Source organism: Dromiciops gliroides, chromosome 2 (genome assembly GCF_019393635.1).
Source record: "Dromiciops gliroides isolate mDroGli1 chromosome 2, mDroGli1.pri, whole genome shotgun sequence".
NCBI classification, from domain to species: Eukaryota; Metazoa; Chordata; class Mammalia; order Microbiotheria; family Microbiotheriidae; genus Dromiciops; species Dromiciops gliroides.
The window spans coordinates 148,663,531-148,721,133 of NC_057862.1; the positions used below are offsets into that span (position 1 = coordinate 148,663,531).

At 42.3% G+C, this 57,603-nt stretch overlaps 1 protein-coding gene across 1 annotated transcript; it reads right to left on the minus strand.

The window, feature by feature from the left end:
- Positions 1-17,646: 17,646 nt before the first annotated feature.
- Positions 17,647-55,764, minus strand: UBAP1L (ubiquitin associated protein 1 like). Its single transcript, XM_043987743.1, has 8 exons — positions 55,684-55,764; positions 46,698-46,948; positions 34,963-35,291; positions 34,596-34,905; positions 31,923-32,132; positions 21,407-21,508; positions 19,715-19,845; positions 17,647-17,780 (listed from the first exon to the last, which is right to left on the minus strand). Exons 2-8 carry the CDS (start codon positions 46,815-46,817, stop codon positions 17,723-17,725), a joined length of 1,260 nt encoding a protein of 419 aa, XP_043843678.1. The 5' UTR covers positions 46,818-46,948; positions 55,684-55,764; the 3' UTR covers positions 17,647-17,722.
- Positions 55,765-57,603: the final 1,839 nt, after the last annotated feature.

A 57,603-nucleotide genomic window follows, 5' to 3' on the forward strand; every position in this document is an offset into this window, starting at 1 on the left:
TGTGGTTCAATCTGCATTCAGATTCCACAGTACTTTTTTCTGGATGTGGAGAGCATTTTTCATCATGAGTCCTTTGGAACTGTCTTGGAGACACCACCATTCTTCCCATCACCCAGGTTCACAAACTAGGAGTCAACATAAATCCTTCACTCTTACTCAGCTATGTTCAACCAGCTGTTAAATCCTATCCGTTCTACTTCAATATCCATTCCCTTCTTTCTACTCATACCACAAGCACCCTAGTCTGGACCCCATCACCTCTCATCTGAATCACTGCAAAAGCAGCTATGTTGGTCTTCTTGCATCTAGTCTTTCTCCTTTCCAATCTATCCTGCCCAAAGCTACCAAATTGAAATTCTTCATACAGAGGTCTGACCATGTCAACCCACTATTCAAAAACCTTCCATGGCTCCCCACCATCTTTAGGTTAGAATAAAAGCTCCTACGTTGGGCATTTAAAACCCTTCACAATGTGGTCTCAGCCTATCTTTCCAGGCTGATAAATACATTATTGCTCCTTATGCCCTCTCCTTTCCAGCCAAACCAGTCTCCTTGCTGTTCTCAGGCTGTTCCCCATGCCTAGAATATTCTATCAGCACCTCTATTCTTGGAACCTTATAACTCTCTTCAAGGTTCAATTCAAGATCTACCTCCTTCAAGAGGCTTAATTTCTGAGTTCTCCAATGACTATTCCCCAATTACCATGTGTTTGTGTGGGGGGTTATATATCCTGTATTTACTTATCTGTTAACTCCTATTATAACTCCTGAGTAGATTGTAAGCTCCTTGAGGGCAGGGACTAGTGACTCTCTCACTCTTGATTTCGCATCTCTAGAGCCTAGCACAATCCCTGGCACAGAAGAGGAGCTTAATAAATTCATGTCGATTTATCAATTGACTTAAGACACTTTGAGAGGCAATATAGTAGTATTGAGTTAAGAGCTGGGCTCAGAATCAGGAATACGTGATTTTCAATCCTATCTCAGACAATTGCCAGCTGTATGAACTTGTCTCAGCCTCTCTGAGCCTCAGTTTCCTCATCTGTAAAACAAGAAGAATAATGGCAGCAGCACCTGCCTCTCGGGATTGTTGTCAAATGAGACAGTGTATGTGTAATGGAAGAACTGGCCAAGAGGGGCCCCAGCCCTTTGAGTCTTTTCAGTGTGCTCTGCTTGGGGCTGGTGAGATTCTTTCCAGATATGCTTAATGGAGGGTCCTGCCCTCCACATCAGAACAGGTGCTGCTTCCTGTGTGATGAAGAAAAGCCTTTTAATTGGCTTCTGAGTCAGAAATGTGTATGATTTTTTTCTTTCCTTTTAAAATATTTATTTATTTTTAACATTAATCAAAAAAATTTTTTTGAAAAACCTCTCCCTGGGGCAGCTAGGTGGCGCAGTGGATAAAGCACTGGCCTTGGATTCAGGAGGACCTGAGTCCAAATCCAGTCTCAGACACTTGACACTCACTAGCTGTGTGACGCTGGGCAAGTCACTTAACCCTCATTGCCCTGCAAAAGAAAAAACCTCTCCCTCCTTCCCACCTTTCCCCCACCCATTGTGAGGGCAAGAAATGTGATAACTGAGTGTGAATTCCAAAAGGCCCCAATGGAGAAACTCAACCTCAGACAGATGCTCTCTCACCAGGTTGCCATGGAGCTATAAACACATGACACTGGGGCAGCTAGGTGGCGCAGTGGATAAAGCACTGGCCTTGGATTCAGGAGGACCTGAGTTCAAATCCAGCCTCAGACACTTGACACTTAACTAGCTGTGTGACCCTGGGCAAGTCACTTAACCCTCATTGCCCTGCAAAAACAAAACAAAACAAAATAAACACATGACACTATTGGTTTTCTGTCTCAGTTATATTTCATTCTTTCCTGATCTTAGGTGAATAAATGGATCAGGAGGTCGAATGGATCATGCTTTGACCTGTAAGCATCAAAAGTTTGAAAGAGCCACTAGAGATCCAGGAACTGGAGCCTCTAACAGTTTGTCAGCAGCCAAATCTGGTGAGGAGTCAGCCCTGAGGAGCAACCTGCTCAACCCAGCCCAACCTTGAAAGACTTGGCAAGTGAGGAAGCGCCTTGTCTGACAGTTACACTATGCCAAGAGGTGTCCTTAGTGGGGAGAATGTGGCTACCACTTTAAGTTTGATCCCAGTCTCTCCAGGGACAAAGTGTAGAGGACAGAGCACCGTGTAACACTTAGGGCGTGGGGTGGGGGTGATAATGTTTTTGTACTTTGGTCCTTCCTCCGTGAATAACTTCTGTAAAAATTGATGTTAAGATATGCTACGGAGGAGGCATCCATTGGTCAAAATGATATTGGGGCAATATTGAAGAGATAATTGGCCAATTAATATTGGGGAAATACAGTGGATAGGGGCTTGAAGTAATAATATTAGAAGAACCCCATTGCCCTTGAGGAGTGCCCCTAGAATTCTTAGGGGAGATGGAGCAATGCTGCCCTGCCCTGCTCTGGGGACCTGACCTGACAATGGGAGGAGGGGTAAGAAAGGTAAATCTAGAACTTATTTGGGCTACATATATAAAACAATTTGCCAGCCTTAAAGTGCTATACAATGTCAGCTGTTACTATTTGGAAACTTAAAACAAATTGGTTAGGAATCACTTATAGAAAGAACTAAGCCACCCTATGAAATGGCTCCCATTCACTTCATCTGCCCAGGAAATCAATCTGTCTCCATGTGCTACGGGTCTGGGTTTGACCATTTGGGGACAATGGATGTCAATGTTTCCAACAAGCTAAGTGGGTCACCATGCAGTTCTCCCTCTCCTACTTCCCACCAGCCTTTCCAAGCTTCTTCTCAGTTCCCTGATTATTCCTGAAGGGTCCCTAAGGGATGACACTTGGAAGTGCCAAAGTCCTTTACTCCAAGACAGTCTGTCAGCTGGCCTCCCTGACCCCAGGCCTTTCCACTTTCCTTCCTACCCAACAGCAAGGATCAAAGCTTGTGATTATGTCTGCACACCCTTCAACAACTGCTAGTTGTCTCCTGCCTCCAATCCAAACACCTTAGCCAGATTTTTCTGCAGTGAATTTCTCCTCTTTTCCCCTCCCCCTATTTTCCCCATGGTCCTTGGGTCTTTCCATTCCCCACTGGGATGATCCCAACAAATCTTATATCAGGTTGTTCATTCATATTAGCTACTACTCCAATCTGAATTGCCCTCCTTCCTCTCTGCTGAAACATGAACTAGTACCACAAAGGTATCTGGCATATAGTAAGTTCTTAATGAATGTTTGTTGACTGACTTACTGAAGGTGGTGGAGGGTATGGTAGAAAGAGGACTGGATTTGGTCTCAGAAGGTCTGGAACTTTCTTTGTCCCACTCTTTTCCTGGCTCTGGTGCTTACTATATTATCTTGGGTAATAATAACAATAACATGTGTGTATACATATACACACATACATACATATGCACACACACATATACATACATACTTTCACTATGCCAACCATGAGTGTCCTCCAAGGGTCTATCCTTTGCTCTCTTCTCTTCTCCCTCTATACTATTTTTCTTGGTGATCTTGTTCTCTGTCATGGATTCAATTCACAAATCTACTTACCCAGCCCTAACCTCTCTTCTGACCTCCAGTCTCATATATCCAAGTGCCTATTGGACATCTCAACCTGGATGTCTTATAGATGTCTTAAATTCAACAAGTCCAAGAGACAACCCATTGCCTTTGATCCCCAAATCCTTCTCTCTTTCTACCTTCTCTATTATTGTTGAGGACACTACTATCTTTCCAGTCACCAAGGCTTGCAAACTCTCAACTTCTCTCTCTCTTTGTCTTCCATATCTAATTTGTGGACAGGTCTAGTCATTTCTCCCTTTGCAATATCTCTCTAATAGATCTCTTTTTCTCCTTTGATAATGCTACCACCCTGGTGTGGGTCAGCACCTCACACCTGGACTACTGCAACAGTCTTCTAGTTGGTCCCACTGCCTCAAGTCTTTCCCCACTCTAGTCCACCTTCTAATCAGCCACCAAAGTGATCTTCCTAAAGTGTAGGTTTCACCATTTCACTCCCCTACTCAATAAACTCCAGTGGCTCTCTAGCTCCAAGATCCTTTGTTTGGCATTTAAAGCCCTTCACAGCCTGACCATTTACTACCCTGCCAGTTTTCTTAACCTTCACTCCCCTCCATGCACTCTTTTTTTGTTCAGTCATTTTTTCAGTCGTGTCTGACGCTTTGTGACCCCATTTGGGGTTTTCTTGGCAAAGATACTGGAGTTGTTTGCTATTTCCTTCTCCAGCTCATTTTACAGATGAGGAAACTAAGGCAACGAGGGTTAAATGACTTGCTCAGGGTCATACAGCTAGTGTCCGAAGCTGAATTTGAACTCGGGAAGATGGGTCTTCCTGAATCCCATACTATGTACCTTACTGCCATCTTGTTTCCCCTCCAGGCACTCCACCATCCCCCAAAAGTGGTCTCCTTCCTCTTCCTAACACAGTATACTCCATCTCCTGACTTTCTGTCTTTCCATCAGCTTGTTCCCATGTGTGGAATCCTCTAACTCCACTTCTCTTTCTCCTGGATGGCCTGGCTTCCTTTACAACTCAGCTTAAATCTCACCTTCTGCAAGAAGCCTTTCCCCTCCACAACTACAGCTTTCCCTCTGGGTGTACTTCCAATGATCCCATGTGCTTCTTATTTGTATGTAGCTTCTTACATGTTGTCTGTGAGCTCCTTGAGGGTGGGGACCACATTTGCCTTTCTTCACATCCCAAGTGCTTAGTCCAATGCTTGGCACATAGTAAGCACTTAATAAATTCTTGCACTGAGCACAGTGCCTGGCACATAGTAGGTACTTAATAAATGTTGATTGATTGATTGATATCATCTAGTGATTAATCATTGCTGACTTGACTTGCTTCAAAGCTTGCATAGTGCTTTTCTCACAATGATCCTGTGACAGTAGGTGAAAGTATCATTATCTCATTTTGTACATGAAGAAATTGAGTCTCAATGGGGTGAAGGGTCTTGCCTGGGGTCAGCTGATAACTGGTGTGAGAGCTCAAATTCAGGTCAAGGTCATCTGAAATCAGGTATCTTTCTGCTAGGCTCCCCAGCTCCTTGACAGAAACACGAATGGACTTCTGTTTCTTCAAAACTATCCCTAAAAATTCACCTTCTGCAGTAACCTTGGCTGGATCTGCATCCCCCATTCCTGTGCTTATTTATACAACTCAGTCATGCTGTAACTAAAGTGCCACTTGACTAGAGGAAAGCAAACTGGAGCCAGAGGCCTGGCCTCTTACTCTCGCTCAGCAATTGATTTATTATGTAACTAACCTTAGCTAAGTCACTTTTGCCTTCTCTGTGCCTCAGTTTCCTTATTTATCATGGGTTCCAACATTCTCACACCCAACATGGATCTCTCCATTGCCCTCTAGGTATTGGCTATTTTCCATTCTTTGTATGCTCATCTGTTCTGTGTCTCACAGTGACACAATAATACTAGTAAAATATTGGTAAGAAAAAGATGAACCCTTGTTTCTGGGAGAAGTTTGGGGTCATTAAAGAAGTTTCACAATTTCCTGAAGACTATTTATCTTACTTTCCTCCTAATTAATTCCAGGATCAACTTGTTCCTATGATCTGTCTATGTGTGTGTATAAATTTATGTATACATATATATATATATATATGTTATGATGATAGACAGATAGATAGACAGATATTCTTATGACCAAACTCTACAGATCATGGATGATAATATGGACAGTGGATATTCTTCATCCACTTGGTTTTTCCTGTGTGGATGGTCATGTCTGACTCTCTGAGGATAGTTATGAATCTCTTCTAGTAGGTTCTGCAATGTCTTGCTGTTCTTTTTGCTGGTCCTTTTTCAGCTTTCATACTGTGAATTCCTTGAGGTCAAGAATTATGTCTTTTCCTTCCTCCTTTTTTCTATTTTCTCTGACATGGGCGAGTTATTCAGCATGCTGGGCCTACCAAGAATCTAGCAGTCAGGACGCTTAACTTGGAATCTTGACTATGCCGCCATTGTATTCACTATATGGTTTAGGTCAAGTCATACCGCCTCCCTCCTGCCCAGCCTCGGTTTCCTCTCTGTTAAAAACAGGAGTCAGGGGGCAGCTAGGTGGTGCAGTGGATAGAGGACCAGCCCTGGAGTCAGGAGTACCTGAATTCAAATCCAGCCTCAGACACTTGACACTTACTAGCTGTGTGACCTTGGGCAAGTCACTTAACCCCAATTGCCTCACCAAAAAACAAAAAATCAAAAAATCCAGGAGTCAGAGTAGAGGGTTTCTTAGAGAGGGTCTTTAAGGCTCCTGGCAGTTCTAATGTTCTAAGGTTCTGAGGTTCTTTGTTTGGAAACAGAACTCCTCCCAAATCATAGCCTGGAAGACCAGAGTATCAGTCACACTACCCAGGTCAGCCTTGTGGTCCCTCCAATCCTGTATTTGAAGGGTATGATGAGGGACAGTTTGGGGGAGGCTGAAGCTGTCCCTTCCTTCCCTACTGTATCACCTCAAAAGCTGGGGGATACATCCAAACACTCTGAACTTCTGTTATCCAGAAGCATAACTAAAGCTTTCTTGGGTCAATTCATAGTTATCCTGATAATATGGACTTTGGTTCTAATTGCATTCAGTTTTCATCTTTGCAGTCTGAAGAGCCCCAGGCTTTTGGTCTCAATTCCTGACACCTTTCAGTTATTTTTCAGTTGTGTCCAACTATGTTCATTTTACGGATAAAGAAAATGAGACCAAAAGAAAAGAAGGTCACAAGTTAAAAAGCAGCAGGAGCATAATAAAAACGGTCACACAATTCCTAAGCACCAGGAGCATGATTTGAATCCAGAACCGTTGACTCTAAATTCAGCACTCTGTATACTAGGCTATCCCCTCTGTCTCCAGAGGGTAATCCCTCCTACTTTAAATGACTTACCTCCATTCCCAGAAGGGCAGCACCCAGATAGAACTTTACACAATTCAGCCATATGTCAGCTGGTCAATAGCATCATTTTACAGGACTTGATCCACCAGTCATCTAGGGTTACTCTTCAGAGCTCTACATTATCTTATCTCCCACTCTTACCTTTCACTCTCCAATGCCTCCCACTCCATCTATGACTCAACTTGGACTGGAAACCTTTATTTTTATTTTAATCAAAGGTTAAAAATTTCAAGCTTTAAAAAATGAGATGACATCACTTTGGCCACAGCCAAGAAGATACAAAACGTTGGTCTCCCAAGTGGGGTCTCCTTATAAGGATGTGTTCAGAAATAAGAGCCCAGGGGAACAAATCAAAACCACACACTGAGGGGAGAGTGAGCTGACTAGGGATTTATGTGACAAAAGCTGTTGAGGAAGACTGGCTTGATGAGTATGTGGAAGGAGGAATGAAGGGTTTTGCAGGATGGAAATGGAGACAGTTTTGAGGAAAGACACAGCACCTGAGGGGAGTGGGGAGAGTATTTTGAGATGGAGCAGGAAAACTATGAGCTCTGGAAGGATATTATTGTTGAATTGTTTCAGTCATGTCTCACTGTTTATGACCCCATTTGGGGTTTTCTTGGCAAAGATACTGGACTGGTTTGCTATTTTCTTCTCCAGCTCATTTTACAGATGAGGAAATTGAGGCAAATAGGGTTAAGTGACTTGCTCAGGGTCACACAGCTAGTGAGTGTCTGAGACTGGATTTGAATTCAGGAAGATGAGTCTTCCTGACTCCAGGTCTGGCACTCTATCCACTGTGCCACCTAGTTGAATGAATCCATCCCAAATAACATTGATTCTCTTTGTCTCTTTTACAAGTAACCTCCCATATTTGAACTATCCATAAAAAGAAAACCAAAATCAATAGATGTAAAACATTAAGGGAATCTTAGTTAGAAATCATCAAATCCAATCCCCTTGTTTGACAGACGAGGTTAGGTGACTTTCCCTCCGTCGCATCATCAGTAAGAAATAAAGTGAGGGGGCGGCTAGGTGGCGCAGTGGTTAAAGCACCGGCCCTGGATTCAGGAGTACCTGAGTTCAAATCCGGCCTTAGACACTTGACACTTACTAGCTGTGTGACTCTGGGCAAGTTACTTAACCCCCGTTGCCCCGAAAAAAAAAAAAGAAAGAAAGTGAGGATTTGAACCCAGGTCTTCTGAGGTCCAGGTCCAGCACTTCTCTGCTCCATCACATTGGCCTCACCCATAAAATGAGAGAGTTGAGCTAGGTGGCAGATGGGAGACCCTCTCAAGCTATAATTGTGAACCTAGCTCTCAGTTACATATTTTCTTAGATGGTGGATAATTAATTGCTTCATGGGTAGTGGTTTCCTCTCCCCAACTAGAGGTTCAACACCTTTAAGAAAGGAAGTATGCCTTGTATTCAATCCTTCCCAACAAACATTTGTACCTAGCAGAAGAATAACTAGAAAATGTTGTCAAATGGGGCATGAGGTTAAGTATGAAGGAATGGGAGAAGGGGCTTAGTCCTTGTAAAGACTGGGGGGTTCAGGAGGGAAGAAAGTGGCATCCCATAGGTAGTTGTGACATAACCATTATAAACAAATTAGTGCAGGTTGAGGACCATGAAGGAGGTTCAGGGATGGATGTTGCTTTGGAGAGAATATGTCCCTCATTGGATGTCAGCACCCTGGGGGGAAAAAAGCCCCATTCACCCAGTGCTAGTTCTGGTTCTGGGCAACTGCATGGTACAGTGGACAGAGTGCCAGGTCTGGAATCAGGAGGGCTCATCTTCTTGAGTTCAAATCTGACCTCAGATACTTCCTAGCAGCATGACCCTGGGCAAGTACCTTACCCCATTTGTCTCAGTTTCCTCATCTGTAAAATGATCCCAGGGAAGGAAATGGTGAACCAGTGAGGTATCTTTGCCAAGAAAACCCCAAATAGGGTCATGAAGAGTCAGACAGAACTGAAACAACTGAACAGTAACAAATTCTGGTTCTTCTGTCATTAACTTCCTAAAACATTAAACTGCCTAGCAGAGCCGCCCCTTGCATGCAGACAAAGTAGGTGGTTGTTTGCCTACATTATATATTTGAGGAATGCTGGAACAGCTCTGTAGCCCAAAATATCATCCACCACTAGATTGCCACTGATGCCTGAAATTCTACTTTTAATATATCATTCCTTTGGAATGAGGGTTTCTATCTCCCTGAGGGTCCTCTTCAAAAATGTTTTTAATTAATATCTTTTGCTTTTATGTTATTATCACTTCTTTAATCACTATTGTATCCTCCTTCTTCCCCCATCCAGTAAGTCTTCCTTTGTAACAAAGAGGAAAAGAAAGCATGTCAACAAAATTAACCAATGAATGGGGCAGCTAGGTGGTACAGTGGATAAAGCACCGGCCCTGGATTCAGATGGACCTGAGTTCATATTTGGCCTCAAGACACTTGACACTTACTAGCTGTGTGACCCTGGGCAAATCACGTAACCCCCATTGCCCTGGAAAAAAAATTAACTAATGTATCAACATATACCATGTTCCACACTCATGCAAGGGATGAAGGAACCTGTATTTTATTATCTCCAAAGGTGATTAAAACACACACACACACACACACACACACACACACACACACACACACACACACACGCCACACATACACTTGAAGGAATAATACCTCTGTAATGGAAAAGATTTGAAGTCAGAGGTCCGGCTGTGTGTGTGTGTGTGTGTGTGTGTATGTGTGTGTGGCAATTGGGGTTCAGTGACTTGTCCAGGGGCACACAGCTAATAAGTGTCAAGTGCCTGAGGCTGGATTTGAACTCAGGTCTTCCTGAATTCAGGGCCTGTGCTTTATCCACTGCACCACCTAACTGCCTCTAGAGGTCTAGCTTTTGAATCCTGTTACTGATACTTATTAGTTCTTTGGTCCCTGGAGAAAAGCCACTTTGTCTTCATAAGCCTCAATATCCTTATCTATATAATGGGGGTGATGGTGGTGGTGGAGGGATTAGATTAAATGATGCCCCAAATCTCTGCCAGTTTGAAATCTTAATTCTATACATCATTGGTATTGAGATGAAAGCAACACTGGGGTGGGAAGGAGAAGCTACGATGGGAAGTGAGAGCTGAAGGACACACTTTGCCAGCTTCCCAGCATTGCCAACGCCTGGCCCCGCGCCCCATAAACCAGGCCTTGGGCTTGGAACACTCTGTCCCAGCTTAGGTGCCCCAGGATGTGGGAGGCCAGAACAAAGAGGAGGGTTTGGCTCAGAAGCCAGCGTTGGGCACACAGCAAAAGCCTTCTGAAGTAAACCCAGAGATCTAACAGACAAGCCCCAGAAGTATATTTATTTAAGGGAAGCCAAAGCGTTCCGGGGAGTGTCATTGGACTATGCGTCAGAGAATAAGGAGCTGTTCAGATTGCTCGCAAAGGTTGCCTTGGCTAGAGACCCCCTTCATTGATGAGTTGGCTTTGGATGGCAGCTACTCCCATGGTTGTACTGGGTTGGCCACACACACAAGTAGGATAGAGGACCACTTAAAGGGTATGATATGAAAGTTACCAGAAAGACTTCTTCCCACTCCTCCCACCCCTTCCAATTATTTTCCCTAGCTGATACTTGAATTTTTTTTTTTTACCATTATTGACTAATTCCTTTGGGGTAAGCATTGTCTTTTCCCTATGGCCCTCTTCTAAACTAGAAATCCCCTTGGGAGGAGTCATAGTATTTATCACAGGCATCAGCGGCAGTCTACTGGGGGACAGATATTGTTGGGCAGCAGAGCCTCTCCAGCATTCCTCAGGTATGTGATGTAGAACCTTAGGAATGGTTTCAGAAGTATCTATGGCCAAAACTATTCATCACCCTGTAGTCAAACTTCTGGTCATCAGCCTTTCTGAGCTTAGCTGGATGGATTGTCAGAGGAGGGTTATCAGATTATAGGATCAGAGACCCAGAGATGAAAAGGGTCTTCCTAGCAATGTGATCCAGCTCCCTCACTGTACAGATAAAGGATCAGGGGACCATGGAGGTTAGGGACTTACCCAAGATCCCTCAGCCTACCAGGAGCCCCAAGCTCTCTGTACACCTATCTCATATCTCCATAGCACCTCAAGGAGACCATACCTGTCTCCTCAATTAGGCCACAACGTCTTATAGGGTAGAGACCATTGTCTGGTATTTCTCTGTGTCCCTCTCAGCAAACCTTTTACATGGTGTTTTCACATATGTTCAAGGTACAGAAAAATCCCTAGGGTCTAGAACATGGGATTTGGACTGAGGAAGGCTGGGGTTCAGGTACTGCCTCAGTGGTAAGACGCTGAGTCTGAGCCTCAGTTTTATCATCTGTAAAATGGGAATAATACCTAATCCCTATCTCTCACAACTGTTGTGAGGCTCACCTGAGATAATAATGGAACGCACTTTGCAAAGCTTAAAGCACTATGTAAATTCCAGCTACTCTCAGAATGATTGTGCTATACTAATGTCCTACTGGCTGCCTCGATGTGGAAGGGATACCAAGGTTTTGAAAGCCACGATGATTGAGCTTTAACTCCGGCAGGTGGTGCTAAGCTGGGAAGGCTTTTAACAGTGACCTAGCTAATGGGTGAGAAGGCACAGTGCAGTGGGAAGACCTCAAGTGGAGAGTTCTAGACTCTCAGGAGCCAGGTTCAAATTCTGTCTCTGAAGACCAGCTTTCCCTTCTTTGCTGATGCAGGGCACTATGAGCATGGAACATAGTTATTGGTAATGTCAGGTTTGTTTTTTTTTTTTTAACGTATTGTCAGTTTTGTTTAAATGGGGTTTTTTCCTTTTTTTTTTTTTTTTTAGTGAGGCAATTGGGTTTAAGTGACTTGCCCAGGGTCACACAGCTAGTAAGTGTTAAGTGTCTGAGGCCACATTTGAACTCAGGTACTAAAGGATGAAGCATGCTATCTACCTCCAGATAGAGAGCTGATAGACTCAGAATGCAGATTGAAACATATTTTCTTCTCCTCCTTCTCTTCCTTCCTTCCTTCCTTCCTACTGTGACATTTAAAATTAAATGTGTGGTCACCTTATTTCTGTCCCAAGTATAGGAAAAATTAGCTGGAGTTTCTAATATATTTGTTACTTATAAATTAGAAGCTTTAGCACCAGTTTGGGGGCATTAAGCATTTATTAAAGCATACCAAGTATTAGTAAAAAAGAGAACACCTGAATAAGAAAGTTAAGAAAAGGCCTATCTAGCCTAGAGTTCCTGCCTGTCTTCCTTCTTCCTCAAGTTCTCCACGATGAGCCTATTCCTGAGAGCAACTGCGAGTGGAAGCCTTTTCTGTGTCTGGAGGAGAGGCCATCCTTACAGCCTGCTTCAAGCTAATTGGCTAGTATTACCCAAATACATTGGTTCCTTGGACTTGAGGGTGGTCCTTTGTTGAGGTCAGAGTTCACAGCCTCTGAGAACACAACCTCTTGAGGGTCAGACAGGTGTGGTTTTAATTGAATTAACTTTAAGTGAGTTAATCAGGATAAAGCACCGGCCCTGGAGTCAGGAGTACCTGAGTTCAAATCCGGCCTCAGACACTTAACACTTCCTAGCTGTGTGACCCTGGGCAAGTCACTTAACCCCAATTGCCTCACTAAAAAAAACAAAAAAGAAAGAAAAGAAAAGTGAGTTAATCAGCAAAGTCAGTCAATCCCAGTCAATCCCAGTCAATCCAATCAATCCCCTCCTGGGGCCTTTGGGTGTTCCAAAATCCATTATTTTCTCACCCTTCCTTCCTTCCTTCCTTCCTTCCTTCCTTCCTTCCTTCCTTCCTTCCTTCCTTCCTTCCTTCCTTCCTTCCTTCCTTCCTTCCTTCCTTCCTTCCTTCCTTCCTTCCTTCCTTCCTCCTTTCATTCATTCATTCATTCATTCTTCTTTCTTCTTTTTTGGTGGGGGTGGAGGACATGGCCAAAGAGAGAATCTGTTTTGCCTGACTACACATATTTGTAATGGGCTTTGTTTTTCTTGCCTTCTTAGTGAGTGGAAAAGTGGGAGGGAGAGAATTCAGAACTAAAAGTAAACTACAATTTAATTTTAAAAATAAAAGATAGCTTTCTGGGAGAGGGAAAGGGAGGACCACACTGGGGAATGTAGGTGATACAAAGACAAAAGTTGTCAATAAAAATGAAAAACAATAGTGACAAATCCCACCTCTAACACCTACTATTTATATGATTTGGGGTGAGTCACCTAGGCTCCCTAGGCCCCAGTTTCCTCATCTGTAAAATAAAGGAGATGGATGTCCCTTTGCAACTCCAGATCTCTGATCCCATCATCTTATGCCCATTCTCTGATGATCGACTTAGTGAAGCTCAGAAAGGCTCATTGTCATAAGGATGGCTACTGGATAATGAAATATTTTCTCCTGTTTTTTTTTTTCCAATTTTTTCAAAAGTTATTTTGGGTCAGCTAGGTGAAGGATAGAACACTGGCCTTGGAGTCAGGCAGACCTGCATTCAAAATCAGCCTTAGATGCTTACTAGCTGTGTGACCCTGGGCAAGTCACTTTACCCTTTTGGCCTCAGTTTCCTCATCTGTAAAATGAGCCAGAAAAGGAAATGGCAAACCACTCCAGTATCTTTGCCTGGAAAACCCCAAATGGAGTCACAAAGAGTCAACCACAACTAATAATGATTAAACAACAACAATGAATTCTTTTAGCCACAGAAACTTATGAAGCTATCCACAAAGACATGAGAGATAGAGTAGAGAAAGGACTTATACAGACCTTTAAAAGCATTGAAGTACTGTTATGATTGTAACAAGTTGCTCTATACATATTTGCTAAATGAGCAATGTGTAACCATGATCTTCTTTATGAATTCATAATAACAACTCACATTTCTATAGGACTTTGAAGGCTTTTATGAAGTGCTTTCCATAGGCTCATACACCTAGATCTAGAAGGGACCTCAGAAACCATCTGTTCCAACCCCTTCATTTTACAGGTAAGAAGGCCTAGGGAAGAAAAATGATTTGCCCAAGGCCACATGGCTGAGAAGCATAAGTGGTGGGCTTTGAAGGCAGTGTACCTTTCAATGGATTTCCAATGTACCACACTCCTCCCCACAATGATCCAATGAAGTTGGTCATGCAATTATTATTTATCTTCATGTTATTATTATTATTATTATTAAGAATAGCTAACATTGGGGCAGCTAGGTGGCTCAGTGGATAGAGCACTGGCCCTGGAGTCAGGAGTACCTGAGTTCAAATCCAGCCTCAGACACTTAACACTTACTAGCTGTGTGACCCTGGGCAAGTCACTTAACCCCCATTGCCTCACTTTAAAAAAAAAGAATAGCTAACATTTATATATCACTTCAAAGTTTGCAAAGTGCTTTATGTAGAGTGTCTCATTTGACCCTCACAACAGCCTTGTAAGGAGGAGCTATTATTAAACCCCATTTTACAAGTAAGGATGCTGAAACTCAGAAAGATGAAAGGACTGTTCAGGGTCATACAGCTAGTTTAAACAGAGATTCCTGAGTATACTTGTTTCCTTTCAGAGGAGGGCTGGAGATAAAGCTGGGCAGCTAGGTCGTGGAATGCCCCACTTGGAGTCATGAAGACTGCTTTTCCTCAGTTCACTTAACCCTGTTTGTCTCATCTGTAAAATGAACTGGAGAAGGAAATCATGAACCACCCCAGAATCTTTATCAAAAATACCTCAAATAGGGTGATAGAGAGTAGGGCATTATAGAAATGACTGCACAACAAAAAGAAAGAGCTACCAAAATGAAAGGAAAAGAAGTAAGAGAAAAAGAAGAAAATAGGGTCATTGATACTTTTTTTTTTTGCAGGGCAATGAGGGCCAAGTGACTTGCCCAGGGTCACGCAGCCAGCAAGTGTCAAGTGTCTGAGGTCACACTTGAACTCAGGTCCTCCTGAATCCAAGGCCAGTGCTTTATCCACTGTGCCACCTAGCTGCCCCCATTGATACATTTTTAAATGCAAAGAAAATAGAAGGAAGGTCAGTAGAGAACTCAAAAAATCAGGGTAGCTTTAAAAATAACATATTCAACTTGTTGTAGACTCCAGGGGAAAATGAGCTGCGTGATACAGATTTGTGGCTTTTGGGGTAAACCTCTTTTCTGTTCTGCCACATAGATGGAAATTCTCATGTTAAGTTCAGAATAAAAATTAAGCAGACCAACAAAATCCACATGAAAACAAGTAGAGATAAAGAGGGCATAGTACTTCCAGATCTCAAATTATAAGCAGCAGTGATCAAAAACATTTTGTATTGATTAAAGAATATAGAGATAGACCAATGGAACGGACTAGATAAGGGAGTTTCAGAAACAATAGAATTCAAAAAGCCAACGCTTGATAAAGGGCAAAATAGAAATTAACTAGGAAAAAAACCCCACTTATTGATAAAAGCTGCTGGAAAATGGGGGCAGCTAGGTGGTGCAGTGGATAAAGCACCAGCCCTGGATTCAGGAAGACCTGAGTTCAAATGCGTTCTCAGACACTTGACACTGTGTGACCCTGGGAAAGTCACTAAACCCTCATTCGCAAAAAATAAAAATAGATAGATAGATAAAACTACTGGAAAGCAATCTGGCAAAAATTAGGCTTAGACCAACACCTTACACCATATTCCACAAAACATTCTAAATCAATTGTTGTTTTGTCAATGAGTTGTGTCAGACTCTTCGTGACTCCATTTGGAATTTTCTTAGCAAAGATACTGGAGTGGCTTGTCATTTCCATCCTTGAACTCAGATCCTCCTGACTCCAGGGATGGCATTCTATCTACTGTGCCACCTAGCTGCATCTCTAAATGGATAAGAAATCTTAATACTAAAGATCATACTAGAAAAAAGATTAGAAAAGAAATAGATCATATACTTCTCGTTCTTTTTTTTCTTCAAATTCTATGTAATGGTTTATTTCTTTGAAAATTGACCTATAAGAAGACATATGAAATGATACAAAGTGAAATTAAGCTGAACCAGGACAATAATAAATACAGTGAATACAATAATGTAAACAGAAAGAACAACAATAAACAAAATTATACTGTATGCTATGAAATTATAGTGACAAAGTTTGACACTCAAAAATATATATGAGAATTTAGCTGTAGTTGTGGTACTTTTAATATAATGTCTGACTTGAGGAGGAGGGTTAATTTTGAGGATCTCCCCCCACCAAGGTATATTCTTAACCCAATAAGAGTTAGAGGCAATTACAAAAGATAAAATAGATAACTTTGATTGCATAAACCAAAAAGTTTCTGCACAAAATGAATACATATAGGATAAGAAGGGAAGTAATCAAGTGGGGAAAAAAATCTTTGTATCAAATTTCTCTGATAATGGTTTGATGACCAAGATATATAAACATTCACATATATGATGTCACATATAATGTAATGTATATATATATATACATATATATATATAAATAAAACTAATGTCCATTTTCCAATAGATAGTCAAAGGATATGAACAGTTCTCAAAAGAATTGCAGTTTTCATAACCATATGAAAGAGTGCTTCAAATCACTAATAATAGTAGAAATGCAAATCAAAACAACCCTGAGGTTTTACCTTACACCCTGTAAATTGGCAGAAATGCAAAAAATGGCAGTAGTCAATGTTATAGAGTTTATGGAAGAACAGGCACACTAATACATTGTTGTAAAATGGTAAACCATTTTGGAAAGCGATTTGGAATTATACAAATGAAGTGATTAAAATGTCCATAACCTTTGAACCAGAAACTCCTTTACTGGGCCTGAAGGAAGCCATTAATAAGAAAAAAGTCCCCACAGATTCTAAAATATTCATAGCAGTACTTTTTGCAATGGCTAAGAATTAGAGGGAATTAGAGGCTAAGAATTAGAGGTACCTTTTGACTGGAGAATGGTACATAAATGTAATGGAATCCGACTGAGCTATAAGAAATGATGTGTGTAATGAATACAAAGAAGCAGGAAAAGATCTATCTATATGTACTGATGCAGAGTGAAGTATGTAGAACCAACAAAACAACACACACAGTAACTACAACAATGTAAAAGGAAAGAACAATGACATACATAAATCAAAAGTAAATGTAGCAAAATTATAAAGATCAAGCAGGATTCAAATGAAGAGAGATGAAAAGATATCCCCCAACCTACCCCTTTGTAGAGGTGGGAGGTCTGCAGTTATACCTTACACATGTTTTTGGACTTTATCAACATATTTCAATATATTTTAACACTTTTTCAACAACATAATCAGTCATGTTGATTTTATTTTCTTTCTTAAAAAATGCCATTTATTATATGGATTGACTTTTTGGGAAGAAGAGGGGAGGAATACTTGGAATAACTATGATAATGTATAAAACGGAAGATATCAGTAAAAACTTATTAAAATGAAATAATTTCAAACCACAATTCTTTCCTTTTAAAGTTATTAAAGTTCCCTTTTTATATCAATTTGGTTCAGGGGAAGTGTTTATTAGCTTGTCCTGAACCAAAAGGTCACAAGAGAAGGTTTTTGTTGGGTAAAATATTTGTCCAATTGAAAACGAGTCCTCTTTTGAACTTTTTTCCAAGCTTCTTTTTATTTTTTGGTTGGAGGTGGAGCCTGAGGTCTGTACCTGTAATTTCATCATTTTAGGGACCTAGTTTCCTCAGATACAGATCAGCAACTAGTCTGTAACTTAGAGTATTGGGAAGCTGCCTGGGATGCAGAGAAGTTAAATTTGTTTGAAGTCACACAGTGGGTATCAAAGGCAAAACTGGTGGGCTCCAAGGCTGGCGCTCTATCCACCTGTCAATGAATCAGTAAGTATTAATTAAGCATCTGCTATTTACTAGGAATACTTATTTTTATTCTGCATAAAGCTCAGTGGTATAAGTAGAGATGATTTCTTGGACATATTTGGGTCTCTTCTCCCAATGTGAAATTCTCAGTTTCTTTGTTTCTGGCTTAAGGTTTCCCAAAAGGTGGGAGGAAGGTAAAATGCCCTGTCACCACCACAACCACTCACCCATGTGAAGGTGGTTGGTTCTCTTTGATTTTGAATGATCCCAGGAGCCATTTTCTGTGGACTTTATGCTTCTTGGCTGGGCCTTCATGTTGATACAGTCAAGTTATACTCTGATGGAGTGGGGTGGGGTGAAGGCCGAGACCATCCTTCCAGTCATCCAAACTCCAAGCCTAGGTGTCATCCTCATCTCCTCACTCTCCCACCCGCCATATGCAGTCTGTTGTCAAGTGCCGTCATTTCTATATTTATAACATCTCTCCTACATTTCCTCTTCTCCCCTCTGACACTGCTACCACCCTAGTGCTGGCTCTCATCCTCTCATACTTAGACTATTTGCAATAGCCTGCTGGTGGATCTCCCTGCCTTGTCTCTCCTCACTCCAGTCCTTCTTCCACTCAACTACCAAACTGATCTTTCTAAAGTGAAGGTCTGACTATGTCACCCGTTTCCCATTCAATAAACTCTAGTGGCTCCTAATCACCTCCAGGATCAAATATAAAATCCTTTCTCTTTTAAAGCCCTTTATAACTTGGCCCCCTTCCTACCTTTCCATTCTCCTTACATATACTCTATGATCTGGTGACACTAGCTTCCTTATTTTTCCTTGCACAAGACACTCTCTTGACTCCTGACATTGTCTTTTTTTTTGGCAATCAGGGTTACCCAGGGTCACACAGCTAGTAAGTGTCTGTGGCTGAATTTAAACTCAGATCCTCCTGATTCCAGGGCCAGCACTCTACCCACTTCTTCACCTGGCTGCCCACTCCTGGCATTTTCATTGACTGTCCTTGTCTGTAAATCTCTCCTTCCTTCTTTCTGTTCCCTAGCTTTACTGGGTTTTTTCAAGTCCTAGCTAAAACTCTGCCTTCTGCAAGACTTGCCCAATCCTCCTTAATGCAAATGTGCCACATGTACTCCATGCATGGAACATGGTAGTTGCTTAATAAATTCTTGTTGACTTGACGTGACCTTCTGCAGAGGCCACAGGCCTGTTTTTGTACAGCCCACCAGCTGAGAACAGCTTTTACATTTTAAAATCCAACAAAACTTTATTTTAAGATGCAAAAAACATTCTTAGCTTTCTGTACCTACAAAAACAGGTGGAGAAAGACCAGTGCCCATGGCTCATAGTTTGCTGGTTTAGGTGAACATTTTACAGAAGAGTAAATTGAGACCTGGAGGGATTTAGGTGACCCATGGTGACATGGGAAATAAATAGCAAGGTCTTCTAATGCCATCCCTGTTTCTACTGTATCATGCTGTCTTGAGAGGTTAGAGGCCTCCCAAGGCCTGTCCAAGTATCTATGATAGTGGACTTGTTTCTAATTCTGGGACCTCATCAGGTATGGTAGCACTGGATTGGGGCAAAGGCCAAGCCCACCCTCACACATTGGGTCAGAGCTCCCAGGCACAGGAGATGCATTTCTTTCTTTCTTTCTTTTTTTTTTTTTTTAGTGAGGCAGTTGGGGTTAAGTGACTTGCCCAGGGTCACACAGCTAGTAAGTGTTAAGTGTCTGAGGCCAGATTTGAACTCAGGTACTCCTGACTCCAGGGCCGGTGCTCTATCCACTGTGCCACCTAGCTGCCCCAGGAGATACATTTCTGAAATGAAGAAGCCTTCCTTCTCTTGCTCCTGACTGGGGGACTACTGATTATCTACCACTCAGTTCCCTTTGCCTCCCACCCCAGAGTCTTTCAGGGTGTGACTCCTCACCGGGCCCTAGTCATGAGCTCCTCCAGGGCACGCTCCCGGTGGTTCTCATGAAGCAGAAGAACCTCCTTGATCCTGTCTTGTTGGAAGCCCATGTCGCTGAACTGCTCCCAGAGATGCAGAAACTCTGATGCCTGTGATGTCGGAGAGAAAGGGGAAAAGGTTGGGGGGGAGGTGTCCCAGATCCAGGATATGAAGCAAGACAGGAGGCCGGAGCAGCTGCTGCTTCTCCCCACAGTCCATCTGGAATAGACAGGCTTTGATGGAGACAGGAACAGTACAGACTTGGCCACCAGTCAGGAAAGAGGTGTCCTGTCATTGGACACAGATGTTGCCCTAGATCCCTGGAGACTTGCAAAGATTTGACTTTCTTAGACTAAAAGAAGGTAAATAAGAGACAAAACTCATCTCTCACACAGCAAGATTCCAGACTCCAACTTCTCATTCCTGTCTAGGAGTAGATAAGCAACCGCCCTTCCTCAGGGGAAAAAAAAGTCCTGCCTGTCCCTCAGTCTGTTCCCTACCTCTGCCCTGACCCCTCTTCTCCTTCCACCTGGCCTTCGGTCATCCATCTCTGCTCTCTCCATTGGCTCCCGCCTTTCCTCCACTTGACCTTTAGTCTTTCTTTCTCATTGATCTCTCCTTCCACCACCCTCTCTCTTTTTGCTTCCCCCTGAGGATGGAGAAAAAGTAGACTCAGCTTGCACACTCCAATGGGTCAGGCAGAGCCATAACTAGGAATCTTTTCACCTGGGCCAAAACCAGTTGAGGAGGGTTAGGAGGGCAGTGTGACCGTGAGTACGGTGGTGCTGGGAGGGGGACAGTTGGACCCTTGCTGAGTGTTGAGAAAGCAGGCAGGGGGACAGCTAGGTGGCACAGTGGATGAAGCACTGGCCCTGGATTCAGGAGGACCTGAGTTCCAATCCAGCCTCAGACACTTGACACTTACTAGCTGTGTGACCCTGGGCAAGTCACTTAACCCTCATTGCTCCGGGGGGAAAAAAAAAAGAGAGAAGGCAGGCAGGCAGCCCCTTTGATTTTTTATTTATATCTATCTATCTATCTATTTATTTGTTTAAGGGGTTTTTTTTTGGGTGGGGCAATGAGGGTTAAGTGAGTTGCCCAGGGTCACACAGCTAGTAAGTGTCAAGTGTCTGAGGCTGGATTGGAACTCAGGTCCTTCTGAATCCAGGGCCAGTGCTTTATCTACTGTGCCACCTAGATGTCCAGGCAGCCCCTCTGAGAGGGACTTCAGAGGAAATACATTCCTCTTCCCACTGTGCTACATTGCCTCTCCCTTATGACCTTCCATCTGTAAAACGCATTTTCTCTCATTCCATCTTCCCTCCCTCTCAACCCCTTCTATGTCTAACATCTTTCTTTCCCCCTCTGGTCCCTGCCTTCTGGTCCCTCTTGCTTCTTTCCCTTGAGTTCACCCCCACTTCTCTGAGCTGTTCCAGGATTGCCATATCCTCAGACATTCCCTCAACTCTGGGCACGAAACCTCACAGCCTCAGACTTTGGCAGGGCCCTTCTCCCTAGGGAATGCCCCTTCTATCCCGGGTAGAACTAGGAGGTGGCGGGAGGTGGGGTGGGGAAGCAGAATGAGGAATGCTTGGGTTGGCTTCAAAGGCAGATTGAGGTTCAGGGGTCAGGGTATAGGGCTCTTTGCTGAGCACCTCAGCTTGGCCTGACCTTCCTCTCCGAGTACTGAAACATCTCCATGGCCTCCTCCACCAGGCTCTCTGAGTAGCCCTGCTTGACCAGCCGATCACATGTACTGAGGTAACTGAGAAACTGCAGCAGGAGGCAAGAGACAGAAAAGGGAATGATTAGAGGACCCACAATAGGGTATTGGGGGTGGGTGGAGGTAATATGGAAGAGGAGGGGGTTGGATAATGGGGATGGTGGGGAAAGGGAGAGATTGGAGGAAAGGCATAGGGGAGGATTCTTCTAGAACGCAAAATATCTGGTTCAAGGAAAAATGTTGTTGGAAACGAGCCCGGGACAAGAATCTTGGATTCCTGAGCCTGAACAGTCCTGGCACCCACTTAACTCAGCAGCCCTGACCTCCTCACGGGTTAGCATCTCTAACTTGCTACCCTTCCCCAGAAGGGCACAGTTTGTGATCAAGTGAACAGGGGTTGATTCTCCTGGACATCCCTGAGTACTGTGTAGGGGTGCCCTGGAGTAACTTCTTGCTGTTGCAGAACAGATAGATTGTTAAAATTTCAGAATCCGCATTTATGGGGGCAGCTAGGTGGCGCAGTGGATAGAGCACTGGCCCTGGATTCAGGAGGACCTGAGTTCCAATCCAGCCTCAGACACTTGACACTTACTAGCTGTGTGACCCTGGGCAAGTCACTTAACCCTCATTGCCTCGCAAAAAAACAAACCAAAACAAAAACAGAATCCACATTTACACCTTGGAGACTGGAAAATGCTGCAAACCCGGAATTGGCTTGTTATTTTATCAACTGTCTAGACTTAAGAAAGTGAGGAAGAATATGTTAATAATTCAGATTAAATTTAAAAGTGTGTCCGGCATATCCCTGGGTGTTGTCTATAATGCAGGCTTCCTTTGGGAAATCTCTTGGGACCTCTACAGAATGATGTCCACCTCCTCTTTTTCCCTCCTGGCCCTGAATAAGAGATCCTGACACTGCTGAGCTCCAGATTACGGAGGTCCCTAGTCCTTCAGTCAGTCTCGTCACCTGTAGAGAGGCAGCATGGCAGGGCAGGTGAGAAACTGGAGTCAGAGAGAACTGGGAATTCAAATGCTGTTTTATTTACACATTTACTAACTGAGGGACCCTGGACAAGTCCTTAACCTCTCATAGCCTCAGTTTCCCCAATTATCAGCTGGACTAAATGGTCTTTAGTGTCATTTTCAACTCTATGTTTAGGATCCCAAGACCCTTACTCCAGCACCGCAGGAGCAAGGGTGGCCAGATCCTCAGAGCTGGGAAGCCTCACTCATGGGCTGAAATAACCTTTCTGTTGGTCCTCTAGAACTGATTCAGTCTTTGAAAAAGCCAAGGGTAAAGCTATGGAAGCCTTTAGTGGTAAATAAGCTTAGACTCGGTGAATTTTTGGTATTATGAGGCAGAGAGAGACGGAGATGGAGAGAGACAGAGAGAAAGACAGAGATAGAGAGACATAGAGAGAAACAGAGAAAGACACAGAGAAACAGAGAGAGAGAGAGAGGGAGGGAGGAGACAGACACAGAGACACAGAGACACAGAGAAAGAGAGAGATGGAGAGAGAGACATAGAGTCCTAGAGGTAGTTAGGGGGCACAATGTTGGACCTGGAGTCAGGAAGACCCGAGTTGGAGTTCAAATCTAGTGTGTGACCCTGGCCAAGTAATTTGATTTCTGACTCAGTTTTCTCATTTGTAAAATAGAGATAATAATGGTGCCTTTGTAACAAATAACACCCACTTCCCAAGGTAGTTGTGAAGAAAAAAAAGAGCTATTTGTAAAGTGCTTTGCAAAATGTGATATAAAGTGCTTTATATATAGTGTTATATAGACAAGCTTAAAGCACTTTAAGTTCTGTATAAACAGTAGTTATTATATTACTCAAACATACCCTGTGCTTTCTCCTTTCCATTGCCAACTGGGATGTGTTATGCCTAATGTTCCCCTCCTTCCATTTTTCTTTTCTATATTAGAATTCTATCCATCTTTCAAAGATCAGCTGAGTTCCTCCCCCCTCCATGAAGCCTTCTCTGAGAAGCTGACCCCCACAGAAGTAAGGATCTCTCAATCTTTTAATTGCCTATAGCATTGGTGGTCAATCTGGGCTTCCTACGTGGCACACACTGTCTTCTTCTGGCCATAATATTTTCATGTGGAGTGTGTGTGTGTGTGTGTGTATGTACCTCTTATAGGAGCACAGAGAATTTTGGAATTGGGTAGTTTCTTCATAGGTAACTGGTCCAACTAATACCCTAAAAAGAAATCCCTACCATATTAAATCCTTCAGGTAGTCACTAAGTCCCCTCTGCTATGTGGAGGTATGAGTTACACTGGAAAAAGCTCTGGACCTGGATTCAAATCCTGCTTCTAACTTTAGAAAAGGCAATAAACCTCTCGGGGCCTCAATCCCCTTAGCTATAAAATGAAGGGATTGGTTGATGTGGCCTCTGACTGAGGTCCCTTCTAGCTTTAGATTTCTGAACCTCTTAGGGCATCCCATTCCACTTTGGGGTTGTTACAATGGTTGGGAAGATTTTCGCCCTTTAATTTTTAGCCCAAATTTGATTATTCAAAGCCTCTGCCCATTGTTCCAGGAGTCAAACAGAACCAAACTAATCCTTCTACTTGACAGTCTTATATGTTTGAAGATAGCTATCACTGTCCCCACTAAATCTTCTCTTTTGCCTTGCTAAATATTTCCAGCTTCTTCAACCTGTTTTCATAGGACACAGGAAAAACGTCCTTTCTCATCCTGGTTTTCCTCCTCTGGATTGTCTCCAGTTTATTCATGTTCTTCTTTATCTGTGGCATCCAGGCCTCAACACAATGCACCAGATGTCCAATCAAGGCAGAGAGGATGTGGAGAGACTCGTTCTTGGAAGCTATGACTGTCTTAAGCATCTCAAGATCGCATTAGCTCTTCTGGCTGCTGTATCACTGTTGATTCATGTTGAGCTTCCAGACCATTAAAACCTAAAACCCTTTTTTAAACAAACTGCTGTCTAACGTTGTCTCCTCCTTCCAGCATGTCTTATATCTATAGAGTTGGGGATTTTTTGGATCCAAGTGGAAGACTGTACACAACGCTTTTCTGTTTCATCCTAATAGATTCATCACGAAGGGCTAGCCTGTCAAGATCTTTTTCGATCCTGATTCTGTCATTCAGTCTGTTAGCTCTCCTTCCCAGATTTGGGTCACTTGTCCACCTAAGCCAAAATTTCCTTGAGGCAGCTCTTCCTTGGTGGCTAGGTGGCACAGTGGATAGAATGCTAGGACTGGTGTCAGGAAGACTTGTCTTCCTGAGTTCAAATCCAGCTTCAGATGCTGACTAACTGGGTGACTCTAGGCAAGTTATATAACCCCGTTTGCTTCAGTTTCCTCATCTGTAATATGAGCCAAAGGAAATGGCAAACCACTCCAGGATCTTTTCCAAGAAAACCCTAAATGGGGTCATAGAGTCAGACATAACAGCGAACAACAACAACTTCCTGACTTCAAGCCTGGCACTCTAATCCACTGTGCCACCTAGATGTCCCCCCATAAGTCTTAGTGCAGTTTTAAGCTATTAAAGTTTAAAACTCTGAATCTTATGTATAGACATAAGCACAAACATGTGTGGAGGTATGCATGTGTGCTTATGTGTATGTGTGGAGGGGCACTAGGGAAGGAGGTGTTCAACCTGTGAGTACCACCTCCCAGAATGAATTCTCTCTCCTCTCATTACTTACTGTAGTGGGTTCAAAAATAATCACTGATATTTATTTAATAACTTAAAGTTTACAAACTACTTTATATATTTTTTCTCATTTGAGCCTCACAACAATCCTTTAAAATAGGGATTATTGCAATTATTAACCCCATTTTACAGATGAGGTTGAGAAAATGTAAATGATTTACCCAGGGACACCTAAGCTGGTGTCAGAAGTGGGATACAAACTTCCTGACTTCAAATTCAGCACTCTCTCTATTATGTCACAATACCTCTTAAAGGAGGCAGCTAGGTGGTGGAGTGGATAAAGCACTAGCCCTGGATTCAGGAGGACCGAAGTTCAAATCTAACCTCAGACACTTGACACTTACTAGCTGTGTGACCCTGGGCAAGTCACTTAACCTTCATTGCCCTGCCCCCCCCAAAAACCCTCCCAAACCTCTTAAAGGACATCTGCTTGTAACTATATTTAAAGTGCATTTACATAGATAGGAGAAAGAAAATATTTACTGTCAAAAAATATTTCCTCATCAGTTGACATACCTGATCTTTCTAATATTTAATCTCTGTGTCAGTTTCCTCATTTGCAAAATAGGGATGATAATGGCACCCACCTCACTGGGTTGTGGAGATTAAATAAGAATATTTGTAAAGCACATCACCAACCTTGAAGAGCTATAGAATTGTCATTATTACCCTCATCTTGCAGATGAGGAAACAGGCTTGGAGAGGGTAAACATTGGAAGAACCAGTTGTATCTGTTGACAAGGAAATATATTTGCTAGCTATTGTTATTATTGATATTTTAATACTGTTGTTATTGTTACATAGTCTCCAGGGAACCAGGCTCATCCTCCGACCCTTGGGTAAGACCTGCCCTGCCTGGGACCAGCTTGGATGGAGTCCCCAAAAGAAACAGTTCTGAGTATCATCTTTCTCCAAAAAGTTTAAAAAAGGAAACGCTCGTAGGCGGTGTCAGGGAAATGCAGCCATGTGTGATGACCCTGGCTAGATCAAAGGGATGACACAGGTATTAAAGTTGCACCTGAGATGCTAGGAACACCACCCCCTCCATCCCTTCCATCCACCTCAGGGTGGACGCAAGCAGGCAACCCTGCTCCCTCTGGTCTTGCATAGTCTTATCCATAAGGAACATTGCTAACTGCCTGCCTTCCTCTTCCCTGTTCTTGCAGGGCTTTAGGCTTTGACAACAGAGTCTGAATTTCTCTGCCCCTTATCCAGGGCTGCAGGTTCATAGACCTTAACCCCTTGTTCCACTCCCACCCTCATCTCCCTTCGTAGAACCTGACATTTCCTTTAGACAGGCTTTGGGAGCCTAAGCAGCATTCTATGAACATGGCCCAAATCTGGAGACAGGATGTTCTCCTAGCCCCTGTCCCTAAGTTATGGCCTGGATCGCTCTGTTCTTATTCCCAGCATGATTTAAAATAAATAAATTAATTAATAATACTGGGTCTTTGAGTTCTCTCGCCTTGTCCCTTTGGTCAGGAAAGGATAAGCAGATCTGCGTCAATGTCTCCCTCTCACCCAACAACAGCTGTCATAATGAGTTACCTTGTGGCCTCTCTGATATGTTCCAGCACTTATCTATTATCAAAGATTTGGAGTTCCCTCCATAGAACCTGCCTCCAGATGTTCAGTCCATTGGATCTGTCTTGTAAGGTTCTTAGGTAGAGTCAATATGGGAATTTGTTTGTATGCATATATGCATGCATACATGTATGTATATATATATATATATATAAACACACACACATATATATGTATAAATGTTAATAATAATAGCTAGCTTTTTTAGAATGGCTACTATATGTCAGGCATTATGTTAAGCGCTTTACAAATATTATCTCATTTGATTCTCATAACAACCCTAGTGATATTATTATCTCCATTTTATAGTTGAGGGAACTGAGACAAGCAGAGGTTAAGTGACTTCACTAAGGTCACACAACTAGTAAGTAGCTGAAGCTGGATTTGAACTCAAGTCTTCCTGACTCCAGGTCCAGCATTCTGTCCACTGTACCACCCAGGAGCCTCCTACAAGGGCTTTTTTTTCCCCCCAGTGGGGGTTGAAAAGGTGATAAGGATAGAAAAAATAAAAAACCCAGAAGCATTGAGACACATTTTTTTTACAAATATAAGGGGGGGGCAGCTAGGTGGCACAGTGGATAGAGCACTGACCCTGGAGTCAGGAGGACCTGAGTTCAAATCTGGCCTCAGACACTTGACACTTACTAGCTGTGTGACCTTGGCCAAGTCACTTAACCCCAATTGCTATATATATATATATATATATAGGGTCTGGTGCCTTGTGTAATAATAATCTAGCTTGTTTAGTCAGTATCTTTCCCTATGTAGGAATACCACCTGAGCAAGCTGATGGGGTCTGCCTATATGCCAGACCCCACATTTATATTAACAAAGAGAAGACAGAAGTCCAAAAAGAAGCACAAATAATCAGGATAGTGTTGAAAGCTACTGGTTGAACTTAAAAAAAAAAGCAAACATACTTAATAGAGATCAGCATTTTCAAGGGCAATCCTCTTTTTCTATTCTATTGTGTATGTGGAAGTACCTCTTTTTATTCAGTATTTAAGGTTTTTTTTTTAATTAAATAGGAGGAAATGGCTCTTGTTGTTCATTCTTTCTTCTAGAGGACCAATGACATCAGGAAGGTAATAATGAGGAGCCCAGCTGGACATGTTTGTTTTACCCTTGATTGTGAATTTGCCCTTCTCTGCACAGTAATTGGTGGGGTGGGGTGAGGGTGATTTATTGGTCCCCAGAGTGGGAAATTTAGAAGATGCTGATGGTGTCTTCCTGTGGGATGGGGAGGGGCAGGGCGGTGTTTCTCCCCTCTTGGGCCTCCCACAAATTGCAACAGTGGTAGCAATATTTCCTTTGCCTTTAGCAGCTTAAAAATCTTAACGTGTCCTGGGCCATTCCACTGTCACAACATATCTTACATCTGTCAGTTTCTCTCCATTCCCATGGCCACCATATTAGGTCATGTCCTCATCACCCCTGGCCTGGCTTACTGTAATATTCTCTTTATTCACCTCCCATACTTTTCCTTCTCCAATACCACAGATGCCAAAATAATATTCTTAAGGTACTGTACTGACCATGTCACTGCTCAAAAGCCTTCAGTGCTTCTCTCTTGCCTCTAGGGATAAACTATGGATTTCTCAGCCTGGCTTTTAAGACCCTTCAACATCTAGCCCCAACTTACCCTTTTACTATATGCCCCACCCTCTCTTCTCCAACCAAACTGGATTCTCAGCAGTTTCCTACATTAAACGTCTGCCTTTGTCCTTCCTGAAAGAAGGGGATGACTCTTGTGCTAAGCACAAGGCTTGGCGATGGGGTCACAGAGTCAGACATGACTGAAAAACAACTATAGTCACATAATGAGTAAGTGTCAGAAGCATTCCCGGAATACACAACCTCCTCACATCTACCACTTGGAGTACTTATCTTCCTTCTCTCATGCTTCAGCTCTCAGAAGCTTTCTCTAATTCTTCCCCTCCCTACTCTAGTCTACCCCAGGTGTTGGTGCTCTCTCCTTCCTCTTGATTACATCGTGCTATTCTAAGAAAATAGAAACTCATTAAATATTTTAATATATTGAATACTAAGTTCATTTAATGTTAGACTATAATATAAATTCACTCTTTCCTTTTCACCCTTGTGTTCTGGAGCCAACTCAAACAGGCTCAGGAGAGTCATTGTTAAACTCTCAGTGTGAGCATTTACACCTTGGGAGTTACTACAAATTGGGGTGGATTTATTGTTTTAATTGTCTAGACTTAAGAAAGTGATGGAGAAAATGTTAATAACACTGATTGAGCTTTAAAATTTGTTCTGGGTACCCTTTTCTGGAAAGGTGGTTGTTAAACATGTACCAGCACACCTTTGATTGCATTCCCCCTTGCTCCTAACTTATTGTCTTATAGGAGTGGGTACATGATCAGTATTGGTTGGGTTAAATTACTGAGTGGAGGTGAGGACTGGGAGGGAGAGCGTAGTCTCTATTGATCCCCTCTTGTCACAATTATTATTTTCTTTCACTTTGAGGCGAAACTCAAGTGCCTCCAGTTCTTTGGGAAATCTTTCCTCAGCAACACACTCCACAATGATCTCTATCCTCATTGACTTCCTGTAGCCCTTATCAGCCATACTAATCATTGGACAGTTTGTTGTGTACTACCCTGAGGCATCTGTTATATTGTAATAACCAGCTAGGATTTATATATCACTTTAAGGTTTGTAAAGCACTTGATATATATTCTCTTTTAATCCTCACAACAATCCTTTTCATGTGTATGTTCCATGTCTTCCTGGCAGGACTGTAAGTTCTTTAAGGGCTAGGGACCATGTATTATTATTCCTCCTTTTAACCAACATGCATCTAATAACAGTTAATCATAATTTGTTATTGAGTCCTTTTTTCAGTCTTGTCTTATTCTTTGTGATCCCATTTGGGATTTTCTTGGCCAAGATAGTGGAGTGGTTTGCCTTTTCCTTCTGCAGCTCATTTTACAGATGAGAAAACTGAGGCAAAAAGGATTAAGTAACTTGGCCAGGGTCACACAGCTAGGAAGTGTCCAAGACTGAATTTGAATTCAGGGAGATGAGTCTCCCTGACTCCAGGCCCATCACTCTATCCACTGCACCACCCAACTACCCCATTAATAAAAATAGCAAATATTCATACTGTGCTATGTGCCAGGCACTGTGCTAAGTGCTTTACAAATATTATTTTATTTAAGCCTCATAAAAACCCTGGGAGGTAAGAGCTATTATGAGCCCCCATTTTACAGATGAGAAAACTGAAGAAAACAGAAGTTAACTGACTTGTCCAGGTCTCACAGCTAGGAAAATGTCTAAGGTCATATTTGAACTCAAGTCTTCTTGATTCTAGGTCCATCACTATCCACTGTGCCGTTTAACTGCCTAAAATAGTGCACGGCACTTAGAAGGCCCTTAATAAATGTGAATGAATAAATGATACCTTATAATAATTTTAAAAATCATTTCTACACAATAACTTAAGGTTTTCATAGAGCTTTATATACTACTACATCAGGATTCTAGGTCCATCTTATTTGGTTGTGCTTCTGAAGAGTTTGCCATTACTGCAAAGGTCTATGGGTAGGTGAAGCATTGCTATCCTGAAAGGTGATGAGGAAACTGGCTTTTTCATGGGTAACAATGAACAATGGCAACCCAACAGAGCAATGAGAAGCAGCCACTCCACTTCCTGTGCTCAACTTTTCATCATTGTGTAAGCTTTTTCTCAGAACATTCCAAAACTCCTCATTCAACTGCTGAGTGTCATTGATTCTTTTACATGTAGGTTCAAACTTTGCATATCCTTCTTCAGTTGTTTCAGTTGTGTTCTACTTTTTGTGACCCCATTTGGGGCTTTTATTGGCAAAGATACTGGACTGGTTTGCCATTTCCTTCTCCAGGTCATTTTACAGATGAGGAAACTGAGGTAAACAAGTGCCTTCTCTGGGGTCACACAGCTAGTGAGTGTCTGAGGCTGAATTGAAACTTAGGTCTTCCTGATTCCAAGCTCAGTGCTCTATCTACCATGCCACCTGGCTGCCCTGGCATACCTTTATCAATCTCTCTTTAGAACAGAGAAAACATATTTATTTCTTTTTCTTTTATTAATCTCTTACCTTTGTGCCTCTATCTCCCAGATAACCTTGTACCATTCTCATATGATTTTTTTTGTCTTCTCAATAGGTTCCAAATAACATGATTGACTCAGGAGGGGGCTTCTTCAGAGCACCAACATTTTGTGTCTGTGTTTTAAATTCTCCCTCCCTTACACTCATGTTATGATTAATGTCCTCGCTAAATTACCAATCAATTCTTCAACAATGTGTTATTTCATTTGGCCTTTACAACTACGCTATAAGGTAATTCCCAAGCTATAAAGAGTTCTATTGAAATTTCCTAGGGAAATGAGATTCAGAGTGGTTAAATGACTTGCCCAAAGACAGAATTAATAAGGATCTCTAGCAGGATTTGAACCCAGATCTTGGTGACTCTAAGTTTAGAATTCTAACCAGTGTGCAATTCTGCCTTTTTTTTTAAACCAGGGGCTGGGGGGAAGGGGTAGCTTTGAACAGTCCAAAGCAACCAGGATCTGTACTTTCTGAAATTATGAAAAACCCAAACAAACACAATAATCATTATTTTCAACTGAATAAGCTACCCTGTGTAGGGAGAATCTATGGGATGACTCCGGTTTTCCTGATTTCCCAAATTATTATTGCACTCTTCCTCATCAAATTTTTTTGTATTTCCTTCTCTGTTTATGCTATGTTCTCACCCCCACCTCCAAACCCAGTAGAATATCAGCTCCTTGAAGACAGGGACTATTTTTTATTTGGCTTTTTGCATCCCCAGCACCAGCTTATTGCCTTACAAATAGCATGTGTTTGGGGCAGCTAGGTGGCGCAGCAGATAGAGCACTGGCCCTGGATTCAGGAGGACCTGAGTTCAAATCCAGCCTCAGACCCTTGACACTTACTAGCTGTGTGACCCTGGGCAAGTCACTTAACCCCAATTGCCTCACCAAAAACAAAACAAAACAAAACAAAAAACACACAAAAAAATAGCAAGTGCTTAACAAATGCTCATTGAATTGAATTGAATTATTGAAGTATATGGCTTTCCAAACCAACTAGAAGCACTGCCTCCCTCCCTAGTCTGCCTGGTTCAGACTGTCTCACTTACCTGATTTGGATTCCATCACTCACCTGGCTCAGGCTCTGCCTCCCTGTCCTCTGCAGAGCCAGGATGGCCCTGCGCAGGGGATACCCCAGGGCCAGCACAGGTTCAATGAGGTCCCGCTCCTCCTGACTCAGGGCAGACAGCAGATCAGCAGTGGAATCTGGGTGGCGGTTATCAGAACTGAGAGGTCGTGAAGTGCCAGGACAGGGCGGGAGGCAGGAGTATGGGCTGAGAGACTGAAATACAAAGAAAGAGGGGAGGTTTGGAGAAGGTGCACGGACACCACTCATGAGCAAACCCACAGTGGAGGAGGAAAAGGGAGGGGCCTCTTGGATCTTAGAATTCTGTTTTCTTCAGACCTAAGTAGGCATGTAAAGCACAGTTTCAGGTGCCATCTCCTATCTGGGGTCTTTCCTGATCCCCCTAATTATTTGTTTTCTGGTCCCCTCCTACAGAAAACTGCTTTGTATTTACTCTGAATATATCCTGTGCAGACTTATCTGTGCATGTGCTGTTCCCCCAGTAGAATGTAAGCTTTTTGAGGGTAAAGACAGTTTACTTTTCTCTTCTTGCCCCCCCCCAGAACCAAGGACAGCGCCTGGCAAGCTATAGGAAGACAATACATGCTTGCTGAATGAGAATGTGCTCTTCTCTCCCTCACTCTCTTCTTCCCTTAGATCCTGAAATTGACAAGCTGATGTTAAACCAAGCAGAAAGATTAATCTGGTCTATTCCAAGGATGGGACACAAAGGCAGAGAATTTCTCCCCCTCGTCTACACTGGCCTTTCCTTCTTTGTTATGTTCTCTGAAAAAAACTTATTGCCAGCTTATTTCTGCAACAAACAGACTGAGAATAATGTGATTTGTTATGTTGCTTGGGAAACCACAAACAGTCCTGTAGCCAAAACTGATAAAAATCAGAAGACAGAAGGCTTGGGAAAGTCTCGGTCTGTTCTGCTTTAAACATCTCCCTCTCCCCTAGATGAAAGAAAATCCCATTTTAGCTGTTCCATAGGTCACCTGGAGAATGAAATGTGTAACTATAACTCAAACCATCCTTCCAAGACTCACCCTAGAGAACCAGACCCAGCTATTGGGGCCTGGATGGGAATTCTTCCTGTACCTAACCCATTCTTCCTTCTTGCCATGGTTTCATCTTAGTGCCTGCTCACTGACTGGGCTGCCACATGGTGCAGCAGAGGGAATCCAAGACTAGGGGCCTGGAGATACAAGTCTTAGTCCAGGCTCTCCCACTAATTTACTGGGTGACTTCAGTTAAGTCACTTACTTCTCCTCCTCTGAATGTTTCTTCACTTATAAAATGGAGATGGACTATGATGACCTTTAGAGATCCTTCCCCCAGTAGCAGCTAGGTGTCTAGAACAAGGGGCCTAGAGTCAGGAAGACCTGAGTTCAAATCTGAACTCAGACACTTAACTAGCTGTGTGACCACAGGGGTAAGTTACTTAGCCCTGTTTGCTTCAGTTTCCTCCTCTGTAAAATGAGAAGGAAATGGCAAATCTCTCCAGTATCTCTGCCAAGAAAACTCCAAATGGGATCACAGAGAGATGGACATGAGTGAAACAAATCAACAACCCCCTATAGTATTGTATGGTTTTAAAACACAATATTTGTGAAATGTGTGTCTGGCACCTGTTAGATACTTAATATATGCTTGCTGACAGTTTGGTTATTAGTAGGAAAGGCTGCTTCTGTCTCTGTCACTGTTCCTTATTCCCAACCTATTTATCCTTTATAACCCACCTCCTCTATGAAGACTTCCCAGATCATAGACTTAGAGATAGCTGGGAGGACCCTTCCGTACATCTAGTTCAATACTCCCTTTTTATAAATAAGGAAACAGGTTCAGAGAGTTTAAATGCTTTGACCAAGGTCACATGGGAAATAGATGGGCAGGGATGGAATTTGAACCCAGGCCCTCCTCCTACAACCCAATGCTCTTCTCTCTTGTCTGTACCACCCATTTGGCAATCACTGTGTGCTACTTTGTGACCTCTTCTGCATTATCTTCTTGCTATTCCTTTTTTATTTTTTATTTGTTTTTTGGTGGTGGGGGGGGTTGTTGGTTTGTTGTTGTTGTTGTTGTTGCAGGGCAGTGAGGGTTAAGTGACTTGCCCAGGGTCACACAGCTAGTAAGTGTCAAGTGTCTGAGGCTGGATTTGAACTCAGGTCCTCCTGAATCCAGGGCTGCTGCTTTATCCACTGCACCACCTAGCTGCCTCTATTCCTTTTTTCATGTGTTTGTCTTCTTTCTCTGACACCTGAGTTTTTATATGCAGAGACAATTTTAAGTTCTATACCCATTAGGGTGTCTTGTATATATGCATAAATGCTACATCCCTCCCTACCCTCCAGCGCTTCTGGCACTCAGAACATTTTCTGGCTCATAGCAGTCACTTAATAAATATTTTTTGAACTGAATTTGTTCAATGAATGTTTCCTGCTTGGCTGATAGATTAGACCTGGCACTGGCCAATGCAGAGAAAGCCCCTGCTTCTGGGAAGCCCCAGGATTTGTCAGTCAACTCCATTTATCTCCTCTCTCTCTCTGACTAGATTAAAGCTTGTGAGGGTTTTTTTTTGGGGGGGGGGAGGGGGAAGGTTCATGAGATAGTCAAAGGCACTGCTGAGAAAGGTTTTATGGATATTTTATCTGAGCCCACAACTCCTAGCCTTACAGGGACCGTGGGTTTGTGATGACGGATAGGAGGAATAGAGCCAGCTGTGGATGGTCTTGGTGGCATTGGTGGGGGGCTCTGGGGAAGCATGTCAGGGACAGGTGCTGTGGAGGTCATGGTCCTGTTATTCCTGAAGCGGTGGTAGAGAGCCAATGATTTGGCAGCCAGTCTGCGCTCGGGAGAAGCAGCCCGGCTCAGTGGAGGCACCAGCAATGATAACCTTCTTCCAACACCCTGCAACTCATTCTTCACATTGTGGAAAATGTCCAGAGACCTCCTCCGATGGCCTAGACTCGGTGACCCTGGGGAGCTAGCACAGTCTTTCTCAAGGTGTGGCCTGGGGCCGCAGGGAGAGCTGGGAGATGACATCTCCTTGGGGCTACTATCATCCTCACTAGTTGAAGAAGTGTCTTCATCATCTTCCTCCTCATTTTCTTCCTCCTCCTCCTTCTCTCCCTCCTCCTCCTCAGTGAATCCATCCTTCCCACAGTTCCTACTCCCAGGTTGAGTGGAGTTCCTCTCTCTGTCCTCTTGTTTCTCAGCTTTGGCCATACTGGATGCATCCAATGAGTCGACCAAAAGGAGCCAACATGGAGGTGCAGTGGCCATGCCAGGGGCCTCATTACTCCAAGTCATTTCCTGTCTTGTTGCAGCCTCCAACCAGTAAAGCACCTTTCTCTCCAGGGAAAAATCATGCTATGGAAGGAAAAAGCAAGAATGAGATCCAGTATTCAAGGTCTCCCAAAACAAAGTTATTTCAAATATTTTTAATCCTCCCCGTTACTTCCCCCAAGAAAGTTCTTTTAGGGTAGCTGGGTGGTACATGGGGTAGAGTGCTGACCCTGGAGTCAGGGAAACATCTTCCTGAGTTAAAATCTGGCCTCAGATACTTACTAGCTGTGTGACCCTGGGCAAGTCACTTAATTGTGGTTTTTATCTCATTTTCCTCATCTGGAAATTTCAAATGTCCAGAAATGGCAAACCAGTATCTTTGCCAAGAAAATCCCAAATGGGGTCAAGAAGAGTCAGGCACAACTGAAATGACTGAACAACAAAAGGCAGGTCTTTTGTAAGGTGGTATGGTTTAGGTCAAAAGTACAGAGATGTTCTGGGGTTTTTTGGAGGGAGGGGGTGTTTCAGCATCACCTGCATTCATATCCCCTCTAAAAATTGCAAGTTCTGTGCCCATTAGGGTATTTTGTATGTATGTGTGTACATACTATATTTCTCCTCTTTCTTTCCTCTTCCTCTCCTCCTCCCCCAATATCCCAGGCACAATAGGGGACTAATAGACAAAAAAGAAAGAAAGAAAAGAAAGAGAAAGAAAGAAAGGAAGGAAGGAAGGAAGAAAGAGAGAGAAAGAAATGAAGAAAGAAAGTAAATGAACTACATAAGCAAAAATAATAAGCAAAGTAATTTAGTTAGGCTGTTTGCAGCTTTTTCCTTTTGAGAGAAAGAGAAATAGAAAATAATACATTCACTTACTTTTAAGATTAAGAACAGGGAACACAGAATTCTATTTTTACAAAATGTTAAAAGACAACAGCCTCACACTCTAATTATAGCCAAGTTAGGAAAGAGAAGACAAGGGTGAAGTTTGAGGTGGGCAGGGTAAAAGGAGTACAACAGAGACCAAAAAACCCCAACAACACAAAGGGAGACACACACTATTGATGCGTGGGGGCCACTCTGAGAGGGACACACAGAAAAAAGAGAAATAGATTCATACACAAAGAGACTCAGACAGGAAGATACACATGGAAACATAGATTCAAAGATTTAGAGTTGGAAGGGATACTAGAGGTAATTTCACCCAAAGCTCAAATTTTACAGATGAGGAATGGAAATCTAGAGAAGTCAATTGATTTTCCTAAGGTTACCCAGGTAAGAATTGGCAGATTGATAATTTGAAGCTAGGTCCTCTACTGCCAAAACATCTCATTATTTGTTCTATAGGTTTGTATGAAATCAGTCCCTCATGAAACAAGGAACATACCAAAGCTTGCCCTCAAACTTAAGTTTCTGCCCCTGTTTACAACCTTCCAGTGTTAACTTTCGTTGTTGTTCAGTCATTTCAGTCATGTCTAACTCTTCGTGAGCCCAAGGACCTCTGTCCATGGCAAAAATCCTGGAGTGGTTTGCCATTTCCTTTTCCAGTAGCAAACAGAAGTGACTTTAAGAAAAAAGAAGTGACTTGCCTAAGATCACATAGCCAGGACATTTCTGAGGTTGGATTTGAACTCAGGTCTTCCTGACTCTAAGCTCAGTTCTCTATCCACTGCATCCCCTAGCCACCCCTCTTCAATGTTACTATTCAAGGGTTAAAAAGGGGGGGGGGGGCAGCAGGGCAGATAGGTGGCACAATGGATAGAGCACCGGCCCTGGAGTCAGGAGTACCTGAGTTCAAATCCAGCCTCAGATACTTAACACTTACTAGCTGTGTGACTCTGGGCAAGTCACTTAAGCCCAATTGCCTCACCAAAAAAAAGGGGGGGCAGGGATTTTTCTCCTGAAGGCTATGACGCTTGGTCCACAGCCTTTCCTCATTCTCTCCTCTCCAGAGATGACATCCCTTCCTCTACTGTATACCTAACTCACAGTCAGTTCAGGTGCCTGACTACACTTTACTACAATGTGAGGAAAGTTTGAAATTTGGATGATACACAGCTTAGATAAAACCTTACCCACAGCTTCATTTTACTGAGTTTTCTTGGTACAGGTTTGGTTCCAAAGGTTTGTCATGCCGGGGTGGGAGTGTGGATAAGCTCCCACTCTCTATAAAATGCTCCAATAGTGTGCGTCTCAAATAGCCTCTGACAACCGAAGCCCAACTCCTGGCCTTCTCGTGGCAGAACTATTTCCACTAACAGGAGAAGGGGTGAAGGCGAGTCACTGGCGCCTTAAAACCAGTTGCTTTGGGCAGGTGGGGCTCCTTAGCCTTGGCAGGCAACCCGCCTAGGGGAAGGAAACCCTGATTTTAAACCTCCGCTGCCTTTTGGCTATACCCATATATGGGAAAGGCTTCAGGACTTAACCCTGAGTCCCTTAGACAGTTGGATGGTGGACATCACATCCCTCTGGCAACTCCTGCGGTGGCACTGGTGCCAAACTGTATTGGCTCTGCCTCTCCTTTGGATCCACCAATGTCACAGAGAGGGAAAACCTGCTGCACGGGCAACAGCTTGTTTTCCAATTGATCCACCCAGGCCAGCGCCCTGGAGAGGACACTCCAGCTACTCCTCATGGGGTAGATACAACACGGGATGCGGTAGTTACCAGTTATAAGTCACTCAGGACTCCCGTATCGGACTGCACAGCCACACTGTGGCCTGTGGCTCTTCAAGGCTCTGATCCATGGTTGTCTGCGACTGGTGGAGGCCTACTACTACTACTACTACTACTACTACTACTACTACTACTACTACTACTACTACTACTACTACTACTACTACTTGGTACAGGTTTGGAGCATTAGCCAGGGGCTTCCAAGGTTCCCTCTTGGCACATTCCTTTTCCGTCTAGAGAAGGGCTTGGCTATTGCAGTGTTACTGCCTTGTTAGTCTAGTCCTAAATAAACGATGGACTCACTCTCTGGGTCTTCAAGGTCCCAAGAGAAGAAGACTTTTTTCCTGTCTGGGCCCCAGACCCTCTTTCTTTCTTTTGAGCTGAATTGTTCTTATGGATGCCCCCTAGACCACCCATTTGGCTGGGGTCCTGCAGATCTCTCTAATACAAGGGTTCTTAACTTGAGGTCTGTGAATTGTTTAAAAAAATGGGAGGTAGGGTAACTAATTAATTTCAATATGATTGAAATGTCAATTATAATTTCAAGTCAAATAATTTCGATATAATAAATATAATAATTTCAATAAATGAAATTATTTTGATATAAGTATAATAATTTCAACAAGTGAAATAATTTCAATATAATTGTTTCCTTTGCAATCCTGTGTGTTTTGCTTTACACATTTATTATTATTATTATTATTATTATTATTATTATTATTATTATTATTCTGAGAAAGAGTCCACAGCAATGGCTGGATGGCTAATGGGGTTCATGCTCAAGGAAGTCACTGACCTGTCTTTCTCATAATTATGGGAGTAAAGCAGAGAAGATCAAGGACTCCTCTGCTCCCATGCTCCTCTCTGCTTCCAGAATGTTAACTGAAACTTTCATACGCATGTTCTGGGTATGAGTAAAGTTGGCAGTTTCCTTTAGGTGGGAGCACAATCAAATGTGAAAGGGAATTTCAAAAGACCAGAACAAGTTTGGGGCATTGTGGTGAAATGAAAAGACCACTGGATTCAGAATCAGAAGACTCAGATTAGAAAATAAAATTGAGTTCAAAACAAAACAAAACACTATACTCAGATTAGAATTCTGGCTCTATATGACCTAAGCAAGTCACAGTCAGTCAATAAACATTTATTTCTTTTTTTGTGGTTTTTTTCTTTTGTTACTTCTTTCACAACATGACTAATATGGAAATATGTTTTACCTGATTGAACATATATAACCTATTTAAAATTCTTACCTTTTTAGGGAGGGGAAAAAGTGGAACTCAAAATTTTTGTAAATGAATGTTTAAAAATGATCTTTACATGTAATTGGAAAAAATACTATTAAAAAAAACACCATTTGAGTGCCTACTATGTACCAGTGCTTTGCTGGACCTTAGAAATTTATCCTCATTTTACAGATGGAGAAACTGAGGCAGATAGAGGTTAATTGATTTGCCCAAGGTCATACAGGTAGCATGAAGCATAGGGGAAATGGATTTGGATTTTGGTCTACTGAATTAAAATTCATTGTTCTTCACACTCCTCCCCCTACAGCTTCAGTTTCCTCATGGTGTTAATAAAATCTTCATCGATCATAGATTAAAGCTAACCTCGATTCCTTTCTGGATCAGAGCCCTAGGACTGGAGAGGCCCCTAGAGATCATTTGGCTCAAGGCAGTCATGTTACAGATAAGGAAGTGAGGCCCAGCAAAATTAAAGGATGCCCAAGCAAGCAAGCAAGAGGTTTGGGGGAAGGGTGGAATTTGAACCCAGATCTTCTGATTCCTGTACCACACTGCTGAGCAAGAATTAATGCATATAATGTACTATGTAAATGCCAAATGCTATTATTACTATTAGTGTGAATCTTCTGAAATTTGCCTTTGGAGGCTCCACTTCTCCTTCCTTTCATTCCTCCACTGCCTTTAGTTCTTAAATCCATAAGACACTTACTGTGTTCCTGCTTCCCATTCCTTCCTTTCAGAAAGGGAAAAGATATTAAATTCATTGACTCATCCCATCCCTTTGCAGAGGGGTGTGTGTGTGTGTGTGTGTGTGTGTGTGTGTGTGTTGGTGGTGTTTTTTTCCAGATTTTTTTTGCCTACTGATCAGTTATGTTGATTTTTTTCCTTCCTTTCTCTGTCTCTGTCTCTGTCTCATCTTTAAAAAATATTATTTGTTAGATGAGATGGTTCTTTAGGAGAGGGAGGAGAAGGAATACTGGGGGAAAGTACGGCGATATAAAAAGGACATCAGTAAAAACTTATTTGAAAAAAATCAGTCCGATTAAAGGATCAGAGACTTTATATAATACTCATCCCAGAATGACAAACCAGAAGAAGCTTAACACAAAGGAATGAATCAATAATAGTGGAATTCCAGGTATCAGTTTCAGGAGATTTGGGGCCATGGAATGTTTGTTAAGTCATCTTCCATCTAGAGTAAGGCCAGTCTTTCAAAGTACCTTTCTTCGAAAGAACACCTTCCCCTTTTCCTACAGAATGAAATCTGAGGTCCATCTGAGGACACTGACCTCTGTCTGGACAAAAGGTGTTTTCTTTTCTACCCATAACATGGCAGTTGCTTTCTTCCAGAGGGCAAGATATTGGAAGACTCTCAGAGACACTGCTACATCACTGGGGACACTGTTTCTGTTGCCAAAAAGCTAAACTTTGGGATGGATTTAGCAACAAATTCATGGAGGACAGACCACCAATTTTCCATCCTCTTCTGTTGACAAGATTGATTGGTATCTCAGAAAGGCAATGTAATACTGCCCCCCTCAGGTGAGGTTGGGTCAGGGAGTGACTTTGAGCACTCTTAGCAGGGTGTCTATCTATGCCTTCCCCCTTCTCCTCCCCACCCCCTCCATCCCCCATACATTTCTACATAACTGTAATCCGGTTCAAATGAATGCAGATGAAATCTGAACAATTGTAACGACCAATCTTGGTTCAAGACACTAGATAATGAAGAGTAAGATGAGCAGAACCAGGAGAGCATTGTACATGGTATCATCAACATTATGTGTTGATCAACTGTGATAGACTTGATTCTTCTCAGCAATACAACGGTACAAGATAGTTCCAAAGGGCTCATCATGGAAAATGCTCTCCAAATCCAGAAAAAAGGAACTGTGGAATATGGATAAAGATTGAACCATACTATTTCTTTTGGTTTGGGGGCTGTTTTTCTTTTTTGAGGTTATTCCTTTTTGCTCTGATTCTTCTTTCACAGCAAGACTAATGCAGAAATATGTTTAATGTGATTGTACATATATAATCTAGATCAGATTACTTGCTGTCTTGGGGAGGGGGGAGAGAGGGGAGGGAGGGAGAAAATTCAAAACTAGAAATCTTATAAAAACAAATGTTGAAAACTATCTCTACATGTAACCGGAAAATAAAATACTTTTATAATTAAAAAAAAAAGACACTGGATAATGAAGCATATCTTCCTCTTCCCCGTGGAGAGGTAGGGGATGATAGCACCAGAATGCCCCATATAGTCTCAGATAGATAGATGGTCACTGGGTTTGTTGTTTTTGCTGACTGGGGGTTCAAAACTGTAGTAGGGGTGGGGCAAGCTTTCTCAGAAAATTACCGTGATATAAAAGGTGTCGATAAAACTCACAAAAATGAATGAATGAATAATTGCCAAAGGAAAACTTGAAGGCAACCAGGTAGTACAATGGATAGATCCTGGATTGGAAATCAGGATGATCTAAATTCAAATCCAGCCTCACACACTTACTAGCTGTGTGACCCTGGGAAAGTCACTTAACTTCTGTCTGCTTCAGTTTCTTCATCTGTAAAATGGGGATAATAATAGCAATGGAGAGAGTGCCAAGTTTGGAGTCAGGAAGACTCATCTTCCTGAGTTCAAATATGGGCTGAGACACTAACTGTGTGACCCTGGGGCAAGTCACTTAACCCTGTTTGCCTCAGTTTCCTCACCTATAAAATGAGCTAGAAAAGGAAATGGAAAATCACCCCAGTATCTTTGCCAGAGATTTTGTTTTGTTTTGTTTTGTAAGCTTTTTCTTTCTTTCTTTCTTTCTTTCTTCCTTTCTTTCTTTCTTTCTTTCTTTCTTTCTTTCTTTCTTTCTTTCTTTCTTTCTTTCTTTCTTTCTTTCTTTCTTTCTTTCTTTCTTTCTTTCTTTCTTTTTTGCAGGGCAATGAGGGTTAAGTAACTTGCCCAGGGTCACACAGCTAGTAAGTGTCAAGTGTCTGAGGCCCCATTTGAATTCAGGTCCTCCTGAATCTAGAGCCGGTGCTTTATCCACTGCACCACCTAACTGCCCCCCAGAGATTTTTTTAAAGTCACAGATGACTCCTTCAACCCTGTCACATTTTAAATGAGGTCACAGGGGCAGCTAGGTGGCGCAGTGGATAAAGCACTGGCCCTAGATTCAGGAGGACCTGAGTTCAAAATCCACCCTCAGGCACTTAACACTTACTAGCTGTGTGACCCTGGGCAAGTCACTTAACCCCAATTGCCTCACTAAAAAACAACAACAAATAAAGAAATAAAATGAGGTCACAAAGAAGACATGAATGAAATGGGTGAACAACCTTCCAAAGGGAGGATAAATCAAGATATTTTCAAAGTGCTTTGCAAATCTTAAAGCACTAATGGAAATACCAGCGATGATGATGACGACGACAACGACCGGAAGTCAGCCCAAGGGGGTTTTATTTGGGGAGGGAAGAGAACAGGGTAAACAACTTGAGGGCACTTTTGGCTCTGAATCCCTAGCGTCCAGCCCAATTTCTGGCATGGTTTCAGGTGCTTAATAACTACTTGTTGATCGAATGATTGATTGATTCCCGAAGGCTTATTCTATGCCCAGGATAAAATTCTCAAGGGAGTTCAGAAGAGTAGCTCTCAATGGGAGATGAGACCAAGCCCAGTGATGTGCAAGGCATAGGACAAAGGCTCCCCCTTGTGGTTCAGCAAATGCCATACAGCCTGTTCCAGTCACAGAAGATTTCTATAGAATGTTAGAGCTGGAATGTGTGTAAAAGATTACTAGTTGAGGGGGCAGCTAGGTGGCGCAGTGGATAGAGCACCAGCCCTGGATTCAGGAGGACCTGAGTTCAAATCTGACCTCAGACACTTGACACTAGCTGTGTGACCCTGGGCAAGTCACTTAACCCTCATTGTCCCACAAAAAACCAACAACAAAAAGATTACTAGCCGAACCTCTCCATTTTCCAGAAGAGGAAAATAGACCCAGAGATTTAAAGGGATTTGCTTTTAAAGTCACAGAGAGACTAGAATTCAGGTTTCAAAGCCAGGACCTTTGACTCTGATGCTCTGCCCTGCTTCTCAAATCTAGTAACTGCAACAGAGTTGGGAGAATTCTGGGGAAAACAGAGTCCAGAAAGTAAACAGCTTCTTCCTGCCAAAGGGAATTTACCTTGAGAGATTCCCAGAGGTACAAAGATCAGGAGGGTCTTAACGTAATCCAACCTTGGATTAATGTCTTCCCCATTTTAGGTCACACAGTTGAATCTGAATGGGGACTTTCTGCATTGTCTCCAACAATGGCTTGTCAATGATTTACCATATTGGTGAGGAAGAGGTAATGGGCAGAGCTACATCAAAATTGTAGCACATAGAGGGCTATGTACCCCACCCTTAAAGCTAGCCAGGTTATTTAGTCTCACCACTTTATTTTTACAGATAAGAGAACTGAGGCCCAGTTTCACAGAAGTACGGTGAAGACCTTGTCCAAGGTCACACAGGTAATAAGTAGCAGAGCTGGGATTCGATGCCTCCACAAACAAAACTGTTCTCATCCAGAAGTTCCTTGAATCATGAAAAACAAAGGGCCTCAGTTTCTTGAACTGTAAAATATGGAGGTGCACTAAATGCACCTCTAAGATCCCTTCTACCTCTCAAAATGCTAGTTTCAGAAATGGGGACCGACAATGTTATTCTTTTTTTGTTTTTGTTTTTTGGTTTTTTGCAGGGCAATGAGGGTTAAGTGACTTGCCCAGAGTCACACAGCTAGTAAGTGTCAAGTGTCTGAGGCCAGATTTGAATTCAGGTCCTCCTGACTCCAGAGCCAGTGCTCTATCCACTGCGCCACCTAGCTGCCCCCCGACAATGTTATTCTACACAGCATACCATCTCCCGACCATATGCCTTTCTTCAGGCTGGCTCCCATGTTGGAAAAGTGCCTCTGTCCTCTCCTCCACTACTTAGAATGCCTAACTTACATCCCGGATCAGCTCACTCTATCCTTTACACAGCCTGTCCTGATCCCCTCCTGGGCTCCAGTGCTATCTGTCTGCCTTCTTGCAAAAAGGAAAATCAAAATCAAAATCAAAATCAAAATTGTATTTACTCTGGACATATTTTGTATTGGCTTCTCTGTGTTGCTTTCCCCTATTTGAATATAAGTTCTTTGAGGGAGAGAATTGTTTTGTTTTTTGTCTTTGTAATCTCTAGTCCCTCACATAATACCTGGTACATGTTTTGTTGTTGTTTAGTCACTTTCATGACCCCTTTTGGGCTTTTCTTGGCAAAGATACTGGAGTAACCCTCATTGCCCCACCAAAAAAAAGATACTGGAGTGGTTTGCCATTTCCTTCTCCAGCTCATTTTACACATGAGGAAACTGAGGCAAAGAGGGTTAAGTGACTTGCCCAGGTATTCACTGTGCCACTTAGCTGTCCACCTGGTGCATAGTCAGGGATTAATAAATGCTTGGTGGATGAATGAATTGGATTAAGTGTTGCTGGTCTTATTGAATCCATGGTTTAAAACAAATTTTAAAAATTAAATAAAATTTTAAAATCCATACAGGAATTATCATGTGTCAACTAGGGAAGGGGATGTAAGACACAGAAAACAGAGCCTTGGCGAACCTTTTTGGCACCCTGAGTGCCTGAGGACTGAGAATAGCATCTGCCAGAGGCTGAATGAGGAAGAATGCTATTAGTTACAGGGGATGGCTTTGTGGGAGGGGAAGGGGGAGAGATACTGGGGGAAATGATGAGGGTGTAAAAAACCAAAAGGAGGGGGCAGCTAGGTGGCGCAGTGGATAAAGCACTGCCCTGGATTCAGGAGGACCTGAGTTCAAATCTGGCCTCAGACACTTGACACTAACTAGCTGTGTGACCCTGGGCAAGTCACTTAATCCTCATTGCTCTGCAAATTAAAAAAAAAAAAAAGAGAAAAAACCAAAAGGAATCAATAAAAGCTTATTTAAAAAAGAACTAAGAAGATACAACTGGAACATCCAGAAGAAATGTGAAGACTTGTAACAGCACATTGATATCTAATACAGCTCTAAGGTGATTCACAGTGGATACCCAGTTATTGCCAGAGGTGAGCCAATGATTTGTTTCTCTTCTCAAGTTCATTCCAGTATAGGACAATGGGAAGGGATTCAGAGTCAGTGCCCCTGGGTTTGAATCCTCTGGGTTGGAAGAATCATAGATTTAGAGTGGGCAGGGACCCAAGGGGTCATGAGTTCAGCCCCCTGAGGCCCAGAGAGGGCCACACAGCTTTCAAGGATCTGAGAGGACTGAAACTAAGGTTGAGTTAATGACAAGCATTTATTAAGCAAGTCCTGTCAGGCACCTGTACCATCATCAGCTGGGAATAGGAATACAAGCATACAGAAAGGTAGACCCTGCCCTCAAGGAGTTCACATTCTAGTGGGGGAAAACAATACATAAAAAGCAAGTGAAAAGAAGGGGCCAGAGAAGGAAAGAGAGTCAGGAGAGGAGAGGAGAGAGGAGTGGAGTGAGTATGGCAGGTCTAGGAAATTCCTTAAAGTGGGGGTTCTGGAAAGAATTTACCAATTGGAGGAAGGGGCTGCAGTGGCAGAGAGATCTTTTCAGATCTTCCTGTTCCAAGTTCAACACTCTATTCAGTACATACCGGCACTGTCACTTAATACCTGTGTGCCTGGGTCTTCAGGGCTGTTAGGTGGCACTGTGTGGCCCTGGAGTCAGGAGGACCTGAGTTTAAATCTGGCCTCAGATATTAGCTGTGTGACCCTGGGCAAGTCACTTAACCCTGGTTGCTTCAGTTTCTTGTCTGTAAAATGTTCCGGAGAAGGAAATGGCAAAGTGCTCCAGTATCTTTGCTAAGAAAACTCCAAATGGGATAAGGAAGAGAATTGGATAGGACTGAAATGATTCAACAACAATACAATCTTCGTCTTCATCTTTCTTCAGGGCTTTAGTTTCCTCATTTGTAAAATGAGATGGAGTGGGGGGAGTTGGACTGGGTAACCTCTACAATCCTTGTTTTTAATCTATGAGCTTTGATCCAAGACAACTCTGAAGGTCTTATGAAAAATGCAGTCCATCTACAGAGAGAGAACTGATGGTGTCTGAATACAGATCGAAGCATAATTTTTTGGTTAGTTCTTTTATCTGAAGTTTTGTTTTCGTCTTTTTTCTTTCACAACCTGGCTAATGTGGAAATGTTTTGCTTGACTCCTCATGTATAGCTTATATTGAATCGCTTGATTTCTTGGTGGGGTGAGGGAGGGAGAAAGATATTTTGAAACACAAAGTTTTAAAAAATTGATGTCAAAATTTGTATTTACATGTAATTTGGGAAAAATAAAATTCTAAATTTAATCAATGAGTTTAATATACAAGCCTTAAAGGGATGAAATTACCAGGTAAAAATCTTTGCTCTATGCACATAAGAACACATACACAGTCAGCTTCTGCCAGTGTGGACTCTTCTCCAAAAGACCAGTATGCTGGGATTCTCTAACATTCCGTCAACTACAAGGGCTCATGGGCCTAGGCTAAAAAGGAACTGGTGTACAGATATACTCACCATGGAGCCTAGCAGGAGCTCTCTGCAGTCAGGTACACAGAAGTTGGAGACTGTGGTTGGTTCCCATTCTACCATAAAACTTTTGGAAACCCTGAAAGGGACTCCATCCAGGTAACTCATCCTGAGCCCCACTCGGCCGTTCAGCAGTTCAAGGATGATCAAAGGAGTCTAGAATCCTTGACCTAGGCTCTGAACAGCTCACTGCAGATTGGAGGAAGACCCAGGAAGGAAAAAAGGTGAAGAGGCTGGCACTGCCCAAGGAAGGAAAAACAAACAAACAACCCAGTGATTATGTTGCCAACAACAATACTACAAACCGTTGCTATTATTAGCCCCGTTTTACAGCTAAGCAAAGTGAGGATGGATTTGAATTTAGGCTTTTCTAACTCCAGGCTGGGTGCTCTATTCACTCCAACAGCTGGCTGGCCCCCCAGCCTATCTTTTTTTTTTTTTTTTTGGCAGGGCAATGAGGGTTAAGTGACCTGCCCAGGGTCACACAGCCAGCAAGTGTCAAGTGTCTGAGGCCGGATTTGAACTCAGGTCCTCCTGAATCCAGGGCCGGTGCTTTATCCACTGTGCCACCTAGCTGCCCCCTCCCCTGTCTATTTTTCTAGTCTTATCATCCCCAAACTTCTGTTCTGACTCTCTTCTGCCAAACTGGTTTATTAAGTAGCTAAACACACTTTGCACTCTTCTTTCCAACTTCTGTTCATGCTATTTCTTCCAGATGGGAAGCTTTCCCTACTACTACCTATCTACTAGAATCCTATTGTGTCCTTCAAGGTCCATTGTCCTCTGCCCAAATGCCTGTGCCCGTGGTGCCCTTTTTCTCATCTATTCAGTACTTCTTGTCTGTTGCCCTTCTTTAAAGTTTAGAAAACACAGTCTTGATTATCCCTTTTCCTGCTGTTTTGAACCTTCTTAGAGCTTAGGTTGCTATTTACCTTTTTAAGTGTTTATGCTCACTCTCTCTCTCTCTCTCTCTCTCTCTCTCTCTGTCTGTCTGTCTCTCTCTCTCTCCAACTAGACTGTCAGCCACTTGAGAGCAGGGATCATGTTTAATTCTACTTCTGTAACCCTCACCTCCATAGAATCTAGCATAGGACATTACACACAGAGGGTGTAGTGGATAGAGCGCTGGGCCTGGAGTCAGGAGATCTGACCTCAGATACTTACTAGTCTTATGGTTCTAAGCAAGTCGCTCTCTGTCTCTTCTTCTATAAAATGGGGATAATAGCTCCTACCCCATCCCCCTCAGCCTTCTTGTGTTGATCAAATGGGATAATTGTAAATCACTTAGCACAGTGCCTGGCAATTAGTAAGCACTATATAAATATTAGCTATTACAATAACTTTATTATATTATTTCAAAGAGCTTCACTGTCTTTAAAGGTGCCTATTGATCCTGAATTAAATATAATGGTGGCACTGCTTAGAAAAGCTTCAAGCTTGGAGCTCTCCCTGGATGATAAATGACAGCTTCACACCCTCTCATGTTCAGCCATGCCCCTTGTTCAAGCCCTTTCCCCATGGAAGCTACTGAAATGCTTCCTGTATGGGATTTCTTACCCTTGATTATATAATGTGTTAAGAGCTAGAAGGAATTTTAGAGGTTATTTACTCTAATGCCATAATTTTCACAGTTGAGGTCATTGAGGCCCTCAGAGATAAGGTTACAGAGTCAACTAGTGGCAGAACCATGACTTGTGGGGGCAGCTAGGTGGTGCAGTAGATAGAGCACCGGCCCTGGATTCAGGAGGACCTGGGTTCAAATGTGGCCTCAGACACTTAACACTTACTATCTGTGTAACCCTGGGCAAGTCACTTAACCCCAATTGTCTCACCAAAAAAAAAACAAACAAAAAAAAGAACCATGACTTGTGGTAATAATGACTCACATTTACAAAGCATTTTCTTCACAATAACCCTGTAAGATAAGCAGGTCACTCTATAGTGTTACAACAATCAAGATTCTGTTGTTACAGGTCAAAGAATCAGATTTTGTATTATCTATATCTCTGACAATGAAGGGCAGCTAGTTGGCACAGTGGAAAGAGCACTGGGCCTGGAGTCAGGAAGACCTGAGTTCAAATATAAACTCAGACACTTACTAGCTGTGTGACCCTAGGCAAGTCACTTCACCCTGTTTACTTCAGTTTCCTCACCTTATAAAATGAGCCGAAAATGGAAATGTCAAAAAAAACACTTCAATATCTTTGCCAAGAAAACCCCTAATGGGGTCACTAAGAGTCAGACATGACTCAAACAACTTAACAACAACAACAAAATCTGTTAAATATATTTTATTTCACTTGGCCCCCAGAAGCCAGGGGGTAATCTGTTTTATGTCCAAATTTAGTTAAATGTAAATGTTGTCTTTTGTACATTAAAAACATTATCATAGTAGAGGATGCTCTTTGAGAAGTAGTGAAAGATTCCAATGAGTTAGCCACACCCTGTCAATTGGTCTTCCTTGTGAAAAAGGGAACATTTTGGCCAGATAATTAGCCATGAAACAGAACAAAACTAATCTTCCTAGATGCTGAATCAGTGAAGAGAGACTTGCTACACAATTAAGGTGTAGTGTCTAGCAGAGCACCTTGCATAATCAGAACTGCCCCCATGATAGAGTGTTTCATCGAGGAAACACTCCATGTTCCTCAAAGAAACAAAGTGGGGCGGGGAATGTGATAAAATAATGGAGTTTGGCAGACACCCAGGGGTCCCACCTGAATGATCGTATGGTTTGGGAAACTAGCTAGGGATGATTGAATATGGGCCACACCTGGCCTGCACTGAGTAACATATGCTGCTGATGTCAGCAGGGGAACCACTCTCTACATCCAACTTGAAGGACTTCCCTTTTGGGGGAGGGAAAGTAAAAGTAGAAAAAGGAACGCTTGCTGAGGGGAGCTTGTCTTTTCCTGTCAGTGAGCTTCTGGGAGGAGACTGCTGAGAGGCCACACAGCTGTTTCCTATTGAAACTACGGACCCCAGGTGGTGAGAAATTTCACGTGGGCTGCTAGGAAAGGAAATTGCTTTCTTTCTCTCTGGCTATACTGAATTAGATCTGAGCTAGGATTTCCATGCTATAAGGAATCTGTTCTCAATCTCTCTCTCTTCACTAACTTATAATATATATTTTAATAAATCTTTAAAAGCCTAAACTCTTGTTGAATTTATCAGTGATTTTAGCCAGCTTTCCCCCAAGACTGGGCGGGGCAGATTAGAACTCACAATTTAGATTTTTTTTTGTGGGGTAATGGGGGTTAAGTGACTTGTCCAGGGTCACACAGCTAGTAAGTTTCAAGTGTCTGAGGCTGGATTTGAACCCAGGTACTCCTGAATCCAAGGTCAGTGCTTTATCCACTGCACCACCTAGCTGCCCCCCCCCCCAATTTAGATTTTAAATAACACAATAGAGACAAATCAGAGTAGTCATATTTGGATCCAGCGTTAGGGTTTTTTTTTGGGGGGGCATCTTGCTTCTGAGACTAAGAAACTGGAGGCAATAACTCAGAAAGGCATGGGGAGAGAAGAAAACATAATTGGGATAGAAGAGACAATAAGTGCTTGTTGGTTGAGTTGTTATTGCTATCGCTGGTGCTTAAAAAAAAAAATAAAGACAAGGGACTCAAGTACACTTAATCAGGAGTGTAAAGTACCCAGCCATTAGAAGACAGTGGTTAACAACAAGGCCCTCACCTCATTTTCCATACTCTCTCTACTCAGGCTGCCTGCATGGTATCCTTTTATGGTATCTTCTCCCCTTCTTTGCCTCTTCCTATGGGTTCATTGAAACTAGTTTCCATGGCACCAAAATGCTTGGGGCAGAGGGAGGTAAGGTGTGAATTCCTCAAACAGTAACAATTTAATATCATTCATCATTAATTGGTGATAAATTGCTCTGCAAATGGCCCACTACTCTAAATTCCAGGGTCACACCAATTTCTGTCCATGGTACTTTCTTTATTGGTACCAGGGAGAGGCATAGCAAAGGACAGAGCTTTGTGAGATAAATAGTAGAAGTAAGGATGAAGAATCCTACAAGGGATTAAGGAATAGCACACACTAGACCTACCCAGAGGGAGATGTGTCAATCATTGCATTTCTTTATTTGAGACAGTAACTATGGACCAAAATTACTTCATCTCTTGCTTCCCTTTTCTTTCCAGATTTCACATATTTATACACTCAGGATGTTTCTCATTGGCTAAACTCACAGATGATCTGTGTCTAAAGAGCCAGCATTGTGAGATGGTCTTCCAAAGCTTTCAGATGTAGTAATAACAGAGGCTTCAGAGGATGTCTCAGGGTGAATAGAGAGCTCATCTCAAAGAACAGAGGAAAACTGGGGTGTATCTTTGTGTTTGAATGTTGGGGCAACAAGATCAAGGTTCAACAAGATAGTTTTTCCACATCTTGTTAAGTATTTCACCCTTAACTGAATTCAGGAACAGAGCAAAAGTTCCCCAGACATATCAAAATAAATGTATATGTGTAGTTGATTGCTGTTATTTAGTGCTGTCTAACTCTTCGGAATCCAATTTGGGGTTTTCTTGGCAAAGATGTTGGAGTGTGGGTTTTTTTGACATTTCCATTTCCAGCTCATTTTATAGGTGAGGAAACTGAGGCAAACAGGGTTAAGTGACTTGTCCAGGGTCATTACAGCTAGTAAGTGTCTGAGGTCAGATTTGAACTCAGGTCTTCCCGACTTCAGGTGCTGTCCTCTATCCACTGCATCACCTAGCTGATTGTTATATCCATGTGAACATTTATGCCTTGGAAATCTGCAAACTCTACAAATCTATGGCTTAATTGATTGTTTTGTTGGTTCTTTAGACTTAAAAAAGTTATGTAGAAATGTTAATAATGAAGATTAAAGTTAAAAGTGTGTATGTAGTTACTGCAAATCTTTTTTTTTTCCCACAGTGAATTAGTTGCTAAACATTTACCAGTTCATCAGTATGTCCATCCCTAAAGCAAGAAACAACATGGTTCTTTTCCTTTTTTTTTTTTGGTGGGGCAGTGAGGGTTAAGTGACTTGCCCAGGGTCACACAGCTAGTAAGTGTCAAGTGTCTGAGGCCAGATTTGAACTCAGGTCCTCCTGAATCCAGGGCTAGTGCTTTATCCACTGCACCACCTAGCTTCCCCGGGTTCTTTTCCTTTTAAGGACAAAATTTAAGATTCTACTGACAGATTATAATCATTTCACTTCAAGTCTCATTTTCTTCGCTTGAAAAATGAGCTCTCCCTTCATCCAGAGGACGAGAAAACTGGCCTTTATGGGTTTGCATGCAGAGAGGTCTAGAGGGTCCCCAAGGTTCCTTCCCTTCCTAAATTAAATGCAATGATTCCCATGAAACAATCCTTGCAAGGACTTGGTAAGCTTCAAAATGCTATGGAAATGGGACCTACTGCTCTATCTGTTGGTAAAATGAAACTAGTTATTTGTTGATAATCTTCGATTATGCTTTGCCACAGTCAGTTGATTAACTGTTTTTCTTTGTAACAAAACAGGGTTCAATGAGGTGATGGCTGAGGGGGAAGGCTTGCATTACTGTGTAACGGATTAGCATAAATCCCCCATCACTTCTGGACCAACAGCTCCAAGCATCCTCTTACCCAAATGATGACATCATTCCATGTGGGAAATAGGGTAATCCCAGCCTGGAAAGGTAGCATAAGGCCATCTGGCTAAACCTCTTAACTGTCAACTCTGCCCTGGCTCTATTCACTGCAGTCCTGCTGTGTGGCACGTCTCTGTTGCCCCCTCCATAGGCAGATGACAAGAGGATGAAGAACAGAGGAGCAAAGAGCCTAGTCCAATGTTTGGATGTAAATCATCATCAACAAACCTATGGGGGGATCAATTATGTCTAAGGCACTATTTGAGTTGCTGTGTGTGCGATGAGTGGGGAGGAGGAGGGAATACACAGAAATGAGGCAGCACCTGAGTTCAAGGATTTTATAATCATCTAATTGTTGAGGCCAAACACATCCCAAAGAGCCAAACAATAGGAGACAGCATAAACTGAGTGCCAAATGAGTGGTACAAAAATGGGGTTCTACAGTATGATAAACATTTATTTAATGGCTATGTGCCATTACTGTGCTAAGTGCTGGGGACACAAATAAAACAGTCCTTGTCCTCAAAAACTAATGGAGGAAGACAACAATAATAATGGTAATAGTGATAAGAATAAGAAATTTAATATCGTCCCTACTTGGGGAAGAGCCCTGTGAGTTTGAACAGTTGTAGGAGGTCTCATAGTAGGACTCAAATTAAGACTTAAAGGACAGGTTATTCAGTAGCTTTTGACTCTTCGTGACCCAATTTGGGGTTTTCTTGACAAAGATTCTGAACTGGTTTGCCTTTTCCTTCTCCAGCTCATCTTACAGATGAGGAAACTGCAGCAAACAGGGTTAAATGACTTGCCTGGGGTCACACAGCTAGTGTCTGAGGCTAGTTTTGAACTCAGGAAGAGTCTTCCTGACTCCAATCCTGGTGCTCTATCCACTGTGCCTCCTGGCTGCCCTCAGGTAGGACAGCTAGGATTTAGTTAAGTGGAGAGGAAGCAAGTCATCACAATCCAGGGCAATGAGAGGCACTATAACAACACCCTCTGCTTTGGGGACAAGGAGTATTAGTTTGGCTGTAACAGGTGACACAAGGGGAATAAAGTGGGAGAGGTCAAATTGTGGAGGACTGTGAAAGCCAGGCCAAGGAGTTTCTACTTTATCCTCTTACTTAATGGGCAGCTACTGCAGGCTTTTGTATTGATTTGTGATATACACACAAAATATTTGAAGTCGAATCTTACAGAGGACCAATGTGTAGGATGGATTGGGGATGGGGGAAGACTAGAGGCAGGGACCTTGAAGGTGCGGTTTGTTTCATTTTTCTCTTCCTATGGATCCTGAGTGCCTAACTCAGCATCTCATTCCTAGCAAGAATTTAATAAACGTTTGGCAAATTGAGCTATTACTACAACTGTCTAGTGTCTAGTCACAACTAACAAAGGTCTGGACTGGGGTGATAGAGTGGGAATGGAAAGGAAACTAAAGGCAGAGCCAGGAAGCAAACTCCTAAGTTACCACACAGGCATAGGAAATGTAGTGATCTGGGTTTGTTTGGAGACTTGCTATGATGAATTTGCCTTACTTTAAGTTCCAAATTCTATTTTAGGTGATGTCTGTTATAGCTCAAGGCTCTGTTGAGACTATCTCGCAAAGTTGACTGTTGGAAAGCCAAGTGTTGAGACATGTTTCCTTTTTGGTCTGGAGAGAAATCCTTTCAGGAATGGAAACTGTAGCAGAATCATCAGTCCTAACTCCCCTTCTCCACCTTTGTCTCCCCCATCCCCACAATTACTAACATCAGTGTAGTCTCTAAATATCTGATATTTGATTAAAACAGCTTTGGTTCGGGGCAGCTAGGTGGCCCAGTGGATAGAGCACCAGCCCTGGAGTCAGGAGTACCTGAGTTCAAATCCGGCCTCAGACACTTAACACTTACTAGCTTTGTGACCCTGGGCAAGTCACTTAACCCCAATTGCCTCACTAAAACAAAACAAAACAAAACAAAAAAACAGCTTTGGTTCTGCACAGTAGGTGCTCCATGATTAATGCCAACTGAATCAAAGGCCTTGTCCATGCCCAAGAATCTGAATAGTCAGCAAGAACACGATTCTGCCTCTAAAAAAAGTTAAATCATACAGGGCTCCCACCCACTCCCAACCTGTTTTTATTCTAAATTCATGTTCTGAACTCCTTTCTCTGCCTCCCCCAATCAAGGTCAGAAAAACAAAACAAATTACAAATATGTGTAGTCAAGCAAATAAAATTCCTATATTAGCCATGTTTCCCCCCAACCCTGTGCCCCTCACCCCCCCCCAATATGGTGTAATCTGTACTCTGAGTCCATTACCTCCCTACCTCGAGGTGGGCAGCATGTTTCATTATAAGTTCTCTGGAATTGTGGTTAGTCCTTATGTTCAGATTTCCTAAGTCTTTCAATATTGTCTTTACAATATTGTTATTATATAAATTTTTCTTCTTGTTTTGTTTACTTCACTTTGTATCAGTTCATATAAGTTTTCCCATGTTTCTCAGAAACCATCTCCTTCATTATTTCTTACAGCACAATAATTGTACTTCATCACATACATATACTATAAAACTTGTTCCAATTGATGGTTCACACCTTCATTAATAGTCAAGTACCTGTTTTCCCACAACCTTCCCAGCATGCCATTTTCCTTTACTGTCAATAATCAATTTGGTAAGTGTAAGGTTTTAATTGTTTTAATTTGCATTTCTCTAATTATTAGTGATTTAGAGCATTTTTTCATATGGCTACTTTTAAGCTTTATTTCTTCTTAAAACTACCTATTTTTTAAAAAAACACCCTGATTAGTCATATCCTTTGACCATTTATCAGTTTGGGAATGACTCTTATTCTTATAAATTTTACTCAGTTCTTAGAAATGAGACTTTTATCAGAGAAACTTGTAGCAAATATTTCCCCCCAGTTTCTTTCTCCTTGAATTTTAACTGCACTAGCTTTCTTTGTTCAGAAACTAATTTTTTTTTTTGTAATAAAAATTGTCCATTTTATCTCGTGTGAACCTCTCCATAATTTGTTTGGTCATGAACTTTTTCTCTACACAGAATCCATTTTGGAAAAAAATTCTATGTGGTGGGGTTAGGTTGGGCCAAGTTGGAAAATCACTTTGTGGACAACTAAAGTTAACTTACCATTCATTATCCTGGAATAAGTTGTCAGTGCTAAATTAAAATATCTATTTATAGATGTATATTTTGAAAAGAGGAATATGATTTATGGTATTCCTCCCTCCAAAGCTTGTAATATAGTGCCTGTTTCCTTAAACACAAGCATAAAATACCAATTTCATCCATATACAATACGTGCCTCATGGATCATATTTAATGCCAATATTCCATACACACTTTGGTGCTTACCTTGCAAGGGTACAGGGTAGCTTCCTTCTTCTCATAGGAGTGGACGGAATAGTAAAGCTGCCCAGATGGTCATGACACGTTGATCTTCCTTGTGTTCTTACATGCGGAGGCACTGACGTAGGCTCAGCACAGTGAATGGCTTTAGATCACAGGGATCACACTCTGGTTTATAGTAGCAAATCCTCTCACAGCATAATCCTGGTTACTAGGCTGAACATCCCCTGACACTGTATTTATGTAATCATATTCTATCATTTAGTCTTCCATAAATCTGTTCACTAGATTATTGTATCTAAAGTAAGCGCCAACATGTCTCAACTCAGATGCCCTTTCTGTAGTGAGGAAAAAAAACAACCCACATATAAAATAACTTCGATATAGAGATACAATATGGCATTGGACAAATCAAATGTCTACAATGCTGATTATACCTATTGTCAAAATAACCCAGTTTCAATTTATGGGCATTATGGCCTACGAATTTGATGTGTAATAAACGGGAAATGAATTATATATTCCCTAACATTGTACTGAAAAGTTCCAGACATAACAAACATGATTTCCTCCTTACTTTCTTTGTTCATAATTCTCTATGTTCAAAACATCTTCCTTTCCTCTTTGCCTATTAAGTTCCTTTCCACCCTTTAAAGCACAATTCAAACACCACTTCTTTGACATCTCTGAAGTCTTTTTTTTCCCCCCCAGGGCAATGAGGGTTAAGTGACTTGCCCAGGGTCACACAGCTAGTGTCAAGTGTCTGAGGCTGGATTTGAACTCAGGTCCTCCTGAATCGAGGGCCAATGCTTTATCCACCGCACCACCTAGCTGCCCCTGAAGTCTTTCTTAACATGCCCCTTGGGTAACCCTTCTCCACTTCAAACTTTACATTGGTTTTTCACCTTTTAGGAGACAGAATGGATCGGAAAACAAAGCACTGGCTCTAGAATCAGAGAACTTGGGTTCAAATTTCTTGATACTATTAGCTGTCATCTTGATCAAGTCACTGAATGTCTCCAAGCTTGTAAAATGGGTGGGTTGGGCTAAGGAGCCTCTGAGGTCCCTTCTAGCCCTAGATCCTAATGTACTCATCATATAAAGCCTAGCTTCTTAAGCTGTGGTTGTGATGCCACATGGGGTTGAGTAACTGAATGTGGAGGGCACAAAAAAATTGGCAACAGTACAAGATTATATATATCTATTTTATATACCTATATACCTGGGGTCGCGTAAAGATTTCTCTAGTGAAAAAGGGTGGTGAGTGGAAAAAGTTTAAGAAGTCCTGCTATAGAGCAGGAGTTAGCAAAAAAAAAAACCCAAACAAACCATTCTTAGCTCACTGACTGGCCTTACAGAGACACATAGAGCCAGATTTGGCCCTTGGGTCATGGTTTGCCAATCCCTGATATGTCTGGTTCTCTGTGTCATTCTGCTACCAGACTATAAGTTCAACAAAAGAAGAGACTGTGTCTTCCCTAACTTTCTATTCTCCCAGTGCCTTATGTAGTGCTCTGGACATTTCTTTTTCTTTTAGTGAGACAATTAGGGTTGTGACTTGCCCAGGGTCACACAGCTAGTAAGTGTTAAGTGTCTGAGGCCAGATTTGAACTCAGGTACTCCTGACTCCAGGGCCAGTGCTCTATCCACTGTGCCACCTAGCTGCCCCTTCTCTGGATATTTCTTAAAACTTCAATATTTCATAGGTCAAGGATTTCATCTAGAGAGACACTTCCTCCACTGATGAAAATCACGATTCTTCTATAATTTATCCTGTCTCCAAGTTTCTGTGGCTGAACATTTTCATCATCCTGTGGCTGACCTGGTGAGAAACATTTCCAAAATTGGGCAAGACTAGTCCCTGAACAAAAGACATGGAATCCATTATGGAGATCATAATCAGACTGTTTGGTTGGACTTGCCAGA

Excerpts from the sequence above, each read along its gene's own strand:
- UBAP1L (XM_043987743.1), bottom strand. The coding sequence starts at position 46,817 with ATGAGTTACCTGGATGGAGTCCCTTTCAGGGTTTCCAAAAGTTTTATG. Across the intron at positions 35,292-46,697 it reads AGCTCCTGCTAGGCTCCATG|CATGATTTTTCCCTGGAGAG; the intron begins GTGAGTATATCT and ends TTCCTTCCATAG. Across the intron at positions 34,906-34,962 it reads GATAGTAGCCCCAAGGAGAT|CTCCCCAGGGTCACCGAGTC; the intron begins GTCATCTCCCAG and ends AGACTGTGCTAG.